The 72,089-nt window shown below is 42.7% G+C and overlaps 1 protein-coding gene across 1 annotated transcript; it reads right to left on the bottom strand.

Moving 5' to 3' along the window:
• Positions 1-43,641: 43,641 nt before the first annotated feature.
• NNMT (nicotinamide N-methyltransferase) lies at positions 43,642-61,159 on the bottom strand. The gene is made up of 3 exons (XM_032428159.1): positions 60,494-61,159; positions 59,514-59,721; positions 43,642-44,117 (listed from the first exon to the last, which is right to left on the bottom strand). The coding sequence occupies exons 1-3, from the start codon at positions 60,645-60,647 to the stop codon at positions 43,685-43,687; spliced, it is 795 nt and encodes a 264-aa protein (XP_032284050.1). The 5' UTR covers positions 60,648-61,159; the 3' UTR covers positions 43,642-43,684.
• Between the last annotated feature and the right edge of the window lie 10,930 nt (positions 61,160-72,089).

Genomic DNA, 72,089 nt, shown 5'->3' with positions numbered 1-72,089 from the left:
AAAATAAAACTAAGATGTATTTGGGTCTAGTGAGTTAGCCAAAAAGCTTTGAAATTATCAAGACGACTATTTGAATTATGGATTTAATTCCACTGTCATTAACTGTGAACCTAGACCTCAGCATATACTGCATTTTTATTTTTTTTTAATTTTCTTTTCTTTTTTTTTTAAAGATTTTATTTATTTATTTGACAGAGAGAGACACAGCGAGAGAGGGAACACAAGCAGGGGGAGTGGGAGAGGGAGAAGCAGGCTTCCCGCGGAGCAGGGAGCCCAATGTGGGGCTCGATCCAAGGACGCTGGGATCACGACCTGAACTGAAGGCAGACTATTTACAACTGAGCCACCCAGGCGCCCCTATACTGCATTTTTAAATCTTAAATCGTTTATTTCTTAAATCTTAGGTAATGACGGTAAGAAATTATTCCAATTAAAATTACACATGAAAGTGTTATTGCATCTCTCTCTCTCCCTCTCTTTTTTAAGTAGGCTCCATGCCCAGCGTGGAGCCCGACACCGGGCCTGAATTTATGACCCTGAGATCAAGACCTGAGCTGAGCAAGAGTCAGATGCTTAACCGATGGAACCACCCAGGCACCCCATATCTCATTTTTTTTTAAAGTTCCATTCATATGTGTGCTGTTGGGGATATGTATTTAGAAGTGTTTTGTTTTAACTGATAGTATACACAATCAAAAAACTTACAGACAACTCCTATAGAGCAGGAAAGGGTTAACACACTATATCCCATGGGCCAAATTCAGTCCACTGCCAATTTTTGTAAATAAAATTAATCGCAACACAGCCATACTCATTGTCTACAGACACTTGTGCTCTACAATGGCAGAACTCAGAACAACTCTGTTGCAACAACAGAAACCATATATCCCACAAAGCTGAACATACTTACTATCCCTCTTTGCAGAACAAGTTAGCTAAGTGCTTGCCTGGACCACTTTTGCTTACTGGCAACTTAGCTGAATTGCAGACGTCAAATCTAGGATGCATCAGATAACCTCAGAAAATCAAGCCTTGCAAGGACAAACCTGCAAATTTGTGGCAGACATCACACCCACCAGAGGTTAAGCTGTGATATTGTGGCAGAGAATACAAACATTGCTTGTCCCCAAGCACCAGCTTCTCCTCGGGGAGGAGAGCTACTCCGGCAACTGGTAAATTTCAAAAGAGAGTTCTGCACCACACCAGGCTTTTCCCTGGGGCTGGGAATGTGCTCCCCAAGGACTGCTTTCACGCTTGGCCTGCAGGCTTTCAGCCACAGTAGAGTGATCCGCTTGAACCACATGTAAGAAAGAGTTCAAAACAGATGTGGTCTGTCGGCAGAAGGAAGACTTGTGCCTGTCATTATTATGGTATGGGAGGCATCAGACTAGAAAAACATGGCTAATCCTTTGGGTCACTTATTAATAGGACAGTGCAGATCACAGATAAAGTGTTCCCCCACCATTTACAGAGGATCAAAGATAAACTGGAAAGATAAGAAGTAAGATGTTTGGCCATGTCTTTGTGTGTTTTATGGAATCCACTCCTTTGGAGTCATTTTTTGGTTTATCAATGGTCTTGGCCTAAGAAACCAATCAAACACAATGCAAATATGAGTTGGTAAAAAAAAAAAAAAAAAAGGACTGACAGTTCAATAATCGATGGATTACTTAGCAATGTGACCTTTAGGTGACCGGGAAAATGAACGAGCTGCTGGACTCCACTCAGTGATACCGGATCTGTAACTCCTCAGAAGTTGCTATCTCGGCACTCAAATCAAACCACAGGAAATTCACATGAGAAAGTAACCACTATTTGGAATTGTTCTTAATTACATCCCTCAAATGTTAGCAATAGAGTGGTTTGATCTTTTTTTTTTTAAAGATTTTATTTATATGAGAGAACGAGAACACACAAGTGTGTTGGGGGGACAAAGGGAGAGGGACAAGCAGACACCCCGATGAGCACAGAGCCCGACATGGGGCTTGACGTGGGGCTTGATCCCAGGACCTTGAGATCATGACCTGAGCCAAAGTTAGACACTTAACCGGCTGAGCCACCCAGGAGGCCCCTGGTTTAATCTTTATTGCTAAAATCCATCCTTGATTAGATAGCAGATCTACTACAGAGCTTTTTACAAATATGTACTTAAAAAAATTAGCTATATAAATTGAAATGTTGACAACCAAGACTTCACCTAGCCTCAGGATGCCACAGATGTGATTGTCCATGATGTAAGAACAACCTGATACAGCTAAGATTCACAAAAAGATAACTCTGGGACTCCCTAGGTCTTGGTAGTGAGAAGGATACTGCTCGTGAATCTTATAAACAACTCTTCGTCCACTGGTGTGGGGATTTGTTGTCTCAACTCAGGAGAATATACCGGAACTAGTGTAAGAGAAAGCCCAAGGATCAGGCATAAACAGTACCTAGAAGGAGCTCCATTTCTTAGGCTCTCTCAGTGCAGAAATGGGCTTTGCTCCTGAGAAAAGCTGTTTGCTGTTTGCTCCTAATGATGGTTAATGTATGAACAAACCAAACTCCCAGAGCTATAACTGATATCATCAATGAGGCCGGTACACAAACAAAGATGCTAATGAAGCGAAGCCATGTGGCTCCTGCTTCGAAGACGCCTGTGGCGGGGTGGCGGGCAGGAGGGGAAGAGTTGGCTAAATGAAGTCATTTCCAGGAGCAGGAGATAAAAGGGTAGTGCTAGAACAAGGCAACCGCAGAAAACAATTACGTATTTAAAAATCCCTTCACCCCAGGTGGCAGGAAAATTTTATTTTATCACTTTGTCCTCCGACATGTCAAAATACATATGCTTTCAGGTCGTTAGGGCCTCCGTTCTCCGGTGGAAAAAAATAAGAGGCTGGATATCCGAGGGGGCATCTGGCCCCAGGTGACGGACAGGTAGGACGTTCAGCAAACAGCTCTGTCACTCAGCTTTCCTCCGGCCGCAGAGCTGATTGCACTTGTCATCTGTGTCGGTCTCTCTGCTCGGTTACCCTCATCTTCCATATTGCCGCTTCTGCTTCGGTGCCCGACTCTGCCCAAAGACCATTAACGTTCTGAGGGCTACAGAAATGGAGCCGCTCTATGGGGGGACGGGGAGGAGGGGGGAAAGAACAGCCCGAATCTCTGCATGTTTTTGCCACCCTCAAGAAAATGGCTGTCCCTAATTACACAAAATGATAGAGAGAGCGTTTGACTGAAACCACCGCAAATGACACTTATTTTTCTGAATAGCCTCAAAGAATGGGTCACCCCAGTTAATACACTAAACAGCATGCTTTTGTGTATATGCAATTCCCATCACATTCTCCGAATGCTTGGGTGCTGACTGACATCTGCACTGAGCCAGGAAAACAGCTTTTTGGGTCTTCCTGTGGAAACTTCTATCAATGCATTTATGTACGGACTCCGTGATTTGTTCTAGCGAGTTAAGTCATGCATATGTGCTAGGGAGAAGGAAGACAGCTTTGAGCTAGGAGTGGGGGATGTATGGGCACAGATGTAGCTGTCTCCATAACAAAACCTAAGGAGTTAAGAAGGGGAAGGCACGCACCTTCTCTCTGGGCAACCGTCCATGCACGAGACGGTCTGGAACTCCCAATATATGTTGGCTCCACTCTGTCCCTAGGTGTTTCAGCCCCTCTCATTTTAATTTACTGGATAAGCGAGTAAGAATTGTGCAGAAAAGCTGCTCATTGATCGGTTTCATTATCATCTGAACTACAGATGCCCCACTGTGCCAAGTTTCTGGATGTGCTACTAGATCGGAACTTGGCTAGAAGGGAACAAAATCCAGTCGTGTTTGTCACGGAAAATGCAGTGGAGGTGAGGGGCTAGGGAGCCTCAGCTCTTGTGCTCTGTAGGTCAGTGGCTCCATCTTGAGGAACATCAGTGGTGCTTAGGCTCTGGGCTAGCTAACAAGTTGACACCCTTGTTCCTGGGGATGCGGGGCTATGCTGAGAGATAAACCTCCTCCATCCCTGGAGAAGGTGCCATGGAAACCCTTCTAGGAGTACAGCTGCTACTCTTCAGAACTGCACAACAGGACCTCAGAGGTCGTGTTTATTACAGGCCAGTTCAGTTTGACAAACGTGTATGAGCCTCTGCAATGGGCTAGGGCTGGTAAAGGATGAAAACAATAAGTATGTTCTTAAGATAGTGCTTCTCTAAAGGGAGGGAAGGCATATCCCACACACTCCCAACATGCAACCCTGTTGAGCAAGTGACACCTGTTAGGGGAGGGGTCGCACTGAGCAGAGGATAGCAAAGGAACAGCAGTCCTGATGGCAACCCACTGCATGGTTTGCAGGTTTTGGGGTCACCAAGAAAGACGTGACTCACACAGAGGAGAGACAGACCAAGATCAGGTTCAATCGTGAGCACTGGTCCTCCACGCCAGTCTCATCCCACAGCCCATGCAGGAAGATGATCCGTGGGCACCCTTCTTGTGCTGCAGGCAAAGGACCTCGTTTTCTCCCACCAGGGACAGATGTAGCCACGGGCTTGGCACGCTGCCGTACAATGCACACACTTAAGAACAACAAAGGAGTACACAACAACCCCAGTACAGGATAAGATTCTCCCAAACAAGATAAGAAGCCCAGCAGAGGCTGTGAAGTCTCCTGATCTCCGTGTAAGGGAATGGTCCAGGCCCCAGCACCCTTCCACGGCCAGCAAGGGTCGAGCAAGCTGTGTGTGACTGCCTCCCCGACAACCCCCACACGCCGGAGTGATAGGTTGCTGGAGCAGGGTATATGTGAAAAACTACCTGCTGTGTTCATAATACGAACAACGGAAAAGTGAAGTTCAATGTAAGCTCCTTAGCTGGTGAGGACATAAACAAAATGCAGTGATGCTCAAGGGTAGTGGTCTATCCAAAGCTGGGAGGGAGACTGTCTTGTGCAGGAATCTAATGAATAAACCAACGTACGTGAGGCGGATTGAGATCAATGCAGTCACTGCTATCAGGAAAGATGTACCATTATCAAGAAGTTGCCTTTTACGATGGTTTTTAATAGCCAATTTTCCAACGATCATACTCATAAGGAAAAAAATCTGTGCACTAAAATAATAATTCTGATGAGTTTATAAGATAACTATAAACCCTCTCTAGTTTTCAAACACATCTGCAATCTAAAGGACTTTATAACTAGCATCGAATTTCTGGGGACATATCCCTGAAAGAAAAGGGGGGGAAATGAGAGGAGAGACATAGCCTGTCAAGGGTATTTGAGCCCAGAATTCCAGTCCCTGTGGTGTCCAGTGTGTCCTGGATTCCAAACATCTTTCCTCGATTCTGTGAGCTACTCAGTAGCCTTCCAGTAAGTGCCATTTGGGGTTTAAATTAGTTTGCATTGGGTTTCTTTCCTGTCTTTCAAACAATAAATCCTTATAGATAAGCCTTTTAATCAAACATCTTCATAGATAAGCCTGTTAATTCTGAATGGGGAGTTAGGACATCCAAATCCAAGTTCTGGCGAGCTCCTTGCTGGTTGTAGATCCTTGCAAGTCATCCAACCTGTCTGACAAAGTCTGTTGGCTCTCTTTCTTCCAGATCTGTAGTTCTATCCTGGGGAAGCCTTATCTACATATTCAGTTAAGAAATGCTGACCTTCCAGGATGGGCCACTTGGAGGCCTATTTGGATAAGGACCCACTGTAGACTCTGAGAGAAATTATCAAGAGGACCCAGAGACAGATAGTTAGGTCTTAGGAGACCTGGATTAGACACCAAAGTGAAGGGAGATCTTGTCTGCCTCTAAAGAGGGCCCAGGAGAGCCAAGAAATCACACTGCAGGTCAGTATTTATTAAGTTAAGGTAAGGTAAGGCCCCAGGACACAGGTTGGTTGATTGGTTGATGGTCCAGGGAGAAAGAGGCTTTTTGAATGTGAAGCTGTGTAGCTTCTCACAGAGGTTCTTTGATCAGATCAAAGGGGGTTGGCCTCAAGTTTCTTGATGGAGGGGGCTACAGGAAAATGGGAAAACAAAGCTACTCTCTAGGGAAGCCTCCTCCTTAAAGCCACACTGCCTACCGAGGAGAGAGAGCCCCTCCCCACCTTGGAGGCTGATAATGACAAGGCAGGGCGCCTCTGGCAACACCAAGGCCAATCCGCAAGGCAGAAGTTAATAGGATTATTATAGAACCAAACAGGACAAATAAAGTGCATTCTTTCCTCCCAAATAATTTCTGAACCAACTGGAAAAAAAAGAAGAGTGAGAGAGATGAAAAGCAAATGACCACCTTTATTGCCAATAAAGTTGATACTTGAAGAATGTTTTATCTGGAGGTGAGTGGGGTTCCTAAAACTGAATTCCAGAAGTAGACAGACCGGCCCACATGGGCACAGGTAGCCCTGGACCAAAAACTATTTTTATAATTAAACTCCTTTGGCTAGCCTCCTTACATTACTGCAGTCTGGGAAAGCAAGGGTTACAACTTTTAATTTTTTTTTTATTACGGGAAATATAAAACATAGCCACTGTAAACAAAGGAGTGTAATAAGCCCTCATGTGCCCATTATCCAGCCGCAGCAATTACTAATATTTTGCCACTCTTATTGTATATGTATTGCCAAATACTCCCCGTTCCCAGTTAAATAATGATTATTTTACAGTTCTTTTTAAGATTTTATTTATTTATTTTGAGAGAGAGAGAAAGAGTGCAAGCGCCAGGAGGGGCAGAGGGAGAGAATCTCAAGCCGACTCTGCTGAGCTTGGAGCCTGACTCAGGACTTGATCTCACCACCCTGAGATCATGACCTGAGCTGAAATCAAGAGTCGGACGCTTAACTGACTGAGCCACCCAGGCACCCCTACAGTACTTTTTAAGTTCTTTTTATGTAAGTAAAATTTACATACATTGAAATGTACAGATCTTAACTTTGCAATTTTGACAGAAGGATACATGTATGTAACCCACATCTCTCTCATCATTTCCGTCTCTCCAGAAGTTCTACTTGAGTCCCTCCTCAGTCACTCGCTGACCTCCTAATATCAGAGAACCACTACAATGGTTTTTTCCTCCTTAGCCCAATTTATTTCGCCTGTTCTAGAATATTCTATAAATGAAGTCATACAATATGGCCTCTTTTGTGACTGGTGTCCTTCACTCAGCTTAATGTCCATGAGATTCATCCACATGGTTGTGCTTATCAGCTCACCTTGTTTTATTGCTAAGTGGGAATCCATTGTAGACTATAGCCCGATTTGCTTATCCATTCATTGCTGGTGGGCATTTGGATTGTTTCTGCTGACTATTGTAAATTAGGTTGATATGAACAAGTCATTTTGAACACACATATTTCATTTCTCTTGAATAAATAGGAGAAGGAGTGCTGGATGAAGATGTATATTTAACTTTGCATATATATACACATATCAAAACTTTCCCAAAGTAGTTGTACCATTGTCCATCCCCACTAGCAATGTGTGAGAATGCCATTTCTTCCCCACATTTGGTATCGTCATCCTCTTTCATAGCCTTCTAGTAGGTATGTAGGCTTAATCTAACTGTGGTTTTAATCTGCCAATCCCAGATGACGAATGATGCTAGGCACTTTTTCATGTGTTTATCGGGCCATATATCTTTCTTTGCAAAGTGTCTGCTTTACTCTTTTGCCCATTTAAAAAACTGGGCTGCTTGCTCTTCCCCCCTCTCCCAGTTTTATTGATATAATCAGCATACTCCACAGTGTAAGTTTAAAGTGTACAGCATCATGTCTTCACATGGGTAACTAGCAAATGATGACCACAATAAGTTTAGTTAGCATCCATCATCTCATATAGATACAAAAGAAAAGAGAAAAAAAATGTTTTTTTACTTGTGATGAGAACTCTTAGGATGTACTCTCTTAGCAACTTTCAAATATACCATACAGAAGTGTGAACTATAGAATTCATGTAATTCCATCTGTAGGACTTACTTATATTATCCGTATAACTGGAAGTTTGTGCTTTTTGACCACCCCTCCAACTCCCCTTCCTCCCCACCCTCTGCCTCCAGTAACCACAAATCTGACCTCTTTTTCTATGAGTTTGATGTTTGATTTTGGTTTTTGCTTTTTAGATTCCACATATAAGTGACATCACACAGTGTTTGTCTTTCTTGTTTGACACTCTTTTTATTCCACTGTAGGTATGCTAGATGTAAGTCCTTTGAAAACATATTCCCCGGTCTATAGCCTGCCTTTTCATTTTCTTAACATTTCAATGAACATAATTGTTTCAGTTTGATGAAGTCTTAGTCACCAGTATTTTTCTTTAATGGTTATTGTTTTCTGCGTCCTGTCTACATACTTACTTCCTGGTCATGAAGATATTATCCTGTGTTACCTGCTAAAAATATCATTGTTTTAGTTCTTATATTTAGGTTTACAACCAACCTCAATTTCATTTTTGTGTACAGCATAAGGTACAATTCAAAGTTAATCTTTTTTTTCGTCTATATAGATATCCAGTTGTTCCAGCACCATTTGCTGAACAAACTTTCCTTTTTCCGTTGAATGTATTTAGCATCTTTGTTTAAAATCAACTGACTATATAAGTACACGTCTCTTTGGGGACCCTGTCCCATTGATCTCTTTGTCTATGCTTGGTTGTGATTAGTGTGGCTTTATAAGTCTTGAAGTCATGTAGTATAAGTCTTCTAGATTTGTTCTTCTTTTCTAAGATTGCTTTGGCACTCTAGATCCCTTACATTTTCATATAAATTTTAGAGTGGACCTGTCATTTTCTGTTTTTAAAAAACAGCCTGCTGGTATTATCACTGAGTCTGCATTGCTCTATAAATCAGTATGGGAAGAAGTGACATCTTAATGCTATTGAGTTTCTGCTCCATGAACATGATATATCTCTCCATTGTACGGGATTTGTTTAACTTCTCCAAGTCATGTTTTATAACTCTCAACATGGATATTCTGCACGTCTTTTATTAAATTTATTCCCGAGTATTTTATTTATTTTTGACACGATTGTAAATGGATTGAATATTTTCCCAATTATTTGCTGCCAGCATATAGAAATATAATTGATTTTTTTTACCATGTTGACCTTATATGTTGAAACTTTGCTAAACTTACGTTTTAGCTCTAGCAGTTTATTTGTTTGTTTGCATTCCTTAGGGCTTTCTCCATAAACAATCATGTTGCCTGCAAATAGAGAAGGTTTTACTTGTCCTTTTCTGGCGTTTGCGTCTTTTCTTTCTTCTTCTTGTCTTTTTTGCACCGGTTAGGACCTCTGGTACAATGCTGAATTCAAGTGGTAGGAGCAGACGTCTTTGCCTTTTTCCCACCTTAGCAACAAAGTATTCAGAGTTCAGCTGAGGTGATGTTAGGTATAGGTTTTTCATACACACCATTCATCAGATTGATGAAGTTCCCTTCTATTCCCAGTTTTTGGGGAATTTTTATCACAGATGGTGAATTTTGCTAACTGCTTTTTCCTCATCTACTGAGATAATCATTTGTGTTTCTCTTTTATTCTGTTGGCACAATGGAGCACAATGATTAATTTCAAATGTTAAACTAACCTGTATTCCTAGAATGAACCCCACTTTGTCATTTTATTTTATTCTTTATTTATATTGCTGGATTTGATGTGTTAATTTTTTTAGCATTTTTGCACTTATGCATGAAGAATTTTAGTCTATACTTTTCTTGTAATAAGGACTATGTTTTTATGAATCAGTAATATGGGAGTGACTGAGCCCGTGGGGAAGTATGTTGAGGTTGGCGTGCTTTTTGGTGACTCTCAAATTATACTAGTAGACCAATCGCCTACTCTATTCAAAGACATGATGTATACATGTGTGCGTAGGATTCGTTTAAACATTGCCATAAAAATATAGTTGGTATAGTGTCTTAGGTGATTTCAACAACTCAGTGTAACTGACTGCACAGATTTGATAAACTGGGCATAAAAATGTCACTAAATTGGCAAAAGAAAGGAATCACCCACATACATATTTAAATATATATACAGATGAGGGAGGCTTGGGTTTTTTTTTTTTTTTCCCATTTCATTATCATTTTCTTGCATTTAGATTTGTAAATTTCAAAATGAGGAAATCCAATTTGGAAGAGAAAGTGTTTGGGTCATCTCATTTCATCCTTATGCAGAGAAGCATCTAAACTATTGGCAAATTCTGGCTGGCATATCCTTACTGATGACAAGTCTGGATGGAGTTTGGATTTTTTTGTTTTGTTTTTTTGACGGTTCTTTGGATTAGCTTTCATTTGAGGACATCCTTTTAAAGGTCACTATCCCACACCACTATTTTAACTGGGGAAAAATACTTATATCTGGCTAAGAACTACCAGAAGGATAAAAACAAACAAATGGATAGGAAAGAGACAAGATAAGGGTCTCACGTTGTTTTCAGATGTGAACCCAGTGGGAAGAATATGACATCAGTGTGTTAAAAAAACACACACACGTTTTGACAAAAATGACACAAAACCTTTGAAGAGCGCTGCCTCCTACGACCAAAAGCATCCTTGTCCTTACTTAGGAAGGACAATTTTGAAATCAGAGCTGTGGATGAATACATATGTACAAGGCTGTGCTTTGAGAACATAATAATAACGGCAGGTTGTCCACCAGTAGCAGAATTGTTGTGTAGGTACGGAGCCATGTGACGGAACACAAGGGAACCACTGGAGGTCCTACCCATGAGGTATACAGCACACAGTGTCAAAGGCAACACCCATGATAAGTTGTAACCAAAACACGCAGACATGCATACCTTCAATTATGGCGGGCTCACTGTAAAACAATGAATTGTACGTATTGAAAGAGAGCAATCTTCAGACCCTAGATAAATGCATGGAGCGAACGCTGGAACAAAGTTACTAAACTGGCAATGGGATGATCTCTGTGTGAGGAGAACAGAGGTGATTTTGGTTTTCTTCCTCTAGTCATCTGTGCTTTTGAATTCTTCTTTAACACCCATATTATTTTCTGATAAGAATATAGAAAAATAGATTTTTTAAGACTTGGTTTGGGAAGCGTGTCACATGTTATATAGGATATAAGATAATGATTTTTCCACTCAGCTTTAGAGGTGTTCTTGCAAAATAGCCAGGGATTTAAATCAAAGGATAGCTGTGTCTCCCCACAGACGATTTACTTGGTCTCTTAGTATTTTGATGATAGTTCCCAGGAGCCAAGTTTGGTGTTTGAAGGCAGGTTCAGGCAGCCACATCCTGACAGCTTGACCACTCTCATTTCTGGCACTCTAGGCTCCTGGCTTACTCACTTCGGGTCCCCTGAACACCACGATCTGTCAGATTCCCAGCCATGCCCCAGTGTTGGTAGCTTTGTAAGCAGGCTGCTGTGCGGCAGACCCATGTCCCTGATAAATGTTGGGTACTGATTCACACACAAGCCCGGTAGGTACTAGACCATCAACTCATTCTGAAGCCAGCAAATACACAGAATTGATCCTGCTATCTAGACATACAGTAGTGAGAAAAACACAGGGAGGGGCTTGGTGACAGAAGCCTTGGATTTGAGTCTTTGCGTGACACTGGGCAACTCTCTTAACTGCCCAGCCCTCACTCAGTTTCATCAGTGAATGGGTAAATTGCATTTTCCATACCTGTGCGTCAGAACTATTGTGAATGTCAAAAAGTGTATGTGTGTTATCAACAAACTGAACCTGAATTTTATACAGAAAGGCAAAAAAAACAAAAACAAAACAGAATAGCCAACACAATGTTGAAAGAGAAGAACACAGTCAGAAGACTGACACTACCCGATTTCAAGGCTTACTATAAAACTAAGTGATCAAGACAGGGTAGTATTGGCAAAAGAATAGATGAATCAGTGGAACAGGATAGAGAGCCCACAAACAGACCCATACAATACAGTCAACTGCTCTTTGACAAAGGAGCAAAGGTAATAAAATGGAGAAAGGACAGTCTTTCCAACAAATGGTGCTGGGACAACTGGACATCCACATGCAGAAAAATAAAAGAATTCCAACACAGACCTCACATCTTTCACAAAACTTAACTCAGAATAGATCATAGATGTAAATATAAAATACAGAACTATAAAGTTCCTAGAAGATACCTTAGGAAAAAATCTAGGTGACCTTGGGTTTGGCAATGACTTTTTATATACAACAACAAAAGCATAATCCATGAAAATAAATTGATGTTATACTTCATTAAAATTTAAAACTTCTGCTCTGTGAAAGACACTGCTAAGAAAATGAAAAGACAAGCTTCAGACTGGGAGAAAATATTTGCAAAACACAAATCTGATGAAGGACTGTAATCCAATCTAAAATATACAAAGAACTGCTAAAACTCAATAATAACAAAACAAACAACTCAATTTAAAAACAGACAAAAGATCTAAACAGACACCTCACCAAGGAAGATACACGAAATGGCCAGAAGCATATGAAAAGGTGCTCAACATCGTGTTTTATTAAGAAGTTGCAAATTGAAACAACAAGGAGATACCACAACACACTTACTAGAATGGCCGAAATCCAGAACACTGACAATACCAAATGCTGGTGAGGATGTAGAACCACAGGCACTCTCTCTATTGCTGCTGGGAATGCAAAATGGTGCAGCCACACTGGAAGACAGTTTGGCAGTTTTTACAAGACTAAACATACTCTTACCATAAGACCCAGCAATCATGCTCCTTCAAAGGAGTTGAAAACATACGTCCACACAAAAACTTGTGGTTAAGTGGTTACAGCAGCTTTATTTATAATTGTCAAAACTTGAAAGCAACCAGAATGTCTTCCATTAGGTGGATGGATAAACAAACTGTGGTACATCCAGACAATGGAATATTATTCAATGATGAAAAGATATTAGCTTTAAAAAAAATGAGCTATCAAGCCATGAAAAGACATGGAGAAACTTAAATGCATATTGCTAAGTGAAAGAAGCCAGTCTGAAAAGGTTGCATACTTTTTAATTCCAACTATATGACATTTTGGAAAAGGCAAAAAATAAAGTAAAAAGATCAGTGGTTGTCAGTAGCTAGGAGGAAGAGAGAGATTCATAGGTAGAGCACAGGGGATTTTTAGGCCAGTGAAACTATCGTGTCTGATACTACAATGGTGGATACGTGTGATTATACATTTGTGAAAATCCATAGAATAGTGTGAGATATTAGCAAAATCTATCTTGGTCTCTGCCCCCTGTTCCTGACATAGAACTCCCAAAACCTTTGTAATTTCCCAATAAAAGCATTAGGAACATCTTTTGTCTTATTGAGGCAACTCTGGGTGGGCTCCTGGATGGCTCCCGGATGGGGGCTAGTCACCAGAAAGACCAATCCATGATTAGAAACTTGGAACTTTCAGCCCCACCTCCACCCCACCCTCCAGAGAGGGGAGAGGAGCTGAAAATGGAGTTACAATAGATCTTGACTACATGAGGAAGCCTCCATATAAATCGCAATGCAGGATTCAAGGAGCTTCCAGGTCGGTGAACTATCTACCCCAGGAGGGTGAGGTGGCCCAACTCCACAGAGACGGAAACTCCTGTGCTCAGGACCTTCCCAGACTTTGCCCTAGGTATCTCTTCATCTGACTGTTCACCTGTATCCTTTATCATATCTTTTAATAAACTGGTAAATTTAAGTGTTTCCCTGAGTTCTGTGGGCCACTCTAGCAAATTATTGCACCTGGGAAGGGGGTCATGGGAACCTCCAATTTGTAGCCAAGTCAGACAGAAGTTGTGGATAACCTGGGGACCTACTACTTGCAGGTGGGGGCATTTGAAATAGGGTGGGAGCTGTCTTGTGGGACTGAGCCCTTGACCTGGGGGATCTGATGCAATCTCCAGGTAGATAAGCGTCAGAATTGAGTGAAATTGTAGGATATCCAGCTGGTGTCATGGAAAATCGCTTGGTGTAGGGAGAAACCCCAACCCATTTGGGGACCAGAAATGTCAGTAATGAAGTGTCCTGTGTGAAAGTAAAGGAGACACATGGGAGGAGGAAGAGAAGAGTAGGTTTTTCCAATACAAATGTACTACACAAAGAGTGACTGTCACGTAAACTCTGGCCTTGAGTTTAATAACAACGTATCAATATTGGCTCATACACCACACTGTGCAAGGTGTTGTAATAGGGAAAACTGCAGTGGTGGGGGGAGGGGCACAAAGGGGCGGGCGTACGGAAACTCTGTGCTTTCGGTTCAATTTTCTGTAAACCTAAAACTGTTCTCAAAAATAAAGTCCATTGATTAAAAAAAGTATATGTGAAAGCCATTTCTAAGTAAAGCACTACATGAGGATATTTTGATTGCAAATAACAGAGGACCCATTAAAAGTAGCTTAAATCAGTGATTTTTATAGATTTTTGTATTGTACATACCTAACAGTAAAGATGTTTGAGAATGCACTCAACAATTTACATAATAAATATATTTATTTATATATAAAGAATATATAGTACTGTACCAATATATTCTGTATAATTTGTAAATATATACAAAAATAGATTTTTTAACAATATAATAATCTTTTAAATGATTATTATATTTTATTGCTAGTATTCTGAGCAGGAGCACTCTGCTTTATTATTTTTAAAACTTGAAAAATATTACTTTGAAATTTTTGAAAAACTCTACTTGGAGGTCTCATTTTGAGTTTTTTGTTTTTATACTAGATTTTAGTGGTTGTTGGAGTAGAAAGTGATCTGTCACAAATATTCATAGAAGTTCATAACTGAGTTTGCTTTCTAAAGCATGATACCCTATTTCAATCCACACCTGAATTGTAAAACTGGGCAGTATATCACAAACTTTCCTAATGAAAATCTTTGTTCTTGAATACTAATTGAAATTTTAGTTTTTATTTTTAACAAATGGGTCCAAAATCTACCAAAATGCTCCTTTAAAAAAATTTTTTTTAAGTTGGATGACTTTAGGGGCATGTGGGTGGCTCAGTCAGTTGAGTGCCCCACTCTTGGTTCAGATCAAGTGTGATCTCATGGGTGGTGGGATCCAGCCCCAGGTGAGCTCCATGCTCAGTGTTCTCAGCGGGGAGTCTGCTTAAAGATTCTCTCCCTCTGCCCCCTCCCCAAACTCATGCACCCACATTCCCTCTCTCTCTAAAATAAATAAATCTTTTTTTTAAAAAAAGCATAACTTTATGTTTGTGTGGGTGATGACACACTGACAATTTTTAGCAACAAAATAATAACAATGAAAACATTTCAAACATCTATTTTAAAAATACTCTCTCAAAGTTTTGAAAAAATTCTTTTAGGATAGTATAATGCTTGAATCTACTTAACTGGGCATGTGTAAATTGTAATCTGTTACAATATGCTGAAAGCAAAAAAAAAAAAAAAAAAAAGCACCATTCTGGTTTCTAGAACTCCCACTTCTGTCTCCAGGGTCCCACTGGGAGACACAGCTGTCTAGCAAATGATGAACTGAGTAGAGCCACTGATTTCAACTCGTATTTTAAATATACTTCTAAAATTTTGTGTATTAAGTTGAAATCAATGTTCTAGGGGCGCCTGGGTGGCTCAGTCGTTGGGCATCTGCCTTCGGCTCAGGTCATGATCCCAGGGTCCTGGGATCGAGCCCCACATGGGGCTCCCTGCTCTGCGGGAAGCCTGCTTCTCCCTCTCGCACTCCCCCTGCTTGTGTTCCCTCTCTTGCTGTGTCTCTCTCTGTCAAATAAATAAATAAAATCTTAAAAAAAAATAAATCAATGTTCTATTATCTTTTTTCTTCCATTTTGGAGACAGCTGGCTTAAATTATAAGGACTTTACTCTCTCAGACTTGGAATCAGAGTGATTCCAAGATGGTTAAAGCAATGGCCAAAAGGCATGGTACACTGTGCTGCCATCCTTCGTATGGTTTTTATTTTTTGTCCTCAGGTCTGTCCCCTCATGGCTGCAAGATGGAAACTTCAAGCATCCCATCCTCATCCCATCATATTCAAAGGTAGAAAAGAAACTGGTGTCACCCTCTCCCTTTCTTTTGCGAGTGCAGAAATCCTTCTCAGAAGCCCCCATGTAAATTTCTCATCTCTCATTGGCCAGATTACACCAAACGTTCACGCCGCCTAAACCAATCACTGGCAAGGAGGATGAGCTCATAGGTTAATCGTGATTCATCTCCTAGGCTCAGAAGGAACCACCCAAGGAAAGGAATGATTCTGTTAGCAAGGAAGTACAAAGGGAATGCTGTTGAGAAGGGGACCATCGGTGGCTGCCACGAGCGCGATTCAGAAATGATACAATTACAGAGGGAATGCACGTGTTAACAGATGTGAATGACACTCAAGTACTGAAGGAAAACTTACTGGGTTTTGCATGAAATTATGCGATCATTATTTTTTTGTGTGTTCATAAAGTACATCAGGTAAGATGTGTGGTTATTTTAAGAATAAGCATTTTTGGAGAATAATCTCCAAACACTGTCAAATTGCATTTAAAAATTCAGAGTATCCCTTTGAAATTAAGTATTGTGTTTCCCACCTGTCACTAAAAAAATGATAATAAAAACAACAACAACAACAAACAAAAACAACAAAACAAAAACAACAAAACCAGCCTGGTCATGAATTCTGCCACACTTATTTATATGTTATTGATAATGGCGTGTTTATTGATTGCTGTTTGCTGCCAAAGCAAAATGTTTAACTAGAAAATGCTATGTTAACATCAGATATTAGTAGCCATTACCAAAACAAACTATATTTCTTTTCCACAAGTGTGATCCATATATAGATGACCTCAAACCTGGGGCAGTCACCCCCAAAGAGTGATATCTAACATCATTCCGTGACGCCTAAATTTCTATTTCTGGGGAGAGGGCCAGAGAAGGTCTGCAGTGCCAGTTAAGAAGGGGGTGGTCATGCCCACTAAATCTCAGAACCCCCTTGTATCTGTGTTAGAATGCTCTCTGCAGGTGATCTGGTGGCTCCAGTTACCTGGACCTATCCCTGACTGAGCACTGGATGACACGTTAACTAAGTTCTCCTTTACGGGGCCCTTGGACCTGATGGAGGCCAGGAATCCTAAGTAACCCATCCATAGGGGTACGTCTCATATGCGACATGACCCGTTTCTTCACTTTCCCCCAGAATCATAGGTCTGGCTATAAAAAGTTATGATTTGTAGCTGTTTGGAAGATAGGAAATTGTTTTAAATTATCTCAAAGTACGTGGGGAGTTAAGATTGTCCCGAAGCTTCCACAAATGACGTGAGGAGCAGAACCTATGGGTGCAGGGGCTCTGTCCTCACTTCTGCTTAATTACCTACTGAAGGTGGCCACCTGCCCACAGAGTTGGCTTCCTCTACTGTGCCCTGTTTTTCAGGTTCAGGGACTAAATCTTTTTATGCCTCCATATAGGTATAGCTCTAGAACTGATCTGGGTAGTAAGTATCTGCAATCCCCTGGGACTCTTCTGGGAAGACACCTGAGGCTTCTTGCTGTGTGGGTTGCATCTCAAGGGACCATCAGAGAGTGAGGTGATACCTGAGAAGCTTTAGAATGGGAATGCCTGGGGTGGAGTCCGAGCCATTGCCGCTGAGGGGATAAGAATAGCAGCAAGTTGGAAAAAGGTGATGAGAGGCCTGGGCCATTGCTATAAAATACATTGACATGCTTACAACTTGGCTTTATTGGTTGCTAGAGGCATGGAATAGGAGTACGCTTTTCCCACTCACAGATCCAAGTCGGGTCGAACATTCTCAAACCCCCTCTGCCAAGCAAGGTAGTTTTGCGACATCATCAGGCTGTCCCAGTCAATGCATGTGATGCACTGTGGAATGTTCTTAAGGTAGTTTGGGGTTCCCAGGACCACTCTTTGGATAAAGTTTTCTCCACTGCATCAGACAATGGAGCTGGTGCTGACTCTGGGAGGAATATGGCCCCTACCCCAATGCCTCCATCTCAGATTGTAGAGGCTGGTTGAATTATGGACAGTGACATCTGCTTAGGCCAGGCATAGCAAGAATGGTTTACTAGTTAAAGTGTGCCTTCATGGATGCGGAGAATGGGAGATGCAATAGGTCAGAGAAAGGAGGGTCCTAAAAGAGTGTCCCAAACAGTGTTGGCAGTTTGACTCTTATTGGTCAGCTTCTTGGGAGCCTGATCAACCCCAGACAAACTGATGAAATTCACTTTGTGACCATCTAGAGCGAGGACCATAACCTGGATCATTTCCTGTGACACCATCAACATTCTGACTTTAGAAAATCCTCCGCAGCTAATGGCATTCCTAGTCAGCAACATTGATATTTCCTATTTTTTTTTCTTGAAAATTTCTGAGATTTTCTTCTGATATTTTAAAATTCAGGACTTTAAGAATGTTGGATTTTGCCTATCTTATATTTGTTATTGAAGGGTGCTTCAAAACTGACCTTGGGAGAAAGAAAAAGATCAGGAAAGAAGCCACTAGGCATAGACCCAGGAGAGCAGGAAAGGATCAGAAAGCATAGCCGAGAAACTCTCCATAAGCAAAGATAAAAATACACATAATGTCTCAAAGCTAATAGCCCAGGAGGGTAACTGGAAGAATAGCTTCATGCAAACCTTAAAGAGTATAAAGTCGTAGTGAAGGTGTTGAGTACAGTGTGGTTACAAGCAAAACTGCAAATTGAAAGCATGGGCCTATAATTGGCTACACTAATAAGGGGTGGGGATGGAGGGGACATTGGAGGTAGACATTGAGAAACCAAATAAATGATGCTCTGTGGGCTCCAAGGGAATTTTCCAGTAAAGGCATATGGTTTCTACTACCAATTAATTAGAAGTAGGAAGGGAGTGTAATCGTGGCTGAGTTTGTGCCCAAGTTAAAGTGCATTAGGAGTGATTTAGAACAATGGTTCTCAAACTTGAGACTGTGTCAGAATCACCTGGAGGGTTTATTGAACATAGATTACTCAGAAGCCCCACCCCCAGAGTTTCTGATTCAGTAGGTGTGGGATGGGGCCTGAGAATTTATGTTTAAAGATTCTATTTATTTAATTTGAGAGACAGAGAGAGAGAGGCAGAGGGAGAGCTGAGCAGGGAGCCTGACATGGGGCTCAATCCCAGAATCCTGGGGTCATGACCTGAGCCAAAGGCAGACACTTAACCAACTGAGCCACCCAGGTGCCCTGAGAATTTACATTTGTAACAAATTCCTAGTTGATGTGATGCTGTTTGTCTGGGACCACTTGCTAAGAACAACTGATTTGGAAGAATAGCAAAAAGGCTTATAACAACCCTGTTCCTGACTTACACCCTCACATTCCAGAAAAGTAAGGGACTTTTCATGTTGTGCATGTGTATCAGAATTAAAAATCATGTTACAAAAAAAAAGAAATAGAATGCTTTTTCCAACGATTTCCAAAGATTATTTCTCTTTATGATTTAAAACATGGGAGAAATTCAAAGTAAAAAATAATGATGTGTAGAATTACATAAAAATGTAAAACTGCAATAATGAAATTCCACAAAACCAAGACAAAAAGAAATGTAACAGAATAAGAAAAAATGTTTGCTATAAATACAGCTGCATATTTAAAGTTTAATGTCCAAAATATATTGAGTCATTCAAACCCAATTCCCAGTGGAGACATAGCCCAGGAAACACACAGGCAGTTCATACACCAGGAAAACCAACATAAACCCACATTTGGAGCACTAAGCCTCAAAAGTAATTAAAGAAATCCAAATGAAAACAATTATAAGGGGCCATTTAACACATATCAGATAAACATGTATAAGGATAAATGATCAAATGCAGCACCAGTGTGACCGGTGGGAATTAGTTGCTGGTACAAGTGTAAATTGTGTTTTGTTTCGTTTCTTTCTTTTTTTTTTTTAAGTAAGAGCCATAAAAATGATCACACCAAAAAATGCATCCCATATAAATAATTCATAAGAAGAACAAGCCTATAATTATAAAATATTTATAGCAGAATTATTTATAATAGCTAAAGAATGAAATTATCAAAATGCTCAATAGTAGGGAAATAGTAAAGACAAAAATTGTTAAGATGAACCTAATATTCATTCATTAGAAATGGAAGCACTTGAAGAGTGTGCACACTGAAGGAAGTGTGCTACATTGAAACGGGGGGAAAGTACTGGGTTTGGAGTCAAGAAGCCTGAAATTAAGTGACCTTCAGCTGAGGATTCAAACCCTCTCAAGTTAGTTGTCTGCCAATGCAGTTTTTCCTCTAACCCAGCAGTTTTCAAACGTTTTGACCACTATCAAAATTTTAAAAGCTCATATTCCCATCCACTACACACACACACACACACACACACTCTCTCTCTCTCTCTCTCTCACACACACACACTCACTATTGGTAACACACAGTGGTCTATTCTATTCTTTTGTCCACTTCATTCTTTTCCAATCCATTTTAAAATGCTGGTCACTAAATCAATTTCAAACCCACTAATATATCACAACCAGCAGTTCATAAAACACCAGTCTAATTTACAGGAGTGTTCAAAGTTTACTGCCGTCCCTTCTCCCAGCTCTCTTTCCAATATCCTCACCCTCCTGCAACTACACACACACACACACACACACACACACACACACACACACTACACCCAAAGAAAGCCCTACTAAAGGTCACAGCCCGTGTGCAGCCGTAGACGGCAGGAACTGTAGTAGGTGTGCAAATTTTATAGCCCACTAGCTCTAAGGGCATATATGTCAGGAGGAATCATGATTTTTTTAAAGATTTTATTTATTTATTTGAGAGAGAGAAAGAGCGTGAGCAGGGGAGGGGCAGAGGGAGAGGGAGAAGCAGGCTCCCCGCTGAGCAGGGAGCCCGATGCGGGACTCGATCCCAGGATCCCGGGATCATGACCTGAGCCGAAGGCAGATGCTTAACCAACTGAAGCCACCCAGGCGCTCCAGAAGAGTGATTTTTAATGCAACTGGATAATTTCTTTCTCAGGTGGTATTAACAGCTATCTTGAAACTTTCTTAAACTCTTTCCTCCTTCCCTCTTCTCTCCTAGAAACCACATGACTTAGAAAAAAAGTCACACAATCCAATGCTCCTAGTTCTACTGCTTTGGTTGTGGTTGCACAGGCCTGAAAGTATTTTTAGCCCAGACAGGGATCTGGCTGCCCATTCAGCTTCTTGTCTTGGCAAAGTCTGTGATGGTCTAGCCTAGCTCCAAAGTCTGAGCTGGGAGTGCCGAACATTTGTGTGTTTTCTGTGACTTAAGTGCCCCAAATCAGTGGTTCTTGAATTTTAATATACTTAAGAATCACCTAGGTCCTTATTAAAGGTGCAAATGCAAATGTCCCATCACCAGAGAGTCTGATTCAGTGATGTGGTGGGGTCCTGAAAATTACATTTTTAACAAACACCCCAGGTGCTTTCTCTGTATGTGGAGAAATCCTTCTCTGGGTCCCATTGCCAAGGTGGAGGGCTGACTGGGATTCAGGCCTGGGTCATCCTGGCCACTGCTTTTCTTTAGGCATGTACAGCAAACCTTAGTTTCCTCCACTGTAAAACTCAGGGAATATACCCTATCTCTAGGCCCTTTGTACCTCTACTCTTATATGCTTTGTCTATAATATTAAATGAAAAAACAAAGAATTCTTTGCACATTGTTTCCAATTCTGTTTTAAAAACTATAAATACAGCTAATGTCTAGAAGAGATGAGAAAAATAGATATGCAACTAAGGGAGAAATTAGAGATATGGCTTTAAAAGTAAGCTATTGAAATAATTACATAATTTTTATTTTTTTTTTATTTTTCATTTTTTTAAAGATTTTATTTATTTATTTGACAGAGAGAGACACAGCGAGAGAGGGAACAAAGTGGGGGCAGCAGGAGAGGGAGAAGCAGGCTCCCCGCAGAGCGGGGAGCCTGATGTGGGGCTCGATCCCAGGACCCTGGGATCATGACCTGAGCCGAAGGCAGACGCTTAACGACTGAGCCACCCAGGCGCCCCTAATTACATAATTTTTAAAGAAATGGTGAACAACAAAGACAAAGGCATCAAGAAAGGTGAGAGCCAAGACTAGACGTTCGAATTTGAGTAATGATTATGACATCATCGGTGACCTTAAAGAAAACAACTTAGTACAGCCATAGGCATGAAAATCATTCTGTGGTCAGATGGGAAAGGGAAGTAAGAAGAGTGAGCAGTAGCTCAAGGGAAAGGCAGAGTTAAGATATCTTTCAAGGTACAAGAGCCCTTTGTAGAGAGACCAAAGTCCCAGGAGACTCTGAAATTCAAAGCACATTGCAAGGAAACGCACTTAGCAGGAAGATAGGTTTCCCGTGGAGGAGGAAAAAGATAGGATTTACTACTAACTGTTCCTCCAAGTTGGGAACATCAGTCAACTTGCGAGCAGTTGACTCGTCTTGCACCATTACACACATTAATTCAAGCCCCATCTTAGAGGAGAAGATCTTCCAGCTAACGGTCTCGGTTCTGGCATCTGGAGTGGGACTGTTCCTTAGAGAGCTGACATCTGTGCAGGACCACTCATGGGGGAGAGCACCACTCCTCACATGATCAATCTGGAGGTGAGGACTACCTTACATTTGTGCTCAGCTTTAACTTCCCAGATACTTTCATGCATATATTTTCATTTCATCTCCACAACTCAGCAGTTGGTGTCTGTTTCCCCCTCTCTCCTTCCACCTCTGTCCCCCCTCCTCCCCAAGTCCTTACCACGGTTCCTGCCAAAGGAGCCCATGCACAAAGGTCACTAGCCCCCTGGAAAGAGCACTAGTTATTGAAGTTGGCAGGACAAGAGCCCAGCATTCTCATGGAAAGCTGAACCTGGAGGGGTAAACCCAAGTCCAAGTGGGGGTTCCTCTCTCCAACCAACTCCTCTCCAAATTTCAGAGCTGCATTCTCAGGGATACCTGTGGCTAGAGAGTTGACCAGATCCCACCAGGGTTCTGTTTACCAATTTCGCTACAAGACACGATAGGGAAGGATGTTCGGCTGTGCAAAACAGATCCCACCGGCTCATGGTGATGGAGGAGGAAGAAGATGCAGGGGGTGTGCTGTGTGAGCACTGACCTTTAGCGCTTTCACACATAACCCCACCCTCCTGTGTAATCTGAGGAATGCTACATGGCCGACCAATCAATTCTGTGATTCCTCCTTCCTTTGGGAGGAGCTAGGAAGAAAGTGAGGCCAGAGGGGATGGAAGTGGGTTGGAAGTTCCCACTTTTATGGGCCAAGACTAAACCATGAAACAAAGAACAGAAACATGCCCTCTTTCTTCACAAAATAGGCAAAGACGTTATTGCGATCCTGTTATTCCCATTTTACAGATGATGAAATGAGAGAACAGGAAAGTTAAATGATTTAGTTACTATCACAAAGCTGGTAAATATTGAGATGGGTCTGCTGATGCCAAAGGCCAGAAGCTAGCCAGCATTCTGAATCTCTGATTCTAGTAACACTACGGGCTCATCAGCTTCCCACTGCTGCCTGTCTGTGGAATTCCCAAAGCACAGATAAAGAATTCTGGCTGAGGCACACTGTCTTGCTCTCAACCTGGTCTTCTGACCAGGTGAGCTGGGAGAACACCTGTAAGCCTGTTTGTCTCCTCAACCGCAGGACTGGAATAGAGGATGGCCCACTCCATGCTACCTTTCCTCCCTTGTGACAGAGGGGCCTTGTCCTTGTCCTGACTGAGCCAGGGAAAGATGGAAATTCCCCTCCCAACCCCAGAGAAGGGAAAGTAAAGATGCTTCTCTCCTGAGGAGATACATTAGGGCAGAGCACATGACATCTGGTCCCTCCGACTCAGTACCCTGATTTCCATCTAGGTGTCCAGCCTCCCACACAGAGCTCGTGGATGGGCCATGACTGACAGAAGACCATGGTGGGGGGGAGGCCCCACCTCTCCCTGATCATCATGACTGGGGCAAGGATGGCCGTTTGACCTAATTCAGGTCAACCAAAGACAAAGACACATTTCCTGGAGGATTCTAGGGAGAATGACTTCACTTTTCCTTAGAAACTACCTGAGGGGGGCGCCTGGGTGGCTCAGTCGTTAAGCGTCTGCCTTCGGCTCAGGTCACGATCCCAGGGTCCTGGGATCATGTCCCGCATCCGGCTCCTTGATCAGCGGGAAGCCTGCTTCTCCCTCTCCCACTCCCCCTGCTTGTGTTCCTGCTCTCACTGTGTCTCTCTCTGACAAATAAATAAATAAATAAATAAATAAATCTTCAAAAAAAAAAAGAAACTACCTGAGGGACCTTCTCTTTCTTTTGATGTGAACAGGGCTGCTCTTAGCCCCTCAAAGCTACTTGCAGCCATCTCGTGGCCACTAAGGGAAATTCACATGGTGGAAGGCAAAAAGGAAGAACAAAAACCAAGTGGGTCTTGGTGTCAACGCCAAGTTGGTGGATAAAGCCTTGACAAACGCCTGGTATTTCCAGTCTTTTCAGACTTGTGAGCCAATAAATTCCCTTTAGTGTTTAACCCAATTTGAGTTGCATTTTCAGTAACTGCAGAATTATAAGTAACATGTACTGCAACGCATAAGCATATGAGTTTAGGGAGTCTGTTCCAGTTTCCCGAATTCCTGCTGGAGTTTTCCAAGGATAAGCTGACTGCCAGAGGAGGAAGTCAAATTTTCCTGTATCAATCAAATGGGAAGTAAGAGGGAACCAAGCTTACGAAAATAGATCTCTAATAACATTCCTCCAACACACACATATTCAAATGAAGTAAGTCTGGTATATAAGCTCACAATCAAAACCAAATACTATTATTACTACTACTATTATTATTATTATTATTATTACCACCTTTGTAACACCCCTAACTGAAAGTTCTATCCCCTCCATTGTGTGTCTGCAAATTCCATTTTAACCGAGTTACGGTGCTGGTGGGGAAAGGGCAAACCCTAAACTACCATCATGTGTTCAAAAACCTGGCCACTAGACCCCACTCGTACTGGTTTCCTTAAGGAAAACAACAGTTGTAAAAGATACAGCGCTCTGCCACATCATGTTTGGTGTCATCCCAGAAACTGCTCATTTTCTTAATCTTTGAAAATGAAGCCAGTGAGGAAAGCCTTATACTCAGACTCTCCAAATTCTAAAACCAGTGAGGACGACTCTTCAACTTGCTTTGAAACAGAAGTAGCTGCCACCAGCCTGCCAGGTTTGGAAAAGAGGTGGCAAAAGTAGATAAACATGCCAGTGATTCTTTCTAAAGGAGGTCTGGGTCCTCTCCCCTTGCAATCAATGATTTTTCTTACTCTAATGAAACCCAGATGCTTCTGATAAAAGGAATGGCTGGTGTTCAAGCCATTTGCTAATTCTGCCTAGAGGTAGAGGGAAGGAAAAAAGCTGTGCCCCACATCATTAATTTTAAATATCCTATTTTGTTTTATTTTCAGAATGAAATGGTATGGAACAGTGTAATGAGCAATAGAAATATGGAACCAAGAAGCAATTATATCTTCAAAGGAACAAAATGAGAGCAAATAAAAGGCCTTGCACAAGTTAGCACACAAACAGGCAGATCAGACATCATTTAGAGTCCAAATACATGCCTTTCGGTTATGTCTGTAAATTATCTTTCACAAATATCATGTTATATCACTGAAGACTCCTTTCCGGGTTACAAGAAATTGGGTTTCTCATGGGGCCCTAAAACATATCAGATTCAATTTCATCAATATTGAATACATCTACTCTGCAACCATTGTGCTAGGTAATAGGGCAGCTAGATAAATAGGACATAATCTCTACCCTCAAAGTGCTGACAGTCTAGCTATACACAAATAACCGTGATATAGTAGGTGTTGGGTAACACGGAAAGGGCATATTTCACTTTGTTTGAAAAGATAGGTGAAGGCTTTACAAAAATGTAGGAAGGACCTGAAGCCATGCAGTATAAGAAAAGCAGGGGCTGGATGGAAGGTGTGGAGGCCAGGTCTTCAATCACTCTGTGAGAAAAGTGCCCAAGAGCATCCTAGAAGTGGATGGGAATCAGAATCCAGCTTCCTGCTTGAAGCTTGGGGCCTAGCATCCACCAGTGAACTGGGACTAAGGTAGTTCCAACTAAATTTTTAGAACTGTTCTGGTTGGAATGGCAGGAAGCAGTGATTCTGGTATAAAAACAGGAATTGGGCTTATATATGGCATCCAAAAATGGTGCTGTATGGAATGGATCAAATATTGGATCAAGTGGATATACTATATACAATGGATCAAATGCCCCAATCCTTACACAAAGATATGGCTCAGACCGGTGCATCTCAGAGGTCCAGGCTGAGGCATCGATGAAATCATTCAACAGGGAGGAGCAAGCATGAGAAAAAATTCCCATGCACAATCAGCTCTCATACAAAAATTACAAAGCACATAATGGCACACATAATAATGAGAGCTGGTTGGCAGACCCAACAAATAGGACAAATCACACCTAAGGATAGAAATAATGGTGCAACTCACCAAGGTGTTTAAAACAATTTGTTTAGAATCCTCAAAGAGATAAAGGAAGACATGGCATCCTTAAAATGAAAACAGGTTATTAAACTGGAAAAGGGATCTGTGAATATGAAGCAAAAATCATTAAAAATTTAAAAATAGAGTAAAAAACTGAGTAGATGTGATAAATAGTAGACTAGGTAAGGTCAAATGGAATCCATATATTGGCAGAGAGAGAATGGCTAGATTTTCCTCAATCCCATTTCCTCTTCCTTGGCACCTAAGAAAAACATATTTCCTAGAAGCCCTTGCTGTGAAATCAGGGCATGTGATTGGAACATGAGTGAAAATAAAGTTTATCACTTTTAGTCCTGGCCACAAAACATCCTGGATGATCGTTTCCTTCCTCAAAGATCATGAAGAGCATTTTGATGACAGTGCCATTACGAGATGTAGGTCATACACAGGAGGACATCTGTCAAAAGAGCCCCCCTAACCTGCCTCGAACTGTCACCAGCCAGAAATAAACCTTTGATCCGCTTTCTGAGCTTAATTGTTGTGCAGCACGGGATAGCCCATCCTGGAATATATAGCAAATCACGCTGAATGCAATAAAACCAGATAAATAAATAGAAAAATGAAAATAAAGTTACAGAGGATAGACCAAGAAGCTCCAACTTATGTATAATATGAAACATGCGTGTTCCAGGGGGAGAGAAACTATTACAAGAGATAATCAATTGAGAATTGGCCAGAAATAGAGAGGTAAATTCTTAGAATAAAAGAAGTCAGAAGAACCACGAGAGACTATGGACTCTGAGAAACAAACTGAGGGTTCTAGAGGGGAGGAGGGTGGGAGGATGGGTTAGCCTGGTAATGGGTATTAAAGAGGGCATGTTCTGCATGGAGCACTGGGTGTTATACGCAAACAATGAATCATGGAACACTACATCAAAAACTAATGATGTAATGTATGGTGATTAACATAACATAATAAAAAAAAAGTAAATCATGCAAAAAAAAAAAAGAATAAAAGAAGTCATTCAGCATCCTGGCTTATATGCAGCAATTTTTTACAATAATGATTTTTATACTTTTTGTCCAAAGCTTAGAAATACACCGTAATCTTTTTATAAATCTTCATTCATTCATCCATCCATCCATCCATCCATCCGTCTATCCATCCATCCATCCATCTATCCATCCATTCATCTATCCATCCATCCATCCATCTATCCATCCATCCATCTATCCATCCATTCATCCATCCATTCATCCATCCATCCATATAAGAAATATCGAGAACCCATGACCTGCCAGCTTCCTTATGAGGAACTGGGATTTTATAATCTAGTGGGAAATCAGAGAAGTAGCTGGCAATTACTATACAGGGAATACTAGAGGGAAGAGGTGGATTGAGGGCATTTGGACATAAAATGATATGATACATTTAAAAAGATGCTAGCAATCAAGTAAGGTTCGAGCAAAGGAAACATGTGAGCAAGTAGCTAGAGCTAATACTAAACCAGTAGTCAGGACCCAGATTCTGAACTAACACATCTGCAAAATAGCTGGAAACCTTAGAAGGAACATGCTTATAGGATGATTTTAAGAATGGCAAAAGGTTTTCCTAAAATATCCCTGCCCCACTCACCTACCTGAAATGTCAGCACCGTTCAATGTAGCCATGGATTTTGACTGGGACAAAGGATCTTGCATACCTCCCCCCTACACACACACACACACATGCACACGCATGCACACGTGCACATACACACACACACACACACACACACACGAGAGGAGCAGCAGTGCCCGGGCCAGGTAACACCACTGCTGTGACCCATTCTTGTTACTTGTGACATAGTGCCTTCGGCACCAGCTCAGAACTTCTCTTTCTGGCTTTTGCTGTGACAAGTGGGAAGAGAGGAGAAAATGCAAAACGGAAGCAGCCCAGAAGAGGGGGCAGAGTATGGGGCTGCCGAGGGAAGAATATCCAGGAAGCAGGAGAAGGGGTATCAGTGGGGTGGCCAGGCCATGAGGCATAAGTGACAGCCAGGTGCTCGGGGCAGGAAAGTTTAGGGCAGAGAAAGGAGGAAAGAGGAGAAAATTGCTGTACAACTGCAAATTCTCAAAAAGAGAATTTCTAGAATGCCTCCCAGAAGACCTGTGTTGCTTTTCAATGCTTTTGAAGTCAGGTGGTTTTTTTTGTTTTATTTTTTGTTTTCATTTTAAGATGACATTGGTAGACCTTGGCCACAAGTTTTATTTGGGTTACATATTCATACACTCTTTCCTAACAGTGAAAGTTCCCAAGGGTATGGTACCCATCACGGTCAAAGGAACCTGTTGCTGCCTGAGAGACAGAGATGGGGCAGTCAGCAGCCTCTCACGAGCAGGAAGTTTCTGGAGAAGGAAGAGAGCTGGATGGTGTGGGGTTAATGGAGACAAATTTCATCCACTTTGTCATTTTGAACAGATTCATTCTCATTGTACAAACGATCCCAAGTCCATAGGCCAAGGCCTCGGAGAAATTAGATTGGATCTGAATAATATAAATTATAGTCAAAGGAAAATTTGTTGAATGTGAAAACACTAGCCACAGTACCAGGGCTATGCTAAGGCTGTCCTCAGATGTCCCCTCGGAATGAGGGGGGGAGTGAAGCGATGGTCCTTGGAGAGGGTCAGTTATTTTAGAAACACAGAGGGTGGGGGTGAGGAGGCAGGGGAGGAGCTCGGTTCTTCCCCAGGATGAACTCATCAGAGCAGCGCCAGGCAGGTGGGCCATGAGGGAAATGTTGTGCAGAGCGGGGCTTCTATTCCTCTTACGTGGGAGATTGAGACAAATGCCAAACACTCCCTCCGGCAGGAAGAAAATGTGCATAGACAGCAGTCATCCCTTCTCTAGAGATCCTGGCCTTTCTGTTCCTGAAAAGATCTGACAACCTGCTCTGAAGTATGGAAATTGCTCTCGCTGGAGACATTCCAGAGTCTCCTTCCAGCCGCAAACTTTCCAGGCTGGCTCTGCCAGTCTCCTGTGGCCACTGGAATGACTCAGTGAGGACTGAGAACAGCTCAGGATGTGAACGGTGACAGCGTTTCTGGGGACGGAGTGCAGTGATGTTCAGAATTAGAACATCTAGGCCACAAATTGGGCTCGGAGTCTCAGTTCCCTCAGAGAGGGAAGGAGCTCCCCTCTGGCCGGAGGAGTTATGTTGTCCTTGTCCCCAAGGTGGTACTTCTTTTCATATCCATTCAGTCCCCGAGCACAAGAGGCAGTTCCTCAAGGGTCAGCAGCTGGGGCACATCGCCAGCCAGGTAGTGGCAGACAAGTCGCCAACAGAGCTCTGCCCTGGTCCAAGGACCCCACTCAGACCCCGGACGGTGCCGGGGATGATTATGCGCCAGAGGCGTCTTCCCTATGGCGGCTTCCCTCATGCGACACGTGGCCTTCTAGATCCTGGGGAGCCAAAGCATGACCTTATCACTTCTCACATAACTAGGTGTCCGGCTGCTACCTAAAAAGACCCTCATGTCCCAGGGTCATGTCCCCTCTGGGGCCCAAACTTTGCTGTCTTGGCACCAGCCTATGCCATGGTCTTCAGGCAAATAGTTCAGACAATTCACCTGCCACAGCTGAGTACGGACCTTTCTTGTCTCCCTCATAAGCAGAAAATGCTTCCCTTTGGACAATAATAGTCTTGGCCATTTGCCTCTCACACCAGTGAGTGAATTCAGTTGTCTTGGGGCCACACATAGAGCTCCAGCCATCAGCTCTGCTTCCTCCCAGAGCGGCTCCTCCTTCCCTTTCTCCCAAAAGGTCTCCTGCCATTCTCAGAGGTCGACCAGCTGATTATGCTGAAGGCCTTTCCTTTCCAGACATTTCTGCACAAGGGCTCAAATTCACAGGTAGGATAGCCTACCTATTAAGCATGTGAAAGAGAGCCTGTGTGTAAATCCTGCCTCCACTACTTACTATGTTACCACGGGCAAGGATTATAATTACAGCTAAGCCTTGGTTTCCCCATCTGTAAAGTGGGGATGATAACAGTATACAACTCAGAGAATTCTTCTGAGAAGATGCATGTGGAACACGTCACAGAAAGATCTCCATGTTGGTTGTTGTCATTATGGTTCACCGTATGCTAACTACCCTAGGAGCTCCCGGTGCAGTCAGGGACTCCAGCGGAAGAAACAGACACACGCATGACAAAGTGCAATTCAGAGTCCTAAGTGCTATAATAAAAACACAGTCGATGCTCATTATTCATGGATTCTGTATTTGTGGATTTGCCTATTCACTAAAATGTATTTATAACCCCAAAATCGATACTTGCAGTGTTTGGGGGATTGTTCCTGGACACGCACAAGGTAGTGGGACACGTCAGTTGCCTGGCACGCACATCCCTAGCTCAGGCCGAACAAGGCAATACTCTGCCTTCGTGTTGCAGCAATCCTACTGTAAATAAGTGTCCTCTTCATGGTCTATTTGGTGCTACGTTTTTTGAATTTGTGTGCTTTTTATGGGTGATTTCACCGTTGAAAATGGTCTCAAAGCATAGTGCTGAAGTGCTGTCTATTGTCCTTTAGCACGGAAGGCTGTGATGTGCCTTATGGGGAAAATACATGTGACAGAAGCTTCATTTGGGCATGAGTTATAGTGCTGTTGGCCATGAGTTCAATGTACGAATCAACAATATATGTTAAATAAGGTGTCTTTAAACAGAAACCCCTGTAAAACAAGGTTACGTATTGATTGGTTGGTTTAGATATTGGGACTGGAGGCTTTCAGGACACTACCCCTGTAATTCCCCCAGGAGCAATGGTTCAGTATTTGCTGACTCCATGTTCGCAGTGCCCTTAGAGACCGTAACTACCAAGAATTATAAGAATCAACTGTATGTAGAAAAGCCCAGAGAACCCAGAGAAGGATCTAACAGCTCTACTAAGGGAAGAAGCTTCTCAGAGGAGGGACTTCTGAGCTGACCTGGCAAAGAAAACTGAGAGCTTCCTGGTGGATCAGGAGGGCTAGGGCGATGGAGGGAGGTGGGTCAACACACTCCAGGCACAAGGGCTTGGAGGCAAATCTGTGAACTGCTGAGATAGAAGTCTTTCATTTAACAAACAACTACTGAACACATCCTGAGCCAGGCATGCCCGGATGGGGGCTAAGAGTGGAGGCAGAGATCAGTGGGGCCATTGCGAAAGGCCACGATGGGGGGTCTGGAATTAATCCATGAACAACTGGAGGCTCATCAAAGGCTCTTAGGCAGGAGTATGGAGTGACCCAGCACAGCCAGAGAGCAAAAGGCGTAGGTAAAACCAAATGCTGTCGTGTAGTTACATAGTTGACTAAGTAACCCAAAGAAGCTATGGCATCTCCTTCCCTGGAAATGTTGAAGGATAGAAGTCTCTAGGTTTCTCCACGCCAGGTTTTGTTATTTCCTTACTAACACCTTTGAGGGTCTCTCGTGCTGAGAATGAAACATAGATGCCTCCAGCCTTTCAGATTCAGCCCATATCTCAGTGCATCCCACCACTTGCACACTTAAATCCTGCACACCAGCCACAAGGAACTTCTCCCAGTTCCTCGATGAGCCATGCTTTCTCCTGCCTTCTGTCCTGGCTGTGTGTGGTCGGGAAAATGGCGGCCCCTCCCCCCAGGCCTCTACCTGCAACACACGCTTTTGCTTACCCTCACCCTCCAGGTCTCGGATTAGAAGTCACTTCCTCCATACCCATGTACGTTCCTACGGGGACACTTTTCACACTGAATTGTTTTGTTTGATTTATGGTCCATCCTTGCCAAATAGACCCTAAGCTCTGAGAGGGCGGGACCACAGGGTCAGATTTACTGTCTGTATCCTTGGTACCTGGTACTTGGAAGGTGCCTGGCCTGTGAGCCCAAAGGCAGGGACAGAACAGGTTCACCCAGGGGCCGGGGGCTTCCAGCTCACCTAGGCTATGACTTGGTAGGGTTTTCCATCACGTTGAAGGTTGAATGTTCCATGTACTACGGGGACTGCATGGTCCCCGGGGTTCCAGGCTTCCTTAAACCCCACATTCTAATGATTATTAAGTCACTGAGGGTACAGTGTTTGCCCCCCAGCCAACAGGACCCTCTGTGAACTGTGAAACAATTGATTCTTCTCCAAAGCACTAAGTGCACTTAAGTGTCTATAATTACAGTTGCGTTTTCTAGAAGGACACTAATTATCTTTAATTCATGGATTATACTTACTGCCTGGGAGCAAGAAAGGAAAAAAGCACATTGCCTTGGTGGGGAAGTGTGCTGCTGCTTTGCTTCGCAGTGAGTTCTGTTAGAGTTCTTTCTACTCACCCTCCAAGCTCCGACTCCCAACCTGCTCCAATAGGGTAGGTCATTCAACCTGATCTCTAGGGGATAAAGGGAGAGAGGAAAACATGGGACAATTTCTGGTTAGTCTCAGAGAGTGTCAGTATCTTAATTCAGTGTCTGGTCTTCAAGGTTCTGAAGCTTCATCTGTCGGGGCATCCATGGCTGCTCTGGTCACTGATTCACAGTAATCAGACTTATAAGAGACTGAGTCATAACCAGAAAGCAGACTGTTTTCACTTGGTGAGAGGAGGATGCATTGCCAGAACTTGGAATATTGGTGGCTGTGGTCCAGGGGCATTCCTATTCTCATATCCCAGGTCAAAGGACATTAGATATTTTTTGAGGTGTGTTTTATTCTAGCTGTACCCTGATAAAGCAGAGAGCATGATTATTCCCACTTTTCAACAAGACTAAGGCTCAGAGAGGTTTTACCCAAATGTCATGGTTTTCTGGGTCTTGGTGTCCTCTTGACAAATTTAGGTGCTGGGTTAAGTTTTATGAACTGTGATCCTTATAATCGGAAATCTAAACGGACATATCACAAATGAATTTTTACTGAAAGCAGTAGTCACTTAGGTCAGTAAAGCCTTAACCTGCTAATGGATGGGGCTCAAATTTGAACCAAGTGCATATGAAGATTTCAGTCTCAGCCATTTTCCCTTTGTCACTGTCTTAGCTCAGTTTCCCGAGAAGCGGAGTCCAAGTCAGGGGTTTGGGAACATGTAATTTATGGAGGGGTGCTCTTCAGGGAAAACTGGTTGCGACGGGTTGCGGAAGCTGAGCAAGGACGTGGTCTTAGGAAAATCTAGCCTTGGCCTGGTCCACAAGGGGAAGGCGGCGGAGCATAAGCTGCAACGACAAGCGTCCACCCCACGCCCACCCTTCAACCCTGCAGCAAGAGGACCAGCCTTCGGAAGCCTTTTCCAGTCAGTCCTTGGTTGGGGGACGGCCTGGGGGTGGGGAGGGGCAGTGGCCTGCGGATTCCTAGATGCAGTGACTTCTATGAGGTAAGAGCAATTCTCCCCAGAAGGGGGCAGCTGTGAGCTCCTAGCAGCCAACACTCCTACCTTCGGGAGGCTGGGTGTGCTGACGCCGAGGTGCCTGGGTGGAGCGCTGCAGCATCAGCTAGGGCCCCTCATCCTGCGTATTGTCCCTCTCACCTCCAGGCATTTTGTACTGCTCTCCTCTCTGCCAGGACTTTGTTTCCCTCCCTCCCTTCTGCTCAAATAAATCTTATTTCCCCTTTAAGCCTCATCTTACACATCACCTCCTCCAGGAAGCCCTTGCCAACCCTTCAAGACTAGTCTAGATTCTCCTCCGCTTTCCCACCTACACCACATTCCATATTAAAGCCACCCCCTCCTCCTGTTTGCCCACGCTGACCTTGACTCTAAGCTCCAGAAGGTCAGGCACCATGTCTGACTTATGTTCCTCTCTATCCAGCACCTAGAACCATCCCTGGCACTTAATAAATGCTATTTGTTACAGGAATTAATAATAGTCTTCTAGAGATTTAAACTTGGGGAAAAAAAAAAAAAAAGCAAGCTGCGGTCGGTAATCAAACTAAGCCATGTCCAGCGCAATAGAGGCAGGTGGGTGCGAGCGACACCTGCACCATTCTCTCATTATTGTGAGCTGCGGGCGAGCTTTCAGACCAGAAAAAGTTGTGCTTATGCTGAACAACAGCTGGTTTGTCTTGAACTGATAAGCACAGTGAATTGTGTCACTGATATTTTCCCTCTTTGCTTTGGTTGCTAGGAAGCTCAGAGCCCAAGCCCCTGATTAAACAAAGGGGGTGAATTTTCTAATTCTAAATATGGGCCCTAAAGTTCCTTTCAAGGAAAACACCCTGACAGTTTGAGGGAAGTGAAGCCCCAGGGGTGTGGTCCAGACCAAAGTGAAGAGAGGGGTATAGGTATTTGGAAGGGGAGGCAAGAAGCCAGTGAGAAGGGGGCTGGAAACAAGAGAAGGGAGAAGGGACAGCAGAACCACGTGGTGAGAGGCAACTGGAGAAGGTGAGTCACTAAGACTCCCCATAGGGTTAAGAGCGGGGGTGCCGGGTATTTTAAGCTGCTGGTGTCCTACCACCGGACCCTCTTCCATTGTCTTGAAGCTTCAGGCAAGTCTGCTGTTCACAGACATTAAGGGCAGGAGAATTTCAGAGAATGAAGGGATCGGGATCGGTCTGGTCAAGGGATCATGTGGCACAGAAAAGGATCGGCACATGCTTGAAGTAAGACGATTCACAAACTGGAACTCAGGGCCAGGAGGAGTGGAGACTCGGCGGTCACCTGAAGAAACACAAGTCACTGCCCCCCCCCCAAAGCCCCCGTAGAGGAATCATGGATTGTGTGCACAGGGGTTTGAGCCAATTTCACTTGAATCTTAAAGAATAGAATAAATTTAGGTGTTAGAATTCTATTTTAACAAGTATTATTCTCTGATTCCGAAATCATACAGGGTTGGACCTCCTTAATTCCGCCTCATTTTACAACAGAGACAAAGGCGTGGGAAGGTGAAGTTCTTTGCCCCCATCACCACCATCTTCATTTCAGCCCCCCTAAAATAGGTTTTGACTTTTACTTTTGTAAATCTTTTTTTTTTTTTTTAAGATTTTATTTATTTGACAGAGAGAGACACAGTGAGAGAGGGAACAGAAGCAGGGGGAGTGGGAGAGGGAGAAGCAGGCTTCCCGTGAAGCAGGGAGCCTGATGTGGGACTCGATCCCAGGACCCTGGGATTATGACCTGAGCCGAAGGCAGACGCTTAACGACTGAGCCACCCAGGCGCCCCTACTTTTGTAAATCTTAACGCACAAGTAAGATGATAAAATTCCAATGAGGTTGTAAGGGTCACAACAAATAAGTGGCATTTCCATGGCATTTAACTAATCTTACAGGGCCATGAGAAGGGGACAGCAATTGACCCTTGAGAAGAAAGGGGGCAGTAAACTAATAGCTTACCCTCCTCCTGGAAACATCTTCTTCCTGTTGTTGCACGTGGGGCCCTTACGTCCCTGCTCTTAAGGAGAATACCAGTCATTCGCATGTCAGGCTTCGAAGTGAGTCCTTGTGCTGCTGATCTTCCTGAAGACAAACCTACTGTTCACAGTTCCTAACTCCTCTCCGGTTTAAATGTCAGAAAGCTCTTCTCTGCTCTTCTCTGGTCAGTGCGCCGGCCCGGCAGGCCCATGGATCTGTCTCTTGCTGCAACAGTGTTTGGACGGAACAGACCCAGGGAGCCCCTTCTTCCAGCCTCCGGCCACCCTCCAACCTCCTCTGTAACAGCGACCTTCGGAGCCATCTTCAGAACCACCCCCTGCCTCGGGGACCAGCCATCACCAGCTTTCGAGCTTAGCCCCCACTGCCCACCAGCTAGGAGCTCCCAGATTTGCCAGAATGATTCCACCCACGTGGAGGCCGTGGCCAGCCGCCTGGTCAGCCTGCACCTTCGGGCCTCCAACCTTCCCTCTCTCTGGGCTTCTGTTTCCACCCAGACACTGTGGCTCCGGACCGCGAGGGCACTTCCCCCCGGGGGTGGGCCGGGGACCAGCGCCAAGGCACTGGGATCCTGGGGTGCAAAACCGAGACCCTGGCCGCGCCCTCCTCCAGAACAAACAGAAGCCTCCCAGGACTGACCAGGCAAACCCCTGAACTCCGTGGAAGCCGCTCCGCCCGGAGAAGAACCTGAAGCAGGCCCTTCTGGATCTGCAAGCCCCGGGCGGTGCCCGCGCAGACGCCGGGACCTGCTGGAGAACCGCGTCCTAGAGGAGCAGGTGAAGCTCAGCAGGAAGATGGGGCGCACCTGCCTGAGCTCGGCGGGCTGGGCTGCGCAGCCTCGCTTCCAGGGGCTCACCCTCCAGCGGACGGGCAGCCCCCAGGCGCCCGGGCCTTTGAGGGGTCCCTCTGCACCCCCTGCTGTCGGGGCTTCTGCCTGAGCCTCTCCCTGCAGCCCCGAGGCAGCTTTTTAAACCTCGACCAAACCGGCAAGCAAGTGGAAACAGTATAGCTCTTTGCAGGAAAAAAGAAAAAACAAAGCTTTTCTCTAAAGAAAGAAAGACCTCTCTAATAACCAGCCAGGGAAGAAATTATTTTCCTGATCTTCAGCACTGAGGTCAGAACAAAGGCAATATTAACTCCCAATTATTTGTGGAGGGTTCAGAATTCAACTCCAACTGGTCCCCTGAATTCATCAGACACTACTAACATAAAAATTAAGGTTTTAGGTATTGTGGTTTGGCCAGCAATTTTGGAAAGATTTCTTCATTTTAAATATTAAAAAACTGGGTTTTGAAAAAGTACAAAAACTTCTTTTTTCCTTTTTTGAATAAAGAGGAAATAGATGATGGTGAGTTAATCGCATAACCGAATATTTAACATTTCTTATGCTAATCTTGCCAAAAGCCTCTGCACGGTCTTATTAGAATTTGCATTTTGTGTATAGGCCTGAAAAGGAAAGTTTTAAATGTATGTATCTATAAAAATAATTATACACATTTTTTGTTAAAGAAAAATCAGCTGACTCCTCCCTTCCCCTTTCCCTAGCAGCCTCATGCTAGGGAGCATGTGGAGCATACAAAAGGAAATACTCTGGAGAGGCTTCCTGTTTTGGAAGGTTTAACTCAATTTAAATTCCTTGCTGTATCAATGAGCGAATTCAGAAATGAAGGTCTCGGAAAAGAGCCACGTGCGCCCTCTGCCGGCGATCATAGGGCCAAGGAAAGCATCTCCATTCAGTGCAAAACTTGCCAACAAGACCGAAGAGACAATGGTGGAGAGCGTCTGGAAGTTCAAGTCACTGCTTCTGCTGGAAAATGTGGCATAGCAAGCTTCAGCGATGTTGCTCACGGCGGTGTTTTTCTTTGTGATAATCTTCTGACCCAGAACATCTAGTAGTAAGGCTCTGTAAGGGTGCATTACTTTCTGGTCTCCTTCATGGAAATATAAGTCTTCAGCATGGCATCCACAGCCCCCAAGCCCAATGCCTGGCACATAACAGGGGTACGATAAATGTCCACTGAATGAATGAACACCTACGAGGAAGACTCTGGACTCAAGGCGCCAATAGTGCTGATTTAGGTACAGTGCATATGCAAGACAGGATTCCCTAGTCGTAGCTGGAGCCTCTCAGTGACATGATGAAGAGCTTTCGAAGAGCTTTTTAAAGAGCTTCTGAAGGCCATACTTACTCAGTTCAGCAGGGAATCTTTTTTTTTTTTTTAAGATTTTATTTTATTTATTTGACAGAGAGAGGCAGCGAGAGAGGGAACACAAGCAGGGGGAGTGGGAGAGGGAGAAGCAGGCTTCCCGCCGAGCAGGGAGCCCGATGCGGGGCTCGATCCCAGGACCCTGGGACCATGACCCGAGCCGAAGGCAGACGTTTAACGACCAAGACACCCAGGTGCCCCTATGAAGGGAATCTTAATGAATTTAGCAACATGTGGCTTAGCAGCTTTCCTGGAAGGGTATCCAAGTTAATCTAGTACCTATACATCCCTTAACAGGTTACAAAGTGTCTTCACAGGTATCTCATTTGATCTCAATAGCCCTGAGCAATGATTATCACCCCTATTTTACAGAAGGGCCCTGAGCCAGAGAAAGGTGGAATAATGCTTTCATGGCAATCAAGTGATAAGCTAAGATTCACACAGGTTTTCTGTCTCCCAGCTCTAAGCTATTCCCACCTCCTCCAAGGCTTCATAAGATTTAATGGTCTCCTCGTATTCTCAGTGTGGCTGAGGCTAAAATTAGAGGGGACAGACACAGCTTTTAAAGATCACCCTAGTAAGTCATATCATGGGCATCTCCTCTTATTACTCCTGACAGCCAGATGATGGGAATTACGAAGGCTGGGCTGGGCAGGCTGCACGCCACCAAATGGATGGACAACCTTTTTAATAGCTTTCTCTTCCCCGGTCATTGACCAGGACATTACACACAGACTTGCGTCTTCCTGCATCATAAAATTTGGCTCAGGGGGAGACTGTTGAGCACTTCCCAGAAAGTGGACCGAAAATCCTTGTGCTGGGTCAGTGGTCAAAGAGATTTATAAGTTAGTACCGGAGTGACCCCTACTCAGTGTTTGCTAGTGACTTGGTTGGTCTGTTTGATTTCAGGGAAAGCAAACAAAACCCAGCAGACAAATGTTTGCTTAGGTCCTGACTTCACTTGGAGAACAAATCTGTGAGGAATGTGATAGCGAGAGCCATTTCATGCTTTTGTACACGATGTTCCTTAGCTTGCCTGGCCTTTCCCGTCTGCCAAACACACCCCTCTTCAGCCTGCAGGACCCAGAGCAAATGCCACCTTTCTCGACACCCCCACTCCAAAACACCCTGTGCTTACTCATCTCAGAGCTCTTATCGCAATGAATTGTAACCTGTTTTTTCATGTCAGTTTCCGTGACGTGGTTCTTTAAGAACAGAGACCGCACCTTTGATCTCTATAGGAAAGACAGATGTCGGCCTCCAGAGATGAGCCCCAGACGCCTAGACCACAGTCAGTGGCTTCCAAACTCTTGTGATCACAAACTACAGTAATAAATACATTTTATTTTAGATCATAATCCAGAAGCAGATATTTATGGTTATCTATAATAGTACATGATTGTTTTACAAAACTGAAAAAAAAAAAAACCTCACAAAATAAATGCTACTATCTGGGATTTTGTTTTCTGGTTTATTCTCTATTATTTTTTCAAATGGGTATTGATTAATTTTATGGTGCCCTAATGAACGACAACCTGCCGTTGGAAAAATATTGGTGTGATTGACTTCATCTGGCCCCGACTCCCATTTTCTGTCTGCAGCTGCTGGACACCTTCAAACTGGGGGAGAAGGAAGGAGTTCTGACTGGGGGATGCAGAGGGGAAGAGAGGAATGAGCACAACCGAGTAATTTTAAGAAAATCTTCCTATTCCCTTTTTAGCCCCTTGGCCTGGGTCTGAGCTCCTATCGGTAGGACTGAGTGTTAGAAACTAACTAGAATGTTTGTGAGAAACCCTATAAAACTTCGGGTACAAACAAGACGGCTTCAGGATCTAGATCAGGAAAGAGTAAACTACAACCTTTGGGCCAAATCCACCCATCCACCTGTTTTTATAAATCAAGTTTTATTGAAACACAGCCATGCCCATTAATTTGCATATTGGTCAGGCTGCTTTTTTTTTTTTTTTTTTTTTGCTGCTTTTGCTATAACTTCAGATCCGGGTAGTTGGGATCAAGGCGGCATGACGTGTAAAGTCGAAAATATGTACTATTTGGCCCTTTGTGGGGAAAGTTTGCCCACCTACGGGATAGACAGGAAGTGTTCCCCAAGTCTCTGAGAGGAAAGCGCCTGGCTCTGAGGCCTCCGAGGGGCAGCTCCTTTCTCCAGACAGACCATCTTATCCCTCCGCCAGCACTCACAGGCCGGGGATGCGTGTCAGCCGCAGCAGAGCCTGAGACGGAGAGGCTGACCCGGGCAGGTTCTGCGTGGGGACCAACGCTGCAGGTTGCAGCATTGCCCTTGGAAGTATCTGGAAGCACTGGGGGTGTTAGTGTTGTGATTGCAAAGATAGGGACCCTTGAGCCTGCTGACACTGGGGGTTCGTTTGCATCCCCACTGCCTGGTTCTAAATAAATAATAAATGTATGGCTTAAATGAGAAAGGGATTGGCATGTGGCATGGAAACGGAGAATTATTGGACCTCCTCTGGAAGGCAGTACCACAAAAGAGCCTGCAGCCCAGGACTGAAATTCTCTCTCCTGCTTAGAGATCAAGACGCCTTTTCACCACAGCTTTGGCAACTAGCATCAAAGATGAAGATTAGGATTATAGCTAACAATAAATAAATATTATGTACTTATCGACCGCTAAGCATTATTCTAGGTTCTTTATACGTAGCAATTCATTTTTATTCTCTTGACAAGAAATTCCACTTGAATCTCATTTTACAGCTGAGAAAACTAAAGCACAGAGAGGTTATGTAACTTGCCCAAGGAGAACCAGCTACTACTAGGTGGCAGAGCCAGAATTTGAAAACGGGATGATCTTTGTCATTGAAAGAAAGAGAATGGATTGCTAAGATGTTGGCTCGTTCGTTGAATCCAGTGGGTTTTCTTTTTTCCTCTTTGCTGCCATCTAAGAATTCCTTTATTTAGCGAATCTCAAGGAATGTGCCCTTTGTTCTTTCCATTTTTATCTGTAATTGGTCTAGAGGTGGGCATGTGACTACCGTTTGGGTCAATAAGATGTAAGAAGCCCGCTGGGCGCTTCTGAAAAAGATCTCCTCACATGAAAACCCCCCTCCCAGGCAAAGGTGAACGACAGACGGATGGAACCCGGCCGCTGCATGATGCTGTCCGGCCACCATTCTATCCCAGAAGAACCTACCTCTGGATTTCCTTTTAGTAAGATTAATAAACCCCTATTGTTCAGACCATTTTCAGCCAGATATTCTGTCACTTAGTCTCCATTCCATTCTGCTGTTCTCTTTCCTTCATAGCTCTGTCACAATCAGAAAGTCTCTGAAATATTGACTTGTTTCCTTATCCCCCGCTATTGCTTCTAGAACATAAACTCCCAAGAACAGGGCTCTTCCATCCGCTACTCACTGCTCTGTCCCCCAGGGTTCGAGACCATGTCTGGCCAAAGTACTGGGGAATCTAAATGTAAACCCAAGAGGCTCACAGTTCTGTGGTGAAACAGAAAAATAAGACAGTTATAATGCAGTATAATAAATGTCACCTTAGAGGTAAAAATCACAGAAGACTGTCTGCGAAGGGACTGAGCCTTATAAAACTGTTATGACCAGGCTGGTCTCAGATTTTCATAGATGAAAGCAGAAGCCTTATTATTTTAAAGCTTGCTTTTGAAGGAGATTGCAAAGCATTCCTTTAAACCAGGCAATCCAGTTATGCAAAATGTAAGTAAGGGCCATCCTTTTGGGAGGTACCCCAAATGCCTGAAGTTTCAGAAGTTGTGGCCTTTAGGTAAATGGCACTTGGGTTTAAGAGAGCTCTATCTCCACAAACTTGGTTGCTTCTTGGTGGTCTTGGTGGCTTCTGGGGAGTCAAGTGAGCTCTTCCCAAGAGCAGTTTTCTTTTTTTTTTTTAGATTTTTTTATGTATTTATTTGACAGAGACGCAGCGAGAGAGGGATCACAAGCAGGGGGAGAGGGAGAGGGAGAAGCAGGCTTCCTGCCGAGCAGGGAGCCCGATGTGGGGCTCGATCCCAGGACCCTGGGACCATGACCTGAGCTGAAGGCAGACGCTTAACGACTGAGCCACCCAGGCGCCCCCCCAAGAGCAGTTTTCTGCAGAAGGGAGGCACAGGCCTGGTCATCCCCACCTGCTCCTAGGAACAGAGTTGGACTTGGCTTTCTCCATCCAGCCTGGACTGGCCTGTTAGTGTCCTTCAGGATGGAATCTCTAGAAATTGTAACGTGAATGTCCGAGGAGATGGAACAATTGAAAACATCCTGAAAATGGACAGATACTGTGTTGTAACATGATGGTCCTATACAACCAAATGAACAAACATGTGCGATAATAGACTCTTGGGCACCGATGTGATTGTCAGGGCGTGGGGGGGGGGGGGGCGGCGGTAGGGGGAAGGCAGGAATCTCCCTGTGGGAAGCAGCGATGTCCTCTGTCAGTAATCCTGGGGAGAGGGAAATCTTGGGAGGAGAAACAGACTGGAGAGACGGGCCTCAGACCTGGCGGACGAGGACAATCCTCTCTCTAGGGAAGGGGTAGACAAGCTTCTTCTGTAAATATCCAGGTAACAGATATTTTAGGCTTTGCGGGCCATACGGACGGTTGCTGTCACAATTACTCAACTCTGCCATTATAGTGCACAAACAGCCACAGACAACACATACATGATCGGCCATGGCTGCGTCCCAGTAAAACCTCACAAGACAGGCAGCAAGCTGGGTTTGGCTCATGGGCCATAGTTTGTCCACCTCTGTTTTAGAGCATCATGGCGATAGGGCCTGGGAACCAGGGAAGGTAGACATGCCATGGGCAGGTAAGCCTAACTCCAAATAGATGCTTGTCCAAGAGCTATGCCAAAAGGCTACCTTCCAGGGGCGCCTGGGTGGCTCAGTCGGTCAAGCGTCTGCCTTCGGCTCGGGTCCTGATCTTGGGGTCCTGGGATCCGGCCCTGTGTCAGGCTCCCTGCTCAGCGGTAAATCTGCTTCTCCCTCTCCCTCTGCCCCTCCTCCCCCAGCTGGTGCTCTCTTTCTCTCTCTCAAATAAATAAAATCTTAAAAAAAAAAAAAAAGGCTACCTTCCAGAACCCTCTAAGGATGTGAGCTCTGAAGATACCTGTTTCTAATAGCAGCTGTGAGACAGTGCTTGTTACCTCTCTTGCTAACTCCTAAACTTCTCTTCAGGTAGAAGTCACAGCCTTGGCCTTGTGTGTTAAAGGAAATAAGAGAAGGACCTGCCCCACACTTGGGACCCAGGAGCGAAGGGGACGGCTGTTCTCTGATCCTCAGACGTGGTGGTGGCACCAGTGGGCCCCAGCAGAGGATGGGGTCCCCAGAGAAGGCAATTGTTGAGGAACAGGAGAAGCATGTTCCCGAGAGAAGGAAGCAGCGGGCCCCGTAGGAAAGAGAGCTCATCCCCGCAGACACTGCTCTGTAGGTGTGTGGGGGCGTGAGCCGTCAGAACTAGGGGTGCTTAAGGAAAAGGAGGTCTTCTTTTCTAATCATGGGTAGCGAAGACTGGATGTTCCAGTTGCTCATCTTTGAGTCCCCGTAGCCCACATGGGAAGCACAGAGTCAGTGGTCACCCAGTTGTTCCTCCACTGACTGACTGCGCCCACCCTGTCCTGCATGAGCCGTTAGACTCAACTCAGCACAGTGACCATGGCAGTTAGAACAAAGGACCAAAGTTAACTGGGCCAGAGAGAGGAATTGCTTTAATTGCAACCACAAGGGGTCATACAGATTTGCTCAGCTTCCGCCCCACCAGGGAGAAAAGCCCTTCATTGTCACACATGGTGGAGGGATAACTTTGACAGATCACCTCAAACCGCTCAACGGAGTAGCCAGCCTCCCTCACGGCAGCCTCTATTGCCTCCTGGCCCAGGCAGAGGCTGGAGAACCTCTGCTCGCCGATCATGTAGTAGCTGCTCTTCAGGGCGTCCACCACCACCAGGAAGCCCCCCGGCTTTAGCAGGCTGCCGAGGTTCCTGAGGGCTGCGCAGTAGGCAGGGAGGTCTGGGCAGGCGGCGTCCAGGCACAGCGTGCTGAGCAGACAGTCGGCCAGGGGCAGGGACACGGTGCCCAGCGGCCGGCTCTGAGTCACGTCGCACTTCAGGACCTGCCTGACCGCGCACCGCAACTTCTCCTCCTTCTCCAGCGCCTTGGCTCTGAAATACACAAACCAACAAACACCACTTGCCACGCTGTACTCATGAAAACCCCAGGTCTCTTTGGTCGGGGCTGAAAATGGCAGGGTCGTCCCAAGTGGTATATCCTTGGGGACATCCCTGTTGGAAAAATGGAGAAAGGAGACACAGAGGACCCTTTCAGCATATGAATGTGACCATGTTACCCTGTGCTGGGCTAAATCTCCTTCTGAAGTAGGTAATAACATGAAAATGATAATGAAAGTACTTACTGCCTGCTTCTCCCATGGACTGGAATTATTCTTCCTCCACTGCTTAGAATAGTGCCTGGCTCATTTTTTGTTATTACTACTACTACTACTACTACTACTACTACTACTACTACTACTACTTATTTGTTTATTAATTATTACACTTGTCTCCTCTGCCAAACTACAACATAGCAGCCACTTGACCGATACATATCAGGCAATAATGGCTTTAAAATGTGGAAACAGGGGCGCCTGGGTGGCTCAGTCATTAAGCGTCTGCCTTCAGCTCAGGTCATGATCCCAGGGTCCTGGGATCGAGCCCTGGATCGGGCTCCCTGATCAGTGGAGAGCCTGCTTCTCCCTCTCCCTCTGCCTGCCGCTCCCCCTGCTAGTGCTTGCTCTCTCTCTCTGTCAAATAAATAAATAAAATCTTTAAGAAAAAATCTTAAGCCCAGTGCAAAATCAGCTATTTATAAACATCCTTTACATTATAATTTTCCACTTAAGAGGTTTAGCAATAAACATGTGAAAAAAATTCTCAACATTTTTGGCCATCAGAGAAATGCAAATTAAACAATGAGATACCACTTCACATCCACTAGGACGGCTATAGTAAAAAAAACAGACAATCACAAGTGTTGGCAAGGACATGGAGAAATGGAAACCTCCTCACACTATTGGGGAGAATATAAAATGGTCTAGCTACTTCGGAAAACAGTCTGGTGGAAGTTCCTTAGAAGATTCATTATAACAAATGTAGTGATCTGATGGGTACGTGCACCCCAATGTTTATAGCAGCAATGTCCACAATAGCCAAACTATGGAAAGAGCCAAGATGTCCATCAACAGATGAATGGATAAAGAAGATGTGGTATATATATACAATGGAATATTATGCAGCCATCAAAAACCCCCGAGATCTTGCCATTTGCAATGACATGGATGGAACTAGAGGGTATTATGCTAAGCGAAATAAGTCAATCAGAGAAAGACAAGTATCATATGATCTCACTGATATGAGGAATTTGAGAAACAAGACAGAGGATCATAGGGGAAGGGAGGAAAAAATGAAACAAGATGAAACCAGAGAGGGAGACAAACCATAAGAGACTCTTAATCTCAGGAAACAGAGGGTTGCTGGAGTGGTAGGGGGTGGGAGGGATGGGGTGGCTGGATGATAGACACTGGGGAGGGTATGTGCTATGGTGAGCGCTGTGAATTGTGCAAGACTGTTGAATCACAGATCTGTACCTCTGAAACAAATAATGCAATATATGTTAAGAAAAAAAAAAAAAAGATAGCAGCAGGGGAAGAATGAAGGGGGGGAAATCGGAGGGGGAGATGAACCATGAGAGATGATGGACTCTGAAAAATAAACTGAGGGTTCTAGTGGGGAGGGGAGGGGAGGGGAGGGGGGGGTGGGAGGATGGGTTAGCCTGGTGATGGGTATTAAAGAGGGTATATTCTGCATGGAGCACTGGGGTTATGCACAAACAATGAATCATGGAACACTACATCAAAAACTAATGGTGTAATGTATGGTGACTAACATAACATAATAAAATAAAATTTAAAAAAAAGAAGAAAAAAAAGAAGGTTCATCATAGCGTTACCGCATGACCCAGGAATTCCAAGAGAAATGAACACATATGCCCACACAAAAAATTGCACGTAATTATAGCAACATTATTCATCATAGCCAAAAGATGGCGACCATCCAAATGTCCATCAACCTATGAAGAAATAAATAAAGTGTGGTATACCCATGCAATGGAATCATAGTCAGTCGTATAAAGGAATGAAGTGCTGATTCATGCTACAACATGGAAGAACCTTGAAAACAGGATGCTAAGTGAAAGAAACCAGAAACAAAAGGCCACATATTGTATGATTCCATTTACATGAAATGTCCAGAAAAGGCAAAGCTACAAAGACCAGGGGCAGACCAATGGTTGCCAACAGGGAGAGGATCCGGGAAATGGGATTGACTGTCAGTGGGTACAGGGTTTGTTTGGGAAGTTATGAAAATGTTCCAGAACTGGGGTGAAGATTGCACAACTACATGGATATCCTAAGAACTATCCAATGGCACACTTTAAATGGGTGAATCACATGTGATGTTAATTTTATCTTGGAAAGCTGTTTATACTAAGGAGAGAAAGAGAAGTAGCTTAGCAAGGTATTGGCTTCAGGAAATTCCTACCAGCCAAGAAAGCAGGAGAGACAGGGAATGATAATTACCTTTGGTTGGGTCTACCTACTCTCCTATCAAGGGTAAAATGGTAGTAGGGTGACAAGTTTGTCCTGATTGGTCTGGACTTTCCCGGTTTTCCCACTGAAAATCCCATGTCCTGGGAACCCCTCTCAATCCTGGGCAAACAGGGATTCTACAAGCAGGGAAATCAGTTACAAAGCTGCCACTCAGCCTCCTAGAACATGGATGATTTGACTGAACATTTTAAGAATAAAAAATAACAATTCAACATTATGGAAGTCTGTGAAACACAGATTTGAATGGTAAATTAATCTAGAATAGAAAAATTCAAATAACCTATCAGCACATATGGATAGCCGAAGGTAGAGAAAAAGCCCAAGGAGTGAAAACTAGGGTGTGTTTTTGGACGTGTTTCAAGATGATCCTCTACATTGGGAACACCGCGGGATTGTATATTTAAGTGATGACGTCAGAAGCACGTTGGATCTCTGTGCCCTATTGTGTGTTAAGCTATTTGAAAGACACGCGTTACCCCAGAACTAGTCCTTGCCAGTCAGTTGATGATGGAAATTGTTCCCAAACAGCGAGACACACTGCAAAGTCTAGAAAGCTCATGGAGAATGTGCCAATTTGAGAGGGAAATTGGCTAGAAACACCCACTGCCGTGGAGACCTGCTTGTCCCTGGGTACACAGCAAACACTGGGGGACTCAGTGGCCCAGGTAGCTGTGCCAAGATGCCGTCTCAGGGCTTCTGAGCGCCTGCACTGTTCGAACGCCCAGGGAAATGGACTGGCCTTCAGCTCAAGGGGTAGGGAATCAACACACCCCAGAAAGGTGTTAGGTGGTTCCACAGGAAGCTAACAGCAGTGTGAGTGTTTCTCTAGGTCTGAAGATCTGCTCTTTCCAACACACGTGAAAAAGGGCAGCTATTTCCTCTGTAAATATGCAATCCATGAAGCCTGAGGGAGCTGGGGAGGGAGGGGATACAGAGTAGGGCTCCTGAGAAGAGTGCTTGGTGAGAGTATATTCCCACACCCCAAGAAATTACTCTGAGCTTCAGAGGAGGGTCCTCCTGCCCTCTGGCTGCAAGGCAGCTGGTGGACCAGAAGGCCCTGGATGAGATCTTTCAATGACACTCACTCCGCAAAGCCCCGTCCCCAGAGGTTCGAGCAGGCCCTCTTGAGGGAGAACCAGCAAAATGTGTGAAGGATATAAAAAGCTACATAAGCTTGGATACCAAAGTAAGAACTGTACGAGCCAGGAATAATCATTAGTAAGCCTTTGGTACAGGCCACAGTGAATCAGGTGAAAAACAGACATTTCAGGTGGGAGAGGCTGGGAAGCAAAAGGCATGCAGTTATTTATTTTACAATTTTTTTTGAACCTCTGTGATGTGGCAGGAAGAGTACTGGGCAGTGGGGACCCAGGATAGAACAAACAAGAAACAGATCCTATCGTTGTGGGGATTACATTTTGGAGCAGTCTTGGGCAGAGGGGAGAAAGAATTAATCCAATGATCATCCACAAAAGTGACAAATTAATACTGTGATAAACGCTAGGAAGGAGAGGGACATGGCACCAACAAAGGAATGTTGGAAGCTAGAGTTGGTCTGAAGTATCAATGAAAGCTTCTCCACAATGGAGTCAGGTAAGCAGGGACAGAATAAACGAGAGTTCACTAGGGCCATGGAGAGTAGGGAGGGGAGGAGGATATCCCAGTAAATGGAAAGAGCACATACAAAGGCCATATGGTGGGTGGAAAGAGGAGGGAAGGCCGATGAGGCTGGATCTCAGAAAACAAAGCAGAGCATGGTCGAAAAGGGAGGTGATAGGGGTCAGCAGGTGCCAGACTAGACAGATCTTTGGGGACCGTGTTAAGAATTTTGCTTTTTATCCTTTTTATCCTGTTCATGGGAAGATATGAAGGGGTGGTGCTAAGGAACAGAGTGATGCAATCAGATCTACATTTTGAGGCGATCACTTTGGGACAAGAGTGGAGGTGGAAGGAGAGTTAGGAGGGAGAGGATGGTGGCTTGAACCAGGAAAATAGACTGGATAGAAGATATTGGAAGACATATACTGGTTTGAGAGAAACTCAGAAGTAAAATGGACAGAGCTTGGTGCATGCTCACAGAACATGACTGAGAGGGAGAAGGCAAGTTTGGCTTCTAGGCTTCTGGCTTGTTCAAGTAATCAGATGATGGCAACACCCAGGGAGATGAGAGCAAATGGAGCAAATTTGGGAAGATCATAGCTCTATTTGGGGCACATTCGGACACCTGGGTAGAAATGCTTACAATTTGAAGGAAATGCCCAGGTGAAATTTCCTCAGCCTGCCCTGTGCATTTTCCCAGAGAGAGAATGCAGGGAGAACATCTAAGAGAAAGGCATGCTTTTAAAAGGGAGAAACTTTTCCTAGGTATCACATGTCACCATGACCATCAAGATCTCGAAGTTGAGAAGGGATATCAATCTTTTACAAGACATGAAAATATAGAGATGCTTCAGGGTAGAGGAAGTTCAATAGCTCTGTGGGACATATGTGGCCCAAGTGTGTCTATTTTGGGCAACAGGCAAACATTTTTTTAAATAGACATGAGAATCTTTGTACAGAGAGCATTTACTTCACTTCTACAGGTGCTCAAGCTTCCTTCTGTCAGGCATGTGGAGGTAGGTGGAAGAGCTGCTCTCTGTAGAGGCATGGTGGGGGTGGGGGGCTCCAGCTTCCCCAGAACCCTCCTGGCGGCCCTGAGGACTGAGGAGAACTTGCAGAGCATACCTATAACTCATTCCCACTCACCAGCACCTCCTGGTATATCTGCTGGGAAGCTCTGTTCTAGACACCAGTATTTCTCAAACTGTAAAATGCATACCATCCCCTGCAGATCTCATTAAAATGCAGATTCTCTTGTTCTGTAGGTGGGGAGTGGGGCCTGAGAGCCTGCATTCTTTAATAGGTTCCCAGGTGACATGGAAGCTGCTTAGTCTGAGGACCACAAGGCAGGGCATGGGCTGCAATTTCCAGGAACCCAGAGGTTCATCAGCTCCGTTTCTAGGACTTCTTAAGGTAAACGCTCATTTTCCTTGTCTCGTGCTGGAGTCATAATTTATATTTTAGCATGTGACTCTCTGACTTGATAAATAAATAATGTGAAGCCAGAATTTGGTACCAATGCTTACAACTTCTTGGATAGTTTTAAAAATGAGTGGTATCTAAATGTATGCGTCCACAGCAAAGGCCGAGGAACAGGAGACGGCTCAAATTATCTTTGGCAGCACAAGAAAGAGCTTCAGATAAAGAAAAAATAATCTCAAAGGAAATAGGTTGTGGGCTGATAGAGGTACTTGAAGATGCAAGAAAGACATAAGTTGAATGGGATCACTATCATTCTCAAAATAGTTGAAGCCACAGGATCTAGCACAAGGATAAGTGTGAGAATGCAGAATTTTACTGCCAAAAAATACAGTTGCTTACTCGAACAGTGATTGGGAAAGGACAGTTTCTCAGGAGCCAATTGTTACAAGCTGACGACTCTGGCATGAGATATGAGATAAGCAGCAATGTTTTTAGTATCTTGCTAGATTTTAAGGGTTCATTTCTGAATGAGATGGAAAGGCTTGTGATAGCCAGGGAAATTGAGAAGAAAGTTCTAAAAGCCTTTTTGACGTGATTTGGACCTCAGAAAGGTATATTGTCTGATTGACTGAAAAACTCTTTTATAAACTTTCCCTGAAATTCTATAAATCCTGAGGAATTCCTTAGTTATTCAATAATTTTGAATATTGCCCAAATCCTCAGAGCTACAGGGTTTTTTTCCCTAGTTAATACCAGTTTCATTCTGTGGAATCACCGAGTCGATAGAAGAAAAAAAAAGAGGTTTGAAATTACATTTATTTTTAGGAACATTATCTTCAGTTTGAAGACTACGGCTAGCATAAAATTCTAAGTAAGGGGTTTATAGGTTAAAATGGCATATGAAAGTAGCCTCTCAACTTCTTACCAAATGCCAGTGAGCGGGGGCAGAAATAGAGAAATATTTAGGCAATAGTAAACAATTTTATGGTGTTGTTCACATGTAAAGGCAACAAAAACATGTTTCCAATATACACGGGCTTAGAAAATGCCACTTGTGTGTTCTTCTTGAAAACATTATTTTGAAGGCCTATTCAATGGACCAAAAGATGAACCAGAATTAAATACTAAACAACTAGAAAAATCAGATAAAATGAACATAAAATTAAAATGTTCACATAATTGCAAATATGATTACAAACTGAAAGCAAATGTCCAAACTGATCTTGAAAGAAAATATGAAAATGATGCATTAAATTACAATATTTGGATTTAAAATCTCCAATTTTTAAAAAAGATTTTATTTATTTGATACAGAGAGAGCGCGCATGCACAAGCAAGCACACAAATGGGGGGAGGGGCAGAGGGAGAGAGAGAAGCAGTCTCCCCACTGAGCAGAGAGCCCGACATGGGGCTCGATCCCAGGACTCTAGCATAATGACCTGAGCCAAAGGCAGATGCTTAACCTACTGAGCCACGCAGGCATCCCTAAAATCTCCAATTTTAACAAGAAACACTGGGGAGAGAGATGACAGAAGGACTTTGGGTATCAAAAATTGTTAAGTTCCTCATATTATGAGGAAGAAAAAAATTACTGATTCTTACCTGACATTGGTAAGATGAGAGAATTTGTCTCCAGCATACCTACATTTTAAGAAATACTAAAAGAAGTTCTTCAGGTGAAGGAAGTGATGCCAGATAGAAGTCTAGATCTGCAAAAAGGAATGAGGAATACTAGAGAGGACAGATATGCAGATAAATATAAAGGACTTTATATATGTTTGTTTAAAATACTACTGACTAATATGAATATACTTAAAACTACTGAACTACATACTTAAAAATAGTTCAGATGCTAAATTTTATGGTATGTTTTTTAACCACAATAAAAAAAAGCAATAAAAAATAAAAGCACTACTAACTTTTTAAAGCAAAAATAATAACAGTGTATTATAATGTTATAGTATATATGAAGTAAAATATATGACAAGTGCATAAGGCAAGAGTGGGTTAAAGGAATTACACTATTGTAATATCCTACATTGCTCATGAGATAATAGATATGTTAAAAATACATACCGAAATTTCTAGAAAAATTACACATGCACACACATATATACACTCACACAAAATACAAAAGAGGTCAATAGAAAAGATCAGAGTCAACAGAGAGGATAAAAAGGAATACTAAAAATCTTTATATTTATACTAATGGAATACCAAACATTATTACACCAAGGAGAAGTGGGAACAAAGGAATAAGTGAAAAATAAAACAGATGGGACAAGTAGAAAATATATACCAAGATGACTGATTTAGACTCAATCATACATTATCAGTAATTACATTAAATATAAGTAAACTAAAGAATCCAGTTAAAAGGCAGAAATCATCACGTTGGATTGAAAAGCAAGACCTACTACATTCTACTTGCAAGAAAAACATTTTAAGTATAAAAACACACATAGGTTGAAAACAAAAGGGTGGAAAAGATATACCATGTCTATTAGTTATTGCTGCATTATAAATTACCCTAAAACTTAGCGATTTAAAATGACACTTATTTCCTAGTTTCTGTGGGTCAGATATCTGGGCACAGATTAGCTGAGTACCTCTGATGCAAGGTCCCTCATGAGGTACAGTGTTGGCCATGTCTTCAGTCTCACCTGCAGGTACAAGTGGGGGGAAATTTGCTTCCAAGCTCACTCCAGACAAGCAAGTGAGAGGGAACACCCAATAAGGAAGCCATAGTATTTTTGTAAGCTAATCTCAGGATTGATGTCCCAGTACTCTGCTGCATTTTGCATGTTAGAATCTAGTCACTAAATCAAATGGACACCCAAGGAAGGCAATTAAACAAGAGATGAATATTTGAGGTGAAGATTATTGGGAGCCATCTTTGAGGCTATCTACCACTCCATGCAAACACCAAGCATAAGAAGGCTGATGTGGCCATATTAATATCAAAGTAGACTTCAAGACAAAATGCATTACTGGCAGTAAAGGGAGATATTTCTTAATAATAAAATGGTCACTAAATCAAGAAGACAAAACAATCCTAAAAATATATGCAGGTAGTAACAAAGCTTCAAAATGTATGAAGCAAATGTTGACAGAATGATGGGGAACAAGAGATAAATCCACAATCATAGTTTGAGATTTTAATGCCTTTCTATCAGTAATTGATAAGCAAAAAATCATGTAGAAAATTTGAAAAATACTATCGATCTACCTGACTTAATTGATATTTATAGAAACCACGCCTACAACAGGATGATATACATTCTTCTCAATGTAGAAAGCACATAGATTGTTAACCAAAGTAGACCATATGGTGACCATAAAATCAATCTCTGACTACAGTAAAATTTAAATAGAAACCAATAACAATATCTAGAAAATCCTGAAATTTTTGGAAATTAAGCAACACAATCCTAAATAATTCAGGTCAAAGAAGAAATCACAAAGGAAATTAGAAAATATGTTGAAGTGAGGCACCTGGGTGTCTCAGTCAGTTAAGTGTCTGACTCTTGATTTCAGCTCAGGTTATGATCTCAGGGTTGTGGGTTGGACTCCATGCTCAGAGGGGAGTTTGTTTGAGATTCTCTATCTTCTCTCTCTCTGCCCATCCCTGCCCCGTGCATGCTCTCTCTCTCAAATAATAAATATACAAATCTTTTAAAAAATTAAGAAAATATGCTGAAGTGGATAATAATAAAAATATGACATATCAAAAATCATGAGATGCAATTGAAACAATTCTAAAGGAAATTTATGGCTTTAAAGGGCTAAGTTAGAAGAAAGAGATGTGTGAAATCAATTATTTAAGCTTCTATCTTCAGAAGCAAGAAAAATAAGAGCATATAAAAACTAAAGTAAATGGAAGAGAGAAAATAAGAAGAATAAGAGCAGAAATCAACACAATTGAAAATGGACAGACAATAGAAAAAAATCAACAAAACCAAAAGTTGGTCCTTCAAAAAGATTAATAAAATTGGTCAATCTCTAACAAGTTTGATGAAGATATTTTTTAAAAGACAAATTGCCAATATCAAGAATGAAAGAAAGGGTTGCCTGGGTGGCTCAGTCATTAAGCGTCTGCCTTCGGCTCAGGTCATGGTCCCAGGGTCCTGGGATCGAGCCCCGCATCGGGCTCCCTGCTCCACGGGAAGCCTGCTTCTCCCTCTCCCACTCCCCCTGCTTGTGTTGTCTCTCTCTCTGTGTCTCTCTCTGTCAAATAAATAAATAAAATCTTAAAAAAAAAAAAAAGAATGAAAGAAGGAAGATTACTAACAGAGTAATAAAGATATATTGTTTAAAAAAATCTATGACAATAAAATTGACAACTAAGATGAGTAAGATAAATTCCTTGAAAAATACTACTTATCAAAACAAAGAAGAAATGGAAAATCCATGGGCGCCTGGGTGGCTCAGTTGGTTGGGCGACTGCCTTCGGCTCAGGTCATGATCCTGGAGTCCCGGGATCGAGTCCCGCATCGGGCTCCCTGCTCGGCAGGGAGTCTGCTTCTCCCTCTGACCCTCCTCCCTCTCATGCTCTCTGTCTCTCATTCTCTCTCTCTCAAATAAATAAATAAATAAATCTTTAAAAAAAAAAAAAAAAAAGAAATGGAAAATCCAAATAGCCCATAAAAACTACTATTCTGAATTTTAAAAATTACACACACATGAAAAAAAACTTCAGGTACAGGTAGCTTCACTGGTGAATTCTATCAATCATTTACGGAAGAAATAATACTGGGGTGCCTGGGTGGCTCAGTCGGTTAAGCGTCCGACTTCGGCTCCGGTCATGATCTCAAGCCCCAGGTCAGTCTCCTTGCTCAGCAGGAAGCCTGCTTCTCCCTCTGCCCCTCTCCCTGCTTGTGCTCTCTCTCTGTCTCTCTCAAAGAAATAAATAAAATCTTTAAAAAAAAAGGGAAGAAATAATACTAATAATACACAAACACTTTCAAAAAATAGAGGAAGAAGAAACATTCTCAACTTGTTATATGAATCCAGCATCATGCTGATATCAAAATCTGCTAAGCATATTACAAGAAAAAAAAATTATAGCTCAATATCCCTCATATAGGTAGATGCAAAAATCCCTAACAAGATATTAGCAAATCACATCCAGTCATACATAAAAAGGATACTGCTTTAACCAATGGGTATATGCCAGTTAGATTTAAACATTCAAAAATCTTCCAATATAATTCACATTTTCAGAATAAAGGAGAAAAGTCATATGACCATCTCAATTAATTCCAAAAAAATCAACAAAATTCAGCATTTGATTTAGAACTCCCCAGAAACTAAAAATATAAATTTTGTCTGACAAAGAATATCTGAAAAATCTATAGTAAATATACTTAACAATGAATCGTTGGACATTTTTTCTTATAATATAGAAAAGGGCACATATGTCTACTCTCATCTTTTCTATTCAGCATTGTTAGGGAAGTCCTAGCCAGTGTAATAAGGCCAAAAAAATAAATAAAAGGCCTATAGTTGGAATAGAAGAAGTAAAACTATTTTTATTTGCAGATGATATAAGAGTGTACATAGAAAAACCTACGGAATCTACAAAAAGCACTATTAAACTTAATTAGTGAAGTCAATAAGGTTACAGGACACAAAGTCAGTATATAAAAATCAATTATATTTCTATATACTAGCAAATTTTTAAAATTTGAAATTAAAAATAAAATTAACAATAACATTAAAAAATAAAACACAGGAAAAATTTAACAAAATATATACAAAATATGAGAACTACAAAACATTACTGAGAGAAACTAAAGAAGTCCTAAATAAATACAGAGATAGATCATGTTTATGGACTGCAGATTCTATATGTCCATTCTCTTAAACTGATTTGTAAATTGAAAGATCACTATCAAAGTCTCAGCAGCCTTTTTTGAAAGAAATTGACAAGTTTATTCTAAAATTTAAAGATTTTACTTATTTTATTAGAGAGAGAGCGTGTGCGCACACAAGCAGGGAGGGGCAGACAGAGAGGGAAAAGCAGACTGCCTACTGAGGAGGGGGCTCAACCCCAGGACCCTGGGATCATGACCTGAGCCCAAGGCAGATACTTAACCGCTTAAGTGACTGAGACACCCAGGCACCCCAGTTTATTCTAAAATTTATATCAAAATATAATGACAATAAAAAAGCTTTTACACAGTGAAGGAAACCATCAACAAGACAAGGCAGCCTACTGAATGGGAGAAGTTATTTGCAAATGACGTATCTGATAAGGGGTTAATAACCAAAACATATAAAGAGCTTATACAACCCCACACCAAAGAAACAATCCAATGAAAATGGTCAGAGGACCCGAATAGATATTTTTCCAAAGATGATATACAAATGGCCAACAGACACATGAACCACATGCTCAATATCACTAATCATCAGGGAAATGCAAATCAAAACCACAATAAGATATCACCTCATACCTGTCAGAATGGCTAAAATAAAAAAGATAAGAAATAACAAGTGTTGGCAAGGATGTGGAGAGAAAGGAACCCTCATGCACTGTTGGTGCAGCCACTGTGGAAAACAGTATGGAGGTACCTCAAAAAATTAGTTGAGTTACCATATGATCCAGTAATTCCACTACTGGGTATTTACCCAAAGAAAACAAAACACTAATTTGAAAAGATATAGGCTCCCCCACGTGTATTACACCATTATTTACAGTAGCCAAGATAGAGAAGCAACCCAAGTGTCCATCAGTGGATGAACAGATAATGATGTGATGTATATATTGCTCAGCCATAAAAATGTGATCTTTCCATTTGCAACAACATGGGTGGACCTAGAATGTATAATGCTAAGTCAAATAAGTCAAACAGAGAAAACAAATACCAGATGATTTCACTCATATGTGGAATTTAAGAAACAAAACAAAGAAAGAAAAAAAGATACAAATAAAAGAAACAGACTCTTAAATACAAAGAACAAACTGGTGGTTGCCAGAGGGGAGGTGGGAGGGGGGATGGGGGAAACAGGTGAAGGGGATTGAGAGCACACTTATGATGAGCACTCAGTAATGTATAGAATTGTTGAATCTTTATATTGTATACCTGAAACTAATATAATGCTGTATGTTAATTATACTCCAATTAAATATATTAAATTAAATATACTATATATTAAATGTATTATATATAATATATAAATTAAATATATTATATGTTTAATATATAATATATATTATATTATTTTACTAAAATATAATTATATATAATATACATATTATATATATACATATATAAAGTCATATATATATGACACTAAAATTGCCAGAAGAATTTTGAAAAAGAACAAAGTTGGAGGAGAATTTACACTATCTGATTTCAAGACTTACTTTTCCTGGTAAAAGGGATAAAAGACCAGCATAAACCCAGTGGAAGTTTAGTGACTCCGCATACAGCAAAAACATTAATCGGGAAACAAAATATGAAATTCCTATTTGTTCATACTATATTATAAGGAATTGTATAAACAATGAGTCACCTTGATAACTTACATTGGACAACCCACATTGACTATCAATAAGACAGTGTAGCAACAACATGTAAGAAAACAAATATGAAGTTTAGAATACTCCAACTAAGCTAGAATTCAGCAGACCATGGAAAGAGAATGAAGGGGTTAAAGAAATAGAAGCAGGCTTTAGAGTTAGTTTCAGAAGAGAATCTGACTCATGAATAAGCACATTTGGTGAAGTGATGAGAATCAAATTTAAGTGCACATATAGAAAAATGAATTGACCATCACTCCAGAAGAAGAGTATGGAGGTAGACATACTCCTTAGGACATGTTAAGATCACATGATTTTACATTTGCCTCTGGGATTCTGGAATATTACTTCACTCCTCCTGTTGTTCAAGTTGAGAAACATGGGCATCATCCCTGAGACTTCCCTGTCATCATTCCCCAAGACAAATCATTACCAAACTTTTATCCAGCCTATCTCAACAATTCATCTTAAAATCACCTTCCTCTCTCTATCACCAACAAATCCACTGGTCCCAGCCACCATCATCTCTTACCTTACATTAAAGTGTCTCCTTTCTGCATCTCTCATTCTCCTCTAAACCCTCCAATCCATTCTCCACACAACAGCTAAAGAGATCTTCGTAAATGTAAATGGGGTCACATCACTTTCCCAGTTACACCTCTAATGCCTTCTCATCACACTTGAAGTACAGGATTGTTAGCCTGGCCTCAAAGCCCTAAGTGATCTGACATGTGCCTGCCTTCCCTGATACAAGGTCTAGGAGACTCGAGGTTTCCTTGTCTTGTCCAACAGTCTATCCCAGTAGCTAGGACTATGTGGCACATCATACATGCTCATGCTAGTTCCTTTAACCAAGAGCCAAAAAGTGTCAGCACTTGTTTCTTGAAGGGGGTTGTCTTGCTGGGAAGTCAGAGCCCTTTCCTGACCAAAACATGGGATATGTTCATTAAGAATAGGTATGCTTTGGGGGCACCTGGGTGGCTCAGTCGGTTAGGTGTCTACCTTCGGCTTAGGTCCCAATCTCAGGGTTCGGAGATCAAGCCCCGCATCGGGCTCCATGCTCAATGTGACTCTGCTTAAGTTTCTCTCTCCCTCTCCCTCTGCCCCTCATCCCGTGTGCTCTCTCTCTCTCTGTCTCTAAAATAAATAAATCTTTAAAAAAACAGGTATGCTTTCCCATTGTGAGCAACAAGACAAGGAAAGACAGAGGATGCTGTCCCATACAGATTAGTATATGAGCAAAATATATGAGCAAAGGTGGGGGTGCAAACCCAGGAAGAAGTGGAATGGGGAAGGGTTATGTAAAAAATAAACCATGGGCAAGAGGGTGGAGAAAGAGAAAATGTACCAAAAAAAAAAAAAAAAAAAAAATCAGTAAGAGCAGGGGGTAGAAAAAGACAGAAAGGTAGAAATAATTGAGCATATAAGAAGTAGCAGACAGGGCCAGCAGGATCGGAAGAGGAATTTTGAAGCGGTCTTTTGATATAGTTTGCAAAGGAGTCTGTGGGGCCTCGGCAACATGCATAGCAGCAGAGACTTCCGGCTGCTGGAGGGACAGCAGGACTGGGCTGAGCCATCACAGGGCAATCGCCAGAGGATGGAGGCACATCAGGAGAAGAGAGAGACAAAGCGAAATGCAGAATGGGACACCTCTGGCTAGTAGGCTATTGACCAGTTCTCGTGTGGAGAGAAATTAATCATTTAAACAAGACTCATTTGCATAAACTGACCCGTAGACGGGGTAGGCTAAGCTGTTGGTCATTAGCTGTGACTATGTCAAGCTCTGACTTTTGTGGATGGGGAGTAACAAATTCTTTACAGATAATTCCTTTATGCTGCTAATCCCAGTTTGAAAACCTAGTCAGCTTTTTGTTGTGTCTGATGATGTCAGCATTAGCTGCCCTCGTGGCAGAGTCCCGTGCACTGGGATGGAGGATGGCTCTGGGGGGCAAGCCCTGACACCCCAAAGCTGCTGGTAAGGAGCCGGGTTCACCTCTTCCCTGACCTTGTCCTGTGTCGTTGTCCCATGGTACCTGACCTGCACGCTGCACCCCCACACTGTCCTGGGAAGGTTTTGTCTCCTCTTGGCTCAGTGGCCATCTCTTCAATTCTCCTGTGTCTTCACGCACGTTCTGCTTTTCTGGTACACGCACGTGCGTGCACACACTCCCACTCCCCTCTGGCTCGTTCTCTCTCTCTCCTTATTCTCCATCTGGATTTCTCTCTGGGCTCTCTCTATTCCCTTTGTTTTTTAACTTGGGCACTATGGATAATTCTTGGTTCAGAAAAATGAACCGTCACTCAGGTACCGTCCGAAAGCCGGGAAGCAGACCCTGGTTTCTCTACCTGTTCCCTTCAAGCTCGCACACGTAGGTCACCACTGGGGACCAGTCAAAGGCCCCTGGTTCCTTCTTCAGCCACTTTCGCAGCTCCTGCAGGTTCTGGTCAGTGTAATCGGTGGCAATGATCTCCTTGAAGGATTCACAAGCAGAGAGAAGCTGGTAGATGGTGGGGCCAGAGCCAATGTCGATGAGGAGGTCCCCCTTCACGCCATCTGGTTTAGAGGAGGCAACAAGGAAAGGGGATCAGGCATCATATGACGGCAGCCAGAGCTGATATGCACGATCTTCGCTGGAACTGTGCGAGAGAGCCCCAAAAACAGACCATCTCTCTACTCACTCCTCATCCCTCAAAATCTTTTTTTAACATCTTTGCATTTTCCATTCCCCAATCCTGGCTGGAGGCATGCTGCTGGGATATTTTTAGGTGTAGGAGAAGGAAGAAAAGATGTACATCTGGTGTCCAGACCCCTGATCCAGAAAGACTGCTACACAGAAAATGTAAAAACTATTAAGGAATACTTCTGGGGAAAGTTAAATTTGTTTTTAAAATTTTTTAAGTTGTCTCTCTCCAAAAAGCATCCAATTCTTCATATGTTGGGAGGTCTTTTTATTTCATGCACATTCACAACATTCTTTTGAGTTAGAAACAGAGTAAGTACTAGAATCTTCACTTCTTAAGTGGCCCATCATGGTTAAATGGCTGGCTCTGGTCACCTAGCAAATTGATGTGAAATCAAGGACAGAACTCCTGCCTTCTTGTTTCCCTTTGCACACCCAAATTAGATCATGCATATAAAAACACTGTAAATTGTAAAATATCCATACCCAAAAAACACATTGGTTTTCATTCTCTTTAAATGAATGAGTAATGCCAAAAGGACTGTCACTTAGCAATGACTACTCATGAACCCAGCCATGCCCTGAGACTCCATCTGCATATCTCACATTTTGCTGGGGAGACACACAGATAACACATGAACTTACCCAGGCAGAATATCTTGAAAAGATTTTTCAGAAGATGCCTGAGAATTTCATTTTCCGCAGAGTGTCTGGACCCAAAGTTGTAATATTTTTCTAGGTAATCCCGAGGGTTAAAATGTCTCAGGTAAGTGTCCTTGGAGGTGAAGCTAGGTTCCATCGTGGCTCGCTCCTGTGTCCACTACCCTCCCTCCCTCTCCTCCAGAACCCAGGGAGTCACCCTGCAAAAATTGTCTTTTTAAAGTCTCAGGCTTCAATCTTTCTTCTGTTAGTTCAACCCACCCCTTAGGGACCAACATTTGGTTAAACACTAACAGAAATACACCAAGAATGTTTTGGCTGCTCTAGGAGGTGATGAAACTTTTGGGCAAGAGTGCCTAGGAAATGTGCATGTGGTAAGGGGAGGGTCATGAGCTGCATGCAATTCTCAGCCAAGGGGTGAAGTTCAAGTGCTGGAGGAATCATCTGAGCTCGTCCGGGAAATCATTTAACTCATAGAAGAACCACTAAGTTTAGAGCAGTGGGTCATTTCCCCACAGCACCATCATTCTTCTTGTAATGATTCATCCAAAAGAGACCCACAAGGAATGGTTTAAATTTTTGACAGTCATGAAGAAAGAGAGGAAAGAAGAGGATTAGGAAATGTCTTTAGGGCTAAGGAACGTTGGCTAAAGAAGGAATCGCAGATGAGAGGGTAAAGGAGCAATTTTAAAAACCTGGATGAGGCTTCCTCCAATGTCTGGGCAGGCCACATTCCCGTAACCCTCTCCTCGTGCTCTGCATGCCCCTCACTCCCCTCCCTGTGCATCCGCAGCTCCCCAGTAGCTGCCAGTCCTCCCCATTTGGCAACCACCTCTTCCCCAAGCCTCCCCACTCATTTCAATCCATTCAAATCCTGACGGTCCTTTCAAGATGAAATTTAAGTGCTTTACTTCCCTTAAGAAATCCTTATATTCCCTTGTCTGGACTCACATTGCCCTTAGAATTAGCTCACCCAGCCGAACCCTTGATTTTGTCATGTCATGCATTTGTTCCTGGTTTTGTCTGTGTCAATCTTACTTCCCAAACCTAGCCTTCACGTGAATGATACACAAAACCATCTTTAGATCAAGGACTATGGCTCAGCCCCCTGCCTATCACACCTACCTAGGAAGTGTTCTAAACACTGGTTGATTAGTTGACTATTGTCATATTGCAGCAAACGCAATCACAGTTGAGTACCCTATATGCCCCGGGTGATGACTTAGCAAGGGCCCATCTGGCTACAAACCAGAGAAACTCACTCAAAGACGTTCAAGTGAAAAAGGAATTATTAATAGGAGAATATAGTGGAAACACACTGCAGGGTATCTAACTGGGTCTCATGAACCAGAAATTCATTAGGCAACTAATTTCTCTCTCTCTCTCTCTCTCTGTCTTTCTCTTCCTCCTTTTCTCTTTCTTTTTGTCTCTCTTTGGAGGGCTAGGGGCCTTGATTCTCTGCAAACTGGCTTCTCTTACTCATCCACTACACGTGGCTCCATTCAGAACATTCCCAATGCTGGTCTCTGCACCTGACCTTACAGAATCTTCTAACCCATCTCCTCGCAGCTGGCCAACTGGGTGTGCATGGTCTGAATCCAGTTCCTTAGAGAGAGAATCTGCCTGGTCCAGTCTGGGTCATTGAGACTTTCCAGTAAATGTTGGGGTAGTAAAAGAGATCTGTGTGGTAGTGAGACTGCCCATCATAGGGACTTAGATGGAACAGACAAATCATCTCAGATTACTGCAACAGTTGGACCTTCAAAAGTCAAGTCACAGACGGGAAGGATGTGGAATCAATACAAGGTGTCATTGTGAGTGGCTCGGAGACACCATGGCTGATAGACCCTGCTTCTCCCAACTACCTGGGTAGTGGAGTATCTCCAGCAGGAAGCATCCAGAATTCAAAGTCAAAAGACAAAAATTGCCATCCTGATTTGCCACCAACAATTCATATGACAATGGCGGTTAGGAAAACTAACTTTTGAGATCTGAAAGCCTCAGGTTTGGCACATAAAATTGGGATGATAATAATATAGAAGAGGAAAAAAATTCTCCTTTCCCATCTTTGGGTCTCTGACTGGACTTGAGAATTAAACTGACATGAGACAGATTAACAGGAGAAATGCGTGTGAATTTTATTAATATTTTACATGTACATGGGAGGCTTCACAAGAGAATGAAGACCTCAAGAAGTGACCAGAACAGGGGCGCCTGGGTGGTTCAGATGGTTAAGCATCTGCCTTCAGCTCAGGTCATGATCCCAGGGTCCTGGGATTGAGCCCCGCATCTGGCTCCCTACACAGTGGGGAGCCTACTTCTCCCTCTGCCTCTGTCTCTCTCTCTCTGCCGTTCCCTCCGCTTGTGCTCTCTGACTCTATGTCTCTGTCAAATAAATAAATAAAATCTTTAAAAAAAAAGTGACCAGAGCAGGAAGCCTTTATACCCTTAGACAAGGAAACAATCAATCTGTGAAGAATTGACAAGACAGAAGGGTTTGGCCTAAGGGTAGTAAATGATAAATAAGTAACTAAGAGGGTAAGGATTGTTTTAATAGGGTTCATGTGTACAGATTTCTTAGCACCAAATTCCCTGTCTCTGGTGATAAGAATGTCTTCCTTCCTCCTGGAACAAGGAGGGTACCTTTCATATGGGACTTTTATCTCCTGCTTTCAGGAAGAAAAAGGAGGATCAGAGTGTCCTTCTTGGGCCTACTGGTTTTTTAAATGCCTTTAATTCAAAATAATCAAATGCCAAAGTGACATGTGTTAAGGTGATGTAATTTGGTTTTCTTTAATAGTATCTGTTCTGTTCAATGTTCTCTGTTCAAGGTAATGAGAAATTTAAACCATAGTTTCCCTTACATTGAATCCTTACCTTGGGAAACGTACCCTCTTCCCACTCATGGGTCAGTTTAACAGGGGACTTTGGAAAATAGTGGTTATATAGCTTATATGTGGCTTTGATACTATAGTATCCCTTGCCCCCTCATCCCGTCATTAATTTTTTCCTACCCTTTTCAGAAGCTGCCAAGATTTATAGTCAGAATCAGATTTCACTGTAGATTGAAATCTGTTCCCCATGTTGGCCCTCTATCCACTGCACATGAATGTCTGTTATAATTATGAATGCATGAATATACAAATATACATGTAGTGAAAATATATTTCCAAAATCAACAGCCTCTGGAAGCTTTTCTGGAAAGAAAAGCTTTTTTTTCCCTTTTTTAAGGTTAACATAGACTCTATGAAAACAAACTGTTTAATCACATAAAACAAAGACCAGATTTTTAAATCAGATCCTGAACAGTTCAAACAAAAATTTAAATGTGTGGTTTATTTCATTATCCCAAACTGCATTTTCCCTTTTTCTTTCTCAATGGTCCACTGTGGAATTTTTCTGAGAAGCAATTAACCGAAAACCCTCAAATCCTTTTCCTAGCAATTGCGGCTAAAAAAACAGAACTTCACATCCCAAGTCTAAGAAAGATGTATATACGAAATGCTTCTTGCTTTATCCTTACTATTTGGAGTCCCTGGATGTCTTATTTTCCTTTTGAATATGAATTCAGGAACAATTGAATATCCTGGTGGTGAACATGAGAGCAGTCCTTGAGCAGAGCTACAACGGTGTCCTCATGGACATTGAAGGGCACATCAGCTTTTCCAGTGGTCTTCCTACTGGAACTCTATTCCACGGTGATTCCAACAGGCTTCAGTGAGCAAAACACTTGATAATGTCTTGGGCATTGGCTTGGAAAGGCAATCTTCTTATGTGGACAAAATGGAGTGAAGACATAGTTCCAAAAGCAATAGCCTCTGGAAGGAGCGAAGAGCAAGAAGGAAGTAAAAACGGGGGAGGAGAGGCAGGGAGAGTGAAAGAGAGGGAAGGAGGGAGAAATGGAAGAAGTCAAGAAAGCATGCCACTCCCATACAGCTGGAAGCGTGGGCCGCTGGTAGCTCTTCTTCCCATGTGGTCAGCTCATAATGTATTTGCTTTGTTACCTTAGGTCACGACCTCATGAGAAAATAGCTCTACAACGCTAGTGCGCAAAAGATCAAGGCCTGAGATGCAAGAAAGAATGAAGAACCAGTAAGGACCCTAACTTGTGGGTGATTCTAATAGACGTATAAAAAAATAATGTCATAGGGCTCCTGGGTGCCTCAGTCGGTTAAGGGTCTGACTCCTGATTTTGGCTCAGGTCATGATCTCAGGGTTGTAAGATTGAGCCCTACGTCAGGCTCCGCGCTCAGCATGGAGTCTGCTAGAGATTCTGTCTCTCCCTCTGCCCCTCCCCCCACTCATGCTCTTTCTCTTTCTCTCTCTAAATAATTAAATAAAACCTTTTTAAAAATTTTAAAAAGTAATGTCATATGTGGTTAAAAATAAGCAAGATGGAATTAAAAGGCACAATAGCAACAGCCTATAAATTTCAGGGGAGTGTAAATACATGGGGTTGAAGTGTTCTAGATCTTTGAATTATCCAGGAAGGGTAAAAGTATTGATTATCTTTAGACTGATAAGTTAACAATGCATACTGTCATTCCCGACAGATGATGGGATACTGCGCATACTTCCTTGGCACTCGCCATGCCTGTTCAACATTTTTCTACTGCAAGGACCTGAGCCTGAGGGTTTTCTCTGGTTGTAGGAGTATGTTTGGCCCCTACACAGAGCAAGTCAGAAAAGCTGGGGAGTTAATGCAGCAGTCCTCAGGCCCTCACCCAGTGACAGATGAGAAATGCTGAATAATTATGCCAACTTCCTCGCTCCTGGAATAGAAATGCCATAACATGTTCTCTGCACTCTCGCAGAGGTCCCAGCAGGAGTGAGTCCCAGCTGCCCACCGCAGTAACTGGTTCATGAACGGAGCCTGATTGGCCTCCTTTCTTTCTGTCACTTTCCCACACCCTCACCAGTGCCTTGTGGGATCCAAAGTAAAATACCTAGACTCCAATTTTAGGCACCACAAAAATAACTCAATCAAATTAGTAGCGTAGAGGAAATGGAATGACCAAAAAAGAAAAAAAATCATTCAGAAGGAGGCAAGAACTAAGAGAGAGAGAAAAAACAAAAACAAAAACAAAAACAAAAACACAATATAGACCTGTCAGGACAAAAAAAAAAAGTGTAAAGTAAGAAGGCAATTGATGGAGAGTTAAAGATAGACAAAAAATCGGTAAAAATACGTAATACCTGGGCAGCAGGATTCATTAACTGGACTTAATGGATGTATATAAAATACTGCATCCAACACCTACACGTTTGTTTCAAGAATACAGAGTCCATTAAAAATTACCCTACACCTGCTTACAAAGCAAACCTCAACATATTTCAAAAGACTGAAATGATATAGAATAAATTCTTTGATGAACACTTTTAAGTTAAAAGTCAAAATATAAAAAGATAACTAAAATATCTTTATATGGGGCGCCTGGGTGGCTCAGTTGGTTAAGCGACTGCCTTCAGCTCAGGTCATGGTCCTGGAGTCCCGGGATCGAGTCCCGCATCGGGCTTCCTGCTCAGCAGGGAGTCTGCTTCTCCCTCTGACCCTCCTCCCTCTCATATGCTCTCTCTCTCTCTCATTCTCGCTCTCTCAAATAAATAAATAAAATCTTTAAAAAAAAAAATAAATAAATAAAATAAAATAAAATAAAATATCTTTATATGCTTGGAAATTAAGAAATGTACCAATAAATAACCCACGGCTCAAAAAAAGCAATCATAGTGAAAATTATAAAATAGTTTGAACTGACTAGTAATAAAAGTGCTACATATCACAATTGGTGGGTTGAAGCCAAAAGAGTATTTAAGGGGAACTCTACTCCTCAAATGTATACACTAGTAATGTAAATGGGGTTATGAAGTTAGGAGAGGAACATCAAACAGACATTAAGTAGAAAGAAAATAATAATACAGAGCAGAAACTAATAAAGTAAAAAGCTAAGGTACAATAGGGAAGATCAGCAAGGCTCAGTGGTCAGCTCTCTGAAAAGACTAATTAGCAAATTTCTGGTTGGAATGATCAAAAAAAAAGAGAGAGAGAGAGAGAGAGAGAGAAAGAAGGCACATACACCCAATGTCAAGAGTGAACACAGAAACCTCATGGTTATACTGCAGACATTTCAAAGATAGTAACTAGTCATCATGAATAACTTTACAACAACATATTGAAAATTTAGATGTATAAGTTCCCAAGTAAATATACAACACATGCAAAACTTGAATTGTCCTGTAAACATCAAAGAACTTAAATTGAACATGGTTCCCACATGAAACCCTCGAGGCAGATGGCTTCACAGGTGAGTTCTAGCATGTATTCAAGGAATCAATAGTTTTAGTCTTCTACAAAATCTTCCAGAGCATAGAGAATGAGAAAACAGCCCTCAACTAATTTTATAAGTTCAGCAAAACCCTAGTACCCAAGGTACCAAGGTTATTTATGAGGAAGAAAAATTACAAACTAAAAATCACTCATGAATACAACTGCAAAAATCCTGAACAAATTATTGTGTAGTCCCTAAAATAGCAAACACTTATTTGGGGCTTACTAGGTGCTGGACACTGGTTTAAGCCCTTTGGACATGTTACTGAACCTTACGATGGTGCTGTGTGGTAGGTACGATCATCCTCATTTCAGCATATGAGGCACAGAGAGGTTAAGGAATTTGCCCAGGTCACACTGCTAGGTAGTGGTTTGGCTGGAGTTCAGACCTACACAGTCTGACTCGACAGCCTATTCTTTCAGTAGTTACACTATGACCAAGGTGGATTGGTTGCAGGAAAAAGAGGCAATTTAACATCCAAATATCAATTAATATAAATTATATTTACAGATCAAAGGAGAAATGCCTTCTGATCATTCAATAGATATATAGGGGAAAAAAGCTCAAAGTCCACATCCATTCACAACAACAACAAAAACCTCTTGGCAAACTGAGAATAGAATGGAACTTCCTTAATGTGATAAGGATTATCTACAAAAACTTCAACAAACATCACACTTAATGATGCCACATTTAAAAGCTTTCCCTTCAACTTGAGGACAGAGAAGAGAATGCTAACAATTACCAATTTTATTCAATATTCTACTAGGGGTCTTGGACAACACAGTAGGTAAGAAAAATAAATAGAACGTATAAGGATTGGAAACAAAAAAAGATACAATTATTATTTTAAACAGATAGTGATGATATATAGAGAGAAATTTTAAAATCACCTACAAAGAAACTACTGGAATATAGGAGTTTAGCAAAGTTTCTGGATATAAAGTGAATATAAAAAACTAAATTCATTTCTAACCAGCAACAGTTATAAAATGAAATTTAAAACAAACTTCATTCACAATGGCATTAAAAAATGAGAAGTACCTAGGAATAAATCCAACAAAATATGTACAAGACCTTAATGGAGAAAATTATAAAATTTTATTAAAAGGCATTAAAGAAGACCTAAATAAATGGAGAAATAGACCACTTCATGGATTGAAGGCCTCAACATTGTAAAGATGTCATTTCTCTCCAAATTGATTTATAGACTCAGTAAAATCCCAATTAAAATCCCAATAGGTTTTTGTTGGAACTTGACAAGCCAGCTCTAAAATTTATATGACAGTGTCAAGGGCCAAGAGTAGCTACTCTTGAAGAAGAAAAATAAGGTAGGAGGACTGTCTCTACCAGACATAATACTTATTATAAAGCTATAGTAATGAAGACCGTATGGTATTGGTATAAGGATTGACAAATAGACCAATGAAATAGTAGAAAGCCCATACACAGACCCATAACTTAATCAACACTTGATGTACAGCACAGGTGATATCCTAGATCAGTGGGGAAAAGACAGAGTTTTCAATAAATAGTGCTGGGGTAATTGAGTATCCGTAGGGGAGAAAATGGAATCAGACTTTCTCTGAACACTATGCACAAAAAAATCAATTCAAGTGGATTAAAAAGTATAGATGCCCAGCAAAACTCTAAGGATTTAGAAGGTAATATAGAAGAATATCTTCATGACCTTGGGGGTAGAGAAGGATTTCTTAAACTGGATACAAAAATCATTCATGGGAAATCTGAGATTTGTAAATTTGAGTATATTACAGTTAAGAACATCTGTTCAACCAAAGACACATTAAGAGAGTGAAGGGATAAGCCACCGAGTGGGAAAAGATCCTACAACTCACAAAACTGACAAAGGACCAGGATCCAGAATTTATAAAGAACTTCTGTGAATCGAAATGGTGAAAATAAAGAACGACCCAGAAGACTTGAACAGACCCTTTCTAAGAAAGAAAATCCAAATGGCCAATAAACCTATGAAAAGATGCTTAATCTCATCAGCGGAATGCAGATTAAATCCCAACAAGATGCTACTACACAGCCATCAGATTGGCAAAAATCACATCGGCCAGCACCAAGGACCTGGATCGCAGATATTCTCATGTATTTTTAATGGGCATATACACTGGTGCACCAGTTTGGAGAACAGGCTGCCATGAACGAAGAGAGTTGAGTTGGGTACACTCTGTGCCCACCAATTGCACACCCAGGGTCATACCTACAGCAAATCTGGCACAGGCACATGACTGTTCTTTGCAGCATTGTTTTGAAATAGCCCCCACTAGAAAAACCGAAATGTGCGGCAACAGTAGAATAAACACATTAGAGGAGACGGTCATGAAAATGCACCATGATTATAGTTATAGACATCAACATGGGCGGTTCTCCAAATGATGCAGCGGGAGAGAAACAAGTCCTGAAGAAGATGTACATTTTTATTCCAGTTATATAAAGTTCAAAACAGGCAAAAGTAAACAATATTATTTCGTGCTGCATAAATGAGTGGCAAGCTGTAAAGAAAAGCAATAGATGTCAGGATAGAGGTGGGCTCTGGAGGGGAAGAGGGGGTGTCGCCCCCACGGGAGAAAGGGGTGCTTCTAAGACCCTGCGGTGTTCTATTTCTCAACTTGGGGGCTGTTACTGGGTGTCCATTTTATATTAATCTTCATATTATGTTTTATGAACATTTTTATATGTATGATCAATCTTGTGATTTAAAAAAAAAAAAATCCTGCATGTCTAGATGCAGGGTCACTTTTGAAACGAGCGCAGGTGTAGAGATGAAGGGTACGTGACCATAGAGGTGCCCTCGTCTGCTCTGTGAGGCATGCCCTAGCGTGGCTCCTTTTACCAGTTTTACCCAATGGGGTTAAAGTATTCAAGGGCACTGAAGGACAAATGGCTGTTCCAACAAAAACGGGGCAAGGATAGCGGGGAACATAACAGAAACCTCCACTCAAGCTTCCCTCCAAGAGGCTCTTTCCAATGCCGGAAAAAGTACTTCCGTGATTCAGACATCAAGGCCTCCTTTAGATCAGAGGCCCGGGATGCTCCAGAAATGATTTAGACCCCAGTAGGCAGTGATGTCTCCTTTCACACTCCATGGCTTCTGCTTATCTCCCAGAAAGAAACGTACACCCAGGTACAACACAGCTATTAGGAGCCCACTCCTGAGGCCGCGGCGGGGGTGCGGGGTGTTCACTGGAGCGGCAGAGAAGCACCTCCACCGAGCCTTTTCCTGGTTTTCCGCTCAAACCAGACCTGAGGCCAGGTGTGAACCCTTAGGTCGGAATCCAGGGCAGAGCCAAATTAAGCAACTCCCAGAGTCAGAGGAACCAGCCATTTGGAGCCTTTCATGTGCTTGGTAATTAATAATAAATAAACAAAATTACAAGTCAAATGATAACTCATCAAATGTGATGTGGTCCCACAGGGCCTGCTTTAGGTTTTAATGAATACATATGGTGAGTCCAGGGATGATTAATCTGAGCCTTCACTGTGCGGAGGTGGGGAGCCCTTTCCTGGAGTCCACAACCTTTCAGCGCCCCTCTCTTGTTAGAGTCATGGCTCTCTGTGGGGAAGGAAAGAGGCTGTTCCATCAGTCCTCGAGGGGCCCTGTGTGTGCACAAAGACTGCATTTCTTAGGGCTCTAACATGCATCCTTTTGCGGTGTTTTGGGTTGAAACCCCCCAGCCACACAGATACAGATCAGCCAGAAACTCTAGTTCTCTAGTTCTCTGGTTATCTATACTCACGAGTCTCCAAATTTTAAGCTGGCCACTGAATCCATTGCTCAGGTTGCAGGAAGCTTTGAGAAGGAGGCCAGGGCAGGGAAGGAGAGGAAGGGCGCAGGGGGCGACCTGCTCCGCTGGAGGAGAGGAGTGATGGGAGAGGGGGGAGACCCGGGGTGGGGATGGTTGAGGGAAGAGAAGGAGATTCCTGAGCCTCAGCTGGGGCCAATTCCATAATCCAGCAAAGAGGTGTCCAGCCCCAACTCACCCCCATGGCATGGCTTGTGAACTGCAGGGAGAGGGCATTCAAGGGCCTTTGGCAGAGCCAGGGACCAGCGGCTTTGCGGTGGCAGGTGGCCAGCCTGCTGGAGGTGGGCATGTGGCCAGCAGTAATACCAAAGCTCGTGAGGCTGAAAATCAGGGCGGGGCTTCCACGACACCCACCTGGAAAAGCCGAGACCTGGGGTTGCTTCTGTGCTGTATGGATGATTTTGCTTTGCTTCCTCTTTGATGTGATATTCCTTCGTCATGTGCTTACTTACAATACTTGCTGTGATCTGATTTAGGCCTATCTTCTCTGTTCCATTGATTTTTTTTTTCCTGCTAATTACCGTAGCGGTATAATGCATATATTTGGCACACCTGTCGGGCCACTAATAATTCGATACAAATAGAAGGCTGATGTATTTCACTCTTTCCTCCCTCTGTTTCATACAGATACGAAAAGCAACTCGTTTTATGTTCTGAATGCAAGCTGTTCGGACTAAGATTGGATCTTGTAATTCTGTTCCTCTTGCATTGTGTTCTGTTTTGTTTTTGAGAAAGCATGAGGTCAGATGATTAAAGGGGAATGCTTACAAAATTGGGAAAAGAGCAGCAAAGGCTGAACGTGGACTTTCCAGAAAGTTGAGGAGAGATGTCAAACCCAGCCTCGTGGGAATCCCATTCTGTAAAGGAAACCCAGCCTCGGATGTAAACGCTGTGGGTGTCAGTCTTCAGTCTCTTGTCAGAAAGCTTTGGAAAAGAACGTGTGTGTGTGGGGGGGGACCCCATCCATTCAATCCTGTCTTCTTCATCCCCTCCCGCCTTTCATCCTCACACCCACTTTCTAAGGGGTTAATGCATGTTCTTTTCTTTATGTGTATTTTTGTGAATTAGGTACTGTTGCTTTGTATGTATATGCCTTTATTTATGTTATTTTTCACTATGCCCTTAATGGCCGCGCACATTGCTGTGCATACATGTGGGCTGTTACTTCTTGCCATTCCGAGACTTGCATCCCCTCTTTTCTGAATCTACTCCCCCAGGGATGGACACCCAGATTGCCTCCAACGCCCCAACACAGTGTTTCTGTAGATGTCCCTGTCTCCTCTGTGCAGACCTGGGTGGGAATTTTTACAGGGTATATTCCCAGGAGTAGAAATGCCAAGTCATTAGTCAATTAAATATTTAACTTTCGTAAGACACACCAGTGCAAGCCTATACCAGTCTACATCCCCACCAACAGTACAT

This window comes from Phoca vitulina, unplaced genomic scaffold (genome assembly GCF_004348235.1).
Source record: "Phoca vitulina isolate PV1807 unplaced genomic scaffold, GSC_HSeal_1.0 scaffold38, whole genome shotgun sequence".
Lineage (NCBI taxonomy): Eukaryota > Metazoa > Chordata > Mammalia > Carnivora > Phocidae > Phoca > Phoca vitulina.
The sequence above is the reverse complement of the archived record's forward strand: the minus strand, read 5'-3'. Positions and strand labels throughout refer to the sequence as shown.

What these genes read in the sequence shown, in the direction of transcription:
- NNMT (XM_032428159.1), bottom strand. Translation starts at nt 60,647, where the DNA reads ATGGAACCTAGCTTCACCTCCAAGGACACTTACCTGAGACATTTTAAC. An exon ending in TTTCAAGATATTCTGCCTGG is followed by an intron (nt 59,722 to 60,493) that starts GTAAGTTCATGT and finishes CCTCTAAACCAG; the next exon opens with ATGGCGTGAAGGGGGACCTC. An exon ending in TGCGAGCTTGAAGGGAACAG is followed by an intron (nt 44,118 to 59,513) that starts GTAGAGAAACCA and finishes TGTGTATTTCAG; the next exon opens with AGCCAAGGCGCTGGAGAAGG.